We start from the raw sequence: 70,936 nt of genomic DNA, 5'->3' as shown, positions 1-70,936 counted from the left end.
CAAAAGTTTCAATAATTAGTTTCAAATAGCTTCAAGGGTTTACCTTTATCAGCTTAGCTGTGAATGGGTGGGTGTGGGAAAGGAGAGCATACAAGGAAGAGCAAAGAGCTGCTGAGGAGCAGATTTTGACTTAGTAGATCTCATGTCTTTGCATTGGTCTGTCTCCCATGTCTAGAATGCTCTCCCCCCTCACCTCTGTTTCCTGGCTTGCCTCATTTCATTTAGGACTCAGCAGGAGGCCTTTCTGAAACCCACTCCTACCCCCTCAGCTGCTAGTGCCCTCCACTCTCCAATTACCTCTCATCTACTATGAATAGATCTTGTATGTACCTAGTTATTAACACATGGTTTTCCCCATTAGGATGTCAATTCCTTGGGGGCAGGGTCTGAGTTGTTTTATTTTCTTTATTCATCCAGTCACTTATTCATTCATTCATTAATCTACTGATTCACTCTGTTACTCATTAATCCATTTGTTTGTTTATTAATTTATTCTTCCCCCTTCTTTTGTTTCCCTGCTGCTTACTTAGCACAGGGCCTGATACACAGGAAACACCTAATAAATGTTTGTTGACTAGTTGGCTGAGTTTAAGCAAGTCTTAACACTAATCTAAAAGTTAGAGTTGTCAAAAAGTAGCCAGACTGACTTGAGAGGTAGGGTTGGGTTTTTTTATTCCTCATTTGAGTAGTTGCTAGATGACCACTTGTCTTTTCTACTGAGATCTGAAAGTAAAGTTGGAATGTCTCAAATGATCCTTTTAACTAGATTGAACAGACACTCTGCAACTGTATTGCTAAAGGAGCATACCACCTCCTTCTCTCTCTGTAACCCTACTTCTACCTACCCCTGCCAGAACTGTGACAGTAGCCACTCTTACCTTTCCGAGCTCTTTCCTGTTTTCAAGGTCAATGTCCTTTCACCCAGCCTCCCCCACCTAACCCAACTATCCTGCCAGAAAGGGAAATAGCCCTGGAATTGGAATCAAAGGATTTTCCCAACAACAATATAAAATGGATAGGGCAAATGATATTTATCCAGACCTATTGACTTATTAGCTCACTAAAGGACTTGGAAATGGTTCAACTCACCCCTTCAAAAAGCAATTAGCAGCCGTCAGCACCCACAGCGGGGCAACTAGGGACCCACCGCACCGGTGGCTGTCGTCTTTCTGAACACTCACTTGCCAAGGCCATCTCTTAGCCATCGCATCGTCACCACCTATGATTCTTTCCCATTGATATGAATGACCACAGCCTGGAGATGGAGGAAGAGTAAGAAGGCAAGGGTGAGAGAGAGATGGTAGAAAAAGAGACAAACAGAGAGACAGAGAGATGAAAAAGAGGGAGTTGAGACAGAGAGATGAGAGAATTGAGAGAGAGAGAAAGGGACAGAGAGAGGGAAGGAAGGAGAGAGAGATGAGAGGGGGGAAAGGTGAAAGAGATAAGAAAGAGACACAGAGACAGAGACAGACATGTGAGGGGACCCAGAATCCTGGGTCATTAGCTTTCCACTGAAGCCACAACCCTTTAGTTCAAGAAACTTCAAGAAACAGCCATCTTATAAGGCTGTTAAAAGAAAAAATCCTGGATTTGAGATCAAATGACTTAAGTCTGAATCCTGGTTCTGATACTTACCGTGTGACTGAGCAAATCTTCTAACCTCTCTGAGCCCCAGTTTCCCAATCTGCAAAATGATAATAATGATTCCAGCACTACCTACATCATAGACTTCCTAAGTCCACAGGGAGTATACACGGGAGACACTCCTAAGGTGATCATCATTATAATGGCTGCTCTCCTCAGCTCTAAGGGATCACCACTCCATGGGGGATCTCAGGAAGTTCCCTTTTGATTGTATACACTAACACACAGGGATCGTGACGTGAGAGGAACCCAGATGTCATGTGTTTGGACTTTAGGCTAGTCAGTTTCCGCTTCCATTTCATGATGCCATTCGACTGAATTTTATTCACCAGGCAGCTAGGAGAGGCGGTGCATAGATCGTTCTAAATCCCGTCTCAGACACTTCCTAGCAGTGTGATTCCGGGCAAGTCATGTAACTTCTCTCAAACTCAGTTTCCTCAACTGTAAAATAGGGCTAGTAATGTTACTTACCTCTCAGGGCTGTTGTGGGGATCAGATGATACAACATGTAAAAATGCTTCACAAATCTTGTAGCACTATAAAAATGTTCAGTTGCTTCAGTCACATCTGACTCTTTGTGATTCCACGGAGCTCTGTCCATGGGGTTTTCTTGGCAAAGATAATGGAGTGGTTTGCCATTTCCTTCCTCACTGGTAACAGAGGCTAAGTGACTTGTCCAAGGTCACACAGGTAGAACGTTTCTGAGTCTAGATTTGAATTTAGGTCTGCTTGACTCCAAGGCCAGCACTCTATCCACAATGCCACCTAGCTGTTATTAATTCAACAAACACTTATTACATCTGAATAAAAGGATTGTGGAAAGAAACTTGGCTTGGAGTCATGACCTTAGTTTAAATCCCTATTCTGCCACCTAATACCCATGTGACCCTGAGTAATCACTGAATGTCTCTGTTCCTCAGTTTTGTCACCTGTAAAATAAGGCAATTGGCTCTCTATAAACTTAGTATCATGAATATACAGTCATGTAGGGTGTTCTGAGATTGCCCCTTGAGCCACATTAAGAAGTCACTCTCAGCAGAGCCAAGATGGCAGCTGGAAGGCAGGGACTTGCTAAAGCTCTCCCCCAGGTCCCTCCAAACACCTGTAAAATATGGCTCTGAACAAATTCTAGAACTGCAGAACCCACAAAATAGCAGAGAGAAGCAAGGCTCCAGCCCAGGAAAGCCTGGATGGTCTCTGGGAAGGGTTTATCACACAGAGCTGGGAACGGAGGGGAGTAGAGCCCAGCGTGGACCAGGAGCTAGGCCGAACAGAACAGGTCCTAGCACCCTGAATCAGTGAGCTGTGGCAGTTACCAGACTTCTCAACCCACAAACACCAAAGACAACAGAGAAGGTTAGTGGAAAAACTTCTAGAAAGGAGTGAAAGGAGTGCACAGTCAGCCCTAGTCCCAGGGGTGTGGAAGTGGTGCAGCTCTGGGGCTGCTTCCAGAGCTCCAGCTGCAGTTGCTTCTGGCCCCAGGCCCACACATTGGGAGGAATTAAGTGCTGGATCAGAGCGGGGGTGCAAAGCCTGCTTGGATCTGGGTCTGGTCTGGGTTGATGGTTCTTGGGGGAGGAGGAGCACTGGTATGGCAGAGCTTTCTGTATAGAAGTAGCTTTGAAAACAGCAGCACAGCCCCTCAAGCTTGGGACAAAGCACTCTCTACTCTACAAGCAGTCATACCCTGACAATAAGCTCAAGGGGAACATGGCCAGGCAGTGAAAATGGACTCAGATTCAGACTCAGACTTTGGAATCTTTTTTTGGTGACAAAGAAGACCAAAACATACAGCCAGAAGTAGTGAACAAAGTTAAAGAGCCTACACCAAAAGTCTCCAAAAATATGAATTGGTCTCAGGCCATGGAAGAGCTCAAAAAGGATTTGGAAAAGCAAGTAAGAGAAGTAGAGGAAAAATTGGGAAGAGAAATGAGAGTGATGTGAGAAAATCATGAAAAACAAGTCAATGACTTGCTAAAGGAGACCCCAAAAAATACTGAAGAAAACAACACCTTAAAAAATAGACTAACTCAAATGGCAAAAGAGCTCCAAAAAGCCAATGAGGAGAAGAACATTTTGAAAGGCAGAATTAGCCAAATGGAAAAGGAGGTCCAAAAGATCACTGAAGAAAATACTACCTTAAAAATTAGATTGGAGCAAGTGGAAGCTAGTGACTTTATGAGAAATCAAGATATTATAAAACAGAACCAAAGGAATGAAAAAATGGAAGACAATGTGAAATATCTCATTGGAAAAACCACTGATCTGGAAAATAGATTCAGGAAAGATAATTTAAAAATTATTGGACTACCTGAAAGCCATGATCAAAAAAGAGCCTAGACATCATCTTTCAAGAAATTATCAAGGAGAGCTGCCCTGATATTCTAGAGCCAGAGGGTAAAATAGAAAATGAAAGAATCCACCAATCACCTCCTGAAAAAGATCCCAAAAAGAAAACTCCTAGGAATATTGTCACCAAATTCCAGAGCTCCCAGATCAAAGAGAAAATACTGCAAGCAGCCAGAAAGAAACAATTTGAGTATTGTGGAAACACAATCAGGATAATATATCATTATATATAGTGGATATATAGTGATATAGGATATAGTGAGAGAGAATGAGTGAATCTTGCTCTCATTGGAATTGACCTGAGGAGGGAATAACATACACACTCAGTTGGGTATCTTAGCCCACCAGAAAGAAGGTGGAAGGAGATAAAATGGGGTGGGGGGCAATAGAAGGGAGGGCAGATGGGGGAGAAAGTAATCAAAAGCAAACACTTTTGAAAAAGGACAGGGTCAAGGGAGAAAATTCAATAAAGGGGGATAGGATAGGATGGAGGGAAATATAGTTAGTCTTTCACAACATGAGTGTAGTGGAAGGGTTTTGCATAATGATACACATGTGGCCTATGTTGAATTGCTTGCCTTCTTAGGGAGGGTGGGTGGGGAGGGAAGAGGGGAGCAAATTTGGAACTCAAAGTTTTAAAAGCTCAAAAAAAGTTGTTTTTGCATGCAACTGGGAAATAAGATATATAGGCAATGGGGCATAGAAATCTATCTTGCCCTACAAGACAGTAAGGGGAAAAGGGAAGGGGGGAGGGGGAGGACAGAAGGGAGGGCAGACTGGGGAAAAGAGCAATCAGAATATATGCCCCCATTTGGAGTGGTGAGGAGGGTAGAAATGGGGAGAAAATTTGTAACTCAAAATCTTGTGGAAATAAATGCTGAAAACTAAAAAATATTAAATAATAAAAAAGAAATGACATAAAGGGATGATTCATGAGAAAGACTCATATGCACTGATGCAGAATGAAGTGAGCAGAACCAGGAAAACAATTTATACTATGACAATGACATTGCAAAATTCACAGTTTTGGAAGATTTAAGGACTGACTACCCACTACCTCACAGAGAGGTGATGGATTCTATGAAGAATGAAACACACATATATATATTTTTTACATAGCCAATGAGGAAATCTATTTTACTTGACTATGTATATTTGTTACAAATGTGTTTTTTTTTCTCTTTGGGGGAAGGAAGTGGAAAGGAGAAAAATAAACACTTATTAGTTGAAAAAAATGTAATAAAAATTATTTTTGTTTCAAAAAAAGTCACTCTCTATGTTCATTATAGCGGTCTGTATTCACTTGCCTGACTTGTAGTCAACTCTTTTATCCCACGTATTTTATGCTGGATGAAACGTCTTACCACTGACTCCCACTATGTGACCACAGGCAGATCATTTTTTTTAACCTTTCTGAGGCCCTATTTCCTTGTCTGCATAATGAAGGGGTTGGCCTAGGTGATCTCCAAGGAACTCCTTTCCTTTCCTGTTTCAGGGTTATAGCTAAAGTACCTTTGATCCTAAAGGCAGGACCTAACTCCCTGTGGGTGTCTCCCCATTAGGACCAAGATACATTGGATGAAACCACTTTGTACCATAATAGACTGAGGGAGATCAGAGGTAGACAAAGCAGAGAAGGGAATGGCAGGAAAGGGGAAGGACCTACACGGAGATAGAAGGAAGAACAGTTTTTCTGCACAGATGAGAAATTTCCTAAGGTCCAAGACTTCGTCTGCTCCATTGGGGAATTAAGCCTTGTGGATGGACAGTCTCCAGGAAGGTCACCGGGTTCTTTCTAGTCATTTGCAAATTCTTCTCTGAGTTCAGGCCTTGAAGAAAATGACTACGTGACCATGGGTTAAGCCTATCTTTAAATGAGCATCGACTATCATTAAGAAGTCTTCTCTCATGTTGAATGCACATATCTTGCCTACTACTCCCTCATGTCCCTAGGAGAGCTGAGATTTGGCAGGGGTGGGTCAGTTTTTGATTAAAATATTATGATCATAGGATCATACTCAGAGCTGGAAAGTATCTTAGAACACATCATGTCATGAGTGGGAGCTTAGAACATAGAATGTCAGAGTTGGGAAGAAACTAAGAACACAAATTGTCAGAACAGAGGAGGTCAGAGGTGTGAGGGTCCTTAGAACACGGGATGTCAGAGGGGGGAGGGCCCTTAGAACAGGAATGTCAGAGGTGGGAGGGCCCTTAGAACACGGGATGTCAGAGGTGGGAGGGCCGTTAGAACACGGGATGCCAGAGGGGGGAGGGCACTTAGAACACGGGATGTCAGAGGGGGGAGGGCCCTTAGAACAGGGAATGTCAGAGGAATGTCAGAGGTGGGAGGGCCCTTAGAACACGGGATGTCAGAGGTGGGAGGGCCGTTAGAACACGGGATGTCAGAGGGGGGAGGGCACTTAGAACACGGGATGTCAGAGGGGGGAGGGCCCTTAGAACACGGGATGTCAGAGGTGGGAGGGCCCTTAGAACACGGGATGTCAGAGGGGGGAAGGCACTTAGAACACAGGATGTCAGAGGGGGGAGGGCCCTTAGAACACGGGATGTCAGAGGGGGGAGGGCCCTTAGAACAGGGAATGTCAGAGGAATGTCAGAGGTGGGAGGGCACTTAGAACACGGGATGTCAGAGGTGGGAGGGCCCTTAGAACATGGGATGTCAGAGGGGGGAGGGCCCTTAGAACACAGGGTGTCAGAGGTGGGAGGGCCCTTAGAACAGGAATGTCAGAGGCGGGAGGGCCCTTAGAACACGGGATGTCAGAGGTGGGAGGGTCGTTAGAACACGGGATGTCAGAGGGGGGAGGGCCCTTAGAACAGGGAATGTCAGAGGAATGTCAGAGGTGAGAGGGCCCTTAGAACACGGGATGTCAGAGGCGGGAGGGCCCTCAGAACACGGGATGTCAGAGGTGGGAGGGTCGTTAGAACACGGGATGTCAGAGGCGGGAGGGCCCTTAGAACACGGGATGTCAGAGGGGGAAGGGCCGTTAGAACACGGGATGTCAGAGGGGGGAGGGCCCTTAGAACACGGGATGTCAGAGGGGGGAGGGCCCTTAGAACAGGAATGTCAGAGGCGGGAGGGACCTTAGAACACGGGATGTCCAGAGAGGAGAGGGGCCGAGCTCCCCACAAGTAAAGCAGACTCGGGACTGGGGCAGGGGAGGCGGCCGTTGGGGCTGGGTGGGGCCCGGAGGGCGGGGGAGGCAGGAGGGGGTGGGGTGGGCCACGCCCCGGGTACCTCGCTCCCTTTGGGGCCCCTCAGACTTAACGCACCTTTTATCGAATCATCCTCGACGCTCATCTCGGTCCAGTCCCAGCGGCAGTCTGCGGGGAGACGAGCAGAGGAGGGAGTGGGGGTCGCCGGTTGGGGGCATGGGCCCCTCTCCCGCCCCGCCCCCGTCCCCGCCCCCCGGCTTGGGCCTCACCCACGGACCGCAGCAGCAGCATCAGGAGCAGGAGCAGCGGGTTGCCTACGGAGGCCCCGGGCGGGCGAGCAGAGCCCAACAGCCTCCCAGCTGTGCCCCCCGTGAAAGGGCCGGACCCAGGCCCAACAGCCCCCAGCCCCATGCGGCTGCTACACGAAAGCGAGCCTCAGGACACCAGAGAGCCTCTCTGCAGAGCCCCCTACTGGAGGCACTCGGTAACACCCTCCCCGCGGAGCCCCCTACTGGAGGCCCTCGGTAACCCCACCCCCGCGGAGCCCCCTACTGGAGGCCCTCGGTAACGTCCTCCCCACGGAGCCCCTGGTGCTGGGCACCTCGCAGGCCCTTGTCTGTTCAGGCCTCCCGACGTGCCGGAGACGTCCGTGTCCCCTTGTAGCGCCCCCTCCCAGGCCGGAGGCCTCCAGCCCCCTCTTGGTTGCCCCTCCTCCTGCGAGCCTCGCACCCAGAGCCCTGAGCAGACGCTGGGCTCCTCCCACGTGGTCGCTGTTGCTCCAGCCTTTTCCCTCCGTCTTTCCTCCGTCCACCCCGCACACTGCCCGTGGCTCTCCCGATGGGGCTGGGGACGGTGCCGTCAGGGTCTGCGTCTGAACTGTCCAGAAAGGTGGCAGTGGACCCTGCGGGCCAGGAGGCCTCTGGACATTTCCTCCTTCCGAGGTCCCGCCAGCTCCGACTTTGGTGGGGAAGAGGGCCCCGCAAAGTGCGCGTCCTGGGCCCCGCCGGCTTTTCCCGGGTCCTCAGGAGCGCCGTCCACTCCGCGTTCCGGCCTCCTTTCTTGTCTTCCCCAAGCCAAGCGAGGCGCGGCTCCCTCCCTCTAACCCCCACCTTCAGTCTTCCCGGTGGCGTGGGGAACTATGTGGGCAAAGGCGCGGAGGTGGGAGAGTCGAGTGTCCCGAAGTCACGGCATAGGATCAGGGCAGGACCAGCCCTCCCTAACTATCTTGTATTTCTTTTTGTATTTATTCCATACATATTTGTATAGAGACTTGTGCACTCCCTGGTAGACCACGGGCTCCCAGAGAGCCTATTGTATGTGCATCCCAGAGCCCGAAGAACAGCGACCTGCATAGTAGACAGACGGTGCTTAATTAGTACCTTCTGTTTGATTGCAAAGAGATCTCCCTAAGTGCCCAGAAGAGAGCCCAACAAGGTGCCCAAGGGAAATCCGGGCAGAGAAGGAGCACCTTGAGTTGGGAGGCTTCCTGGAGGAGGGGTTTTGAAGCTCGAAGGAAGATGTTGACTAGTGACCTTGGGCAAGTCACTTAACCTCCGGCTCACTCAGTTCCCTCCTCTGTAAAATGGGTGTAATCATAGCACCTGCTTCCAAGAAGGCAATCGAATGAAATGATATTTACAAGGTGCTTAGCATAGTGTCCGGCTTGTAGTAGGCTCTATAGAAATGCTAGTGGCAGTAGTGGTGGTAGTAGTGGTAGTAGTTGTGGTTCTGGTAGTGGTAGTAGTGGTAGTAGTAGTAGTAGTGGTGGTGGTGCTGGTGGTAGTAGTGATATGGGTAGAGAAGTGGGAAGAGCTCTTCCAGGCGTGGGAGACGGCTTGCACAAGCCAACGGAAGGGAGAACACAAACACTGAGCACCAGGTGCTGCTCTAAGCGCTCCACAAAGGTTATCTGGTTTGATTGTCACACAGAATAAGTGAGCGTTGTAATTTGCTTCCCCTCTGGGAGGCAGGCAGAGGAGGAAGCCCAGGCAGAGGTGAAGTGCTGTGCCCAGGGTCACACAGCTGGTCACTGTCTCGAGCTGCATTGAAACTCTAAAGGCTGTAAAGCGAGGTGGAAGCCACATTGTGGGAGGCTTTAACTGCTCCTCGGTTATTGAGAGATAATGGGAGATGTTTTTGAGTAAGGGAGTGACCACTCAATTCAGCAAACTTTTATTAAGCATCAACTGCATACAAGGTGCAGCCCTAGGGGCTGGAGGAAACTGCCTTCAAGGAGTCAGATCTATGCAGGGTGTGCTGGAGTGCCTACCAGCTGAGAGAGCTGGTAACTAAATTTTTGGACTAAGCATTTACAACTCAGAAGTCAGCAAGTGCTACTAATTAGAGATTGATTTGTAGACTGTCTCGACTGGAGAAAATGTTAACAGTACAGATTAATCTTTATTTATTTAATTAATTTATTTAATATATTTAGTTTTCGGCACTGATTTTCACAACAGTTTGAATTACGAATTTTCTCCCCATTTCTACCCTCCCATCCACTCCAAGATGGAATATGTTCTGGTTGCCCCGTTCCCCAGTCAGCCCTCCTTTCTGTCACTCCACTCCACTCCCATCCCCTTTTTCCTTACTTTCTTGTAGGGCAAGATAGATTTCTATGCCCTATTGCCTGTGTATCTTATTTCCTAGTTGCATGCAAAACCTTTTTTTTTGAACATCTGTTTTTAAAACTTTGAGTTCCAAATTCTCTCCCCTCTTCCCCCACCCACCCTCCCTAAGAAGGCAAGCAATTCAACATAGGCCACATGCATATCATTATGTAAAACCCTTCCACAATACTCATGTTGTGAAAGACTAACTATATTTTGCTCCTTGCTGACCTATCCCCCTTTATTGAATTTTCTCCCTTGACCCTGTCCCTTTTTGAAAGTGTTTGTTTTTGATTACCTTCTCCCTCTATCTGCCCTCCCTTCTATCGTCCTTCCCTTTTTTATCTTCTTCCTCCTTCTTTCCTGTGGGGTAAAATACCCGATTGAGTGTGTATGTTATTCCCTCCTCAGGTCAAATCCGATGAGAGCAAGATTCACTCATTCCCCCTCACCTGCCCCCTCTTCCCTCCCAACAGAACTGCTTTTTCTTGCCACTTTTATGCGAGATAATTTACCCCATTCTGTCTCTACCTTTCTCCCTCTCTCAATATATTTCTCTCTCATCCCTTAATTTGATTTTTTTTTTAGATATCATCCCTTCATATTCAACTCACCCTGTGCCCTCTGTCTATATATATATATATACACATATACATAAATATGTATACATACACATACACACACACACACACATATATATATACATACATATACACATACACATACATACATATATATGCATATTCCCTTCAGTTACCCTAATACTGAGGTCTCATGAATCATATACATTATCTTTCCATGTAGGAATGTAAACAAAACAGTTCAATTTTAGTAAGTCCCTTGTGATTTCTCTTTCTTGATTACCTTTTCATGCTTCTCTTGATTCTTGTGTTTGAAAGTCAAATTTTCTATTCAGCTCTGGTCTTTTCACTGAGAAAGCTCGAAAGTCATCTATTTTATTGAAAATCCATATTTTGCCTTGGAGCATGATACTCAGTTTTGCTGGGTAAGTGATTCTTGGTTTTAATCCTAGCCCCATTGACCTCCGGAATATCATATTCCAAGTCCTTCAGTCCCTTAATGTGGAAGCTGCTAGATCTTGTATTATTCTGATTGTTTTTCCACAATACTCAAATTATTTCTTTCTGGCTGCTTGCAGTATTTTCTTCTTGATCTGGGAGCTCTGGAATTTGGCAACAATGTTCGTAGGAGTTTTCTTTTTGGGATCTTTTTCAGGAGGTGATTGGTGGATTCTTTCAATTTCTATTTTACCCTCTGGCTCTAGAATATTAGGGCAGTTCTCCTTGATAATTTCTTGAAAGATGATATCTAGGCTCTTTTGATCATGGCTTTCAGGTCGTCCAATAATTTTTTCCCATTTATTTATTTGTTTGTTTGTTTGTTTGTTTATTTAATATATTAGTCCAATAATTTTTAAATCATCTCTCCTGGATCTATTTTCCAGGTCGGTGGTTTTTCCAATGAGATATTTCACATTGTCTTCCACTCTTTCATTCCTTTGGTTCTGTTTTATAACATCTTTATTTCTCATCAAGTCACTAGCTTCTACTTGCTCCAATCTAATTTTTAAGGTAGTATTTTCTTCAGTGGTCTTTTGGACCTCCTTTTCCTTTTGGCTAATTCTGCCTTTCAGGGCATTCTTCTCCTCATTGACCTTTTAGAGCTCTTTTGCCATTTGAGTTAGTCTGTTTTTTAAGGTGTTGTTTTCTTCTGTATTTTTTGGGTCTCCTTTAGCAAGTCATTGACTTGTTTTTCTTGGTTTTCTCGCATCCTTCTCATTTCTCTTCCCAATTTTTCCTCTACTTCTCTAACTTGCTTTTCCAAATCCTTTTTGAGCTCTTCCATGGCCTGAGACCAGTTCATGTTTTTCTTGGACACTTTTGATGTAGGCTCTTTGACTTTGTTGACTTCTTCTGGCTGTATGTTTTGGTCTTCTTTGTCACCAAAGAAAGATTTTAAAGTCTGAGTCTGAATCTGAGTCCATTTTCACTGCCTGGCCATGTTCCCAGCCAACTACTTGACCCTTGAGCTTATTGTCAGGGTATGACTGCTTGTAGAGTATGGAGTACTTTGTTCCAAGCTTGAGGGAATGCGCTGTTGTTGTAAGAGCTATTTGTATACAGCAAGCTCTGCCACATCAGTGCTCCTCCTCCCCCAAGAACTGGCAACCCAGACAGTGACTCAGATCTTCAGTAGGCTCTGCACTCCTGCTCTGATCCGCCACTTAATTCCTCCCAATGTGTGGGTCTGGGGCTGGAAGCAGCTGCAGCTCTAGTTCTGTCTTCAGAGCTGTACCACCTCTGCTGCCCCCAGTTGGTGGCCAAACCAGGAACTCCTTTCACTCTGTCCCTGCAGCTTTTCCCACTAACCTTCTCTGTTGTCTTTGGTGTTTGTGGGTTGAGAAGTCTGGTAATTGCCACAGCTCACTGATTCAGGGCGCTAGGGCCCGCTCCACCCGGCTCCTGGTCTGGTTGGTCCAGGCACAGCCCACACTGGGCTCTGCTCCACTTGGCTCCCAGCTCCATGGGATAGACCTTACCCAGTGACCATCCAGGCTGTCCTGTGCTGGAGCCCTGCTTCCCTCTGCTATTTTGTGGGTTCTGCAGTTCTAGAATTTGTTCAGAGCCATTTTTACAGGTGTTTGGTGGGACCTGGGGGGGAGCTCACGCAAGTCTCTGCTTTCCAGCTGCCATCTTGGCTCTGCCCCCTCCCCCCCCAGATTAATCTTAAAAGTGTGTTGTGTATTTTGGAGAAGCAGTTGTTCAACATTTACCAGTGTACCTTAGGACCTGCGCATCAGACACAGGCCTGTGAGCAGCTAGGCGCACAGTACACCGAGCATAGGACTTGAAATTAGAAAGACAGGAGTCTGGATCCCACCTCAGATGCTCCCTAGCTGTGTGGCCCCAGGCGAGCCTCTCTGGGCATCATTTTCTTCATATGTACAACGGGGATAATGATAGCGTCTGTCTGTCACAGAGTTGTGAGGCTTGCAGTGACTCAGGAGTTTGAACGGTGAGGGAAGGAAGAAATGACTCCCAGTCCTGGGAAGAAAGTTCACTGGCCTCTATATGCATACCGTAAACACATGAAGCACCCTCCCCATCGCAGTCACAATTCTCATTTCATAGATAAGGAAACTAGCCCAGAAAATATGGTAACCAACCCAAGACAACCCAGCGAGATGGTGGCCAAGTAGAAAACCTATCTATTAAAGTTCTTCCTGATTCCTCTACTTCCCAAGCTGTAAGTGATTAATCACTCCCTCGTCCAATCTCACAATATTATACTTTGCTTATAATTGGTGCAATACTCACCTGTGCACGTACATGATGCAGAGGAAAGCGCCTCGGATGGGCTTTAACACGATTGCAGAATTTCAAGAAATGCATCAAAGCCCAGAGCCGGGAGAGATTTGCCAAGGTCACACATCGAGTTATGGGGAAGCAGGGATTTGAACTGAGGTCGCTTAACTCCAGTCTAGGATTCTTTCTTTCTAATGCAGCCTATGATTTCACTGGCATGGAAAATGCCCAGGTGAGGGAGCTGCCTTTATTAGTTCAGGTTAGCACTGTAACTTACAGGTTTCGAGAGTTGCCTAGGGCTCTGAGCAGTTATGTGACTTGCTGTGGGTCACACAAGCCAGAAACAGGACTTCGAGAGTGGCTCTCTATCCACTGCTCTACATGGCCTGTCCTTCCACATCATAGTCCTCCAAATCTCTTCTCAAGGCTAATATCCCCAGTTCCTTCAGTAACTCCTCCATAGGCAGGATCTCCAGTCCCTTCCCTGCTCACCCTCCTCTGGATGCTCATCACTGGGTCTGGTACCCAGAACACAATCCTCCAAATGTGGTCTGACCAGGGCAGAGACCAACGGGACCATCACCTCCATGGTCTGGGAAGCCACTCCTCATTACAGTCTAAGTTCACCTTAGTTTTCTTAGCTGCCAGATCACATCTCTTAAAGCCCCCACATCTTTTCCAGATTACCTGCCATCTAGCTGTGCCTCCTCCCTGTTGTATTGTGAAGTTGAGTTTTGGAAAGCGTTGGGCTTCACCTTTGTCCCCAGACCCCATGGTCTCCAGCCTTTTTACCGGTCTTGAGGGCCAGCCACACACTCAGGGACTCCAGATCACTCCTTTCTTCTGAATTCAAACTGAGGTCTTTTGTCCCAGCTCTTTTCCCACCCATCCCATCTGCCCCATTCCAGGAAATGAAATGACAGATGACCCTTTGTTGCTCTCTCCAAGTTTAATCATGGCTATTCTAATCCTCACTCTGGAGGCACACACACCTTCCTAAGAGGTTCCCCCAAGGTAACCAAGGGACACTGGGAACCTTCTCCCTCCTGATAAGACGGCACACTGACCCCCCTCCCCAGTCCTCTCCCAGGGCTCCTCTTCTCTCCATTGCCTTGCCTCCTGCCCCACAGGCCCCAGATGAGTTTGTTACCCTATCTTCCGATGCAACTCCCTGGCTTCCCCACTCACTATGGTACTCACTGCCCTCTATCTCAACTACTTCCCTTCTTGGGGCCCAGCTATATGAGAGGCTATGAAGCCTAGGAAGGGGAGTAAAGTCCTCCGAGAAGCAGCCGGAGAAAAGAAGGGATAGGAAGTTGATGAAAGAAGCGCTTCCTAAGATAGCAGGAGGCTGAGGAAGGCCTGGAGAGAAGTGAGGAGAGGGCTTCCCAGGGCCTTCAGAAAAGATAGGGCAGCAACCCAAAAAGGAGAGTGATCCAGGAGAAGTCCAGGAGAGGGGAGGCTGAGACCCTCATGTGGTTTGTGATCCACTTCGAGAACTTGCTGACACGGACGTAAACAGTTGGCACCCCTGCTTGGGTACAGGTTTTCACCCAGCTCATCACTCCTACCAGCATCCAGGTCTTCTCAGCTTCACAGACTAGGGGCCCTCCAGAATCACCCTTGGGAAAGAGAGAAGAATTAACCGTGAGGATCACAGAGTTGGGGATTCCAGGCCAGCTGGAACCTAGATTCGGAACAATGGGGCCGAGGGTGGCATAGGGAGGAATACCCTACTCTGTCCCCAGGAGTCTCATAGGAATCCTTGTGGAGGGGCTTCTTGGGAGGGAAAGCAGGTTTCAATGGACCACAACATCCCCATTAGGGCCAGGGCAACCAGACGATGGGGCCTCCGCAAGGAGACCCTGGGCTTGGGTGACTGCTCTCATTGTGTGTTTCTGGAGTTATCCAGTCAAGGCAGTGTGTAGCTGCTGAAGGGACTAAGGACCTTTGATGTCAAGAGAACCCTGACATCAAACACTGACAAGGTCGCCCAAGTAAATGGCAGAGATGAGCTCTGAATGATAAGATCACGGATTTAAAGCTGAGTGACCTTAGAGTCCAACCCTTCCATACTGCAGATGGGGAAGTTGAGGCCTAGAGAGGTTCCTGACTTGCTCAAGGTCAACACAGAAAATCAGTGATGGAGCTGTGTGGGACGAGTGAAGACCTCTCATAAAAAGGAACAAATTAGATAAATAGAAATAAGTAGGATAGTGAGTCCCATTTCTCTACTTAGATGTTTTCCCCTCCACAAGCTTAGCTAGTGACCATAAGGCCCCCGAGGTTGAGAACAGGACACAGGATGCTCACATCCTGTGTATTTACCTAATGGCGAGAGGCCTGAAAGAAAGAAGGGTTGAGGTGAATAAGTCAGCAACCATAAAATCTTCTGAAAGTAAGGATAGGACACAGGATGCTCACCCCCTGTGCATTGACCCCAGGATAAGGGACCCTCAGCTCAGCAGAAAAATGAATGAAAAGCCAGAAAGCCAGGTGCAATGTAGACGTGCAAGACCAGTTAGGTATGAATGATGGGAGACAAGGTGTTAGGGTACTGGGGATATCCGTTGTAGCCACAGATGTGAAAATGAGGTAACTAACAACTAATTCCTACCTGTTACCGATAACCGAACTGTTTGTTCAATCGTCATTGTTATTGTCATTAAGACAGATTTACTACCTTGGGGTTGATAGTAGAATGGAATAAGAATGGTGGGAAGTTCATGTTTGTCACCTGCTTGTCAAAAATAACCATACTGTTTGTTCCTTGCCATTGTCCCTGGGATAGATTTATCACGTCCAGATTGTACCCTCAAAGCTTACGTCTGCAAGCTGAGAGGAAGGAGGTTGGGAGGGGGAATTGCGGTTAGGGACCTAATATAAACACCCCAATTTTCTGTGTCCAGTGCGCTCTGACACTGAGAGGACCCCCAGTCCTTTCGATGTCCGGGTGGCCCTTTCCCCGCGGGATCGTAATACGTTTTCCTTTCTACTTTCACCTTGAGATGCCTCTGTTTTTAATTTTTTTGGATTCGTAAAATCCATCCCACACAGAGCCAAGACTTCTTACTCCAAAGTCAGCACTGAGCAGAGGTCATGCATCATCAGAAAAAATCCCGCCTAGGGCAATGAACAGGAAGGTAGCATGCGAGGGACGAAGGACCTCGAGGGGTCATCTAGTCTACTCCTAACTGACAAAGAACTGAATACCCCCTAAGGCAGCTCAGCCCATTAATGCATAAGTCTGTCAGGACATTCTTCCTTGTATGTTGACCTAAAGGTCTTAATTCTGTCTTCCGGAACTAAGCAAAACAAATCTGAGACGAGGCCTCCAATTATTATGTTCCTCCCCAAGTCTTCTCTTCTTGAAGCTAAATAAATATCCCTACTTCCTTCAGTAGTTCCTACATGAGTTTATTTACCCCCTCAACAGCCTGGCCCCTTTCTGGATTTTCTCTAGCTGGTCAGTCTCCGTTTTTAAAAGGGTCTGAACAGAGTAAAGGACAGTGGTGCTCTCACCACCCTTGTTCTGGACCCTGGGTCCCTATTAATACACTCTAAGATCACATTAGCATTCTCCTGCATCATGCTTTCAGACCACAAGGACCCCCGAGATCATTTTCTATTTTCCCAGACACAACTGCTTGTGCTGTTAATTTATCAAACCCAGATACAGGACTTTACGCTACCTTTTGACTGTTATCCTACTCGTTAGCTATCTCTCCCAGCTCTGTGTCACCTTCAAGGTTGATGAGCATGTCACATTTGTGACATCCACCAAGTCTTTGATAAAATTATTGAAGGAAATAGTACCAAGAATAGAGCTCCGGCTCCCCTCACGTTTGACGTCAATCCGTTACTTGCTACTCTTTGGATCCTTCCATTCAAACAGTTCTAAATCCACTTATATGTAACATTCATCCAGCCCTCCTCTCTCCATCTTGTCCCCAAAAATAAAAAATTCTCAAGAGGTTCTGGAGAATGCTTCCCCGCAGTCCAACTGTATTCTAACACACAGAGTCTAATAATTCAGAGATCAAAGTCAAAAAGGAAATGAATGAAGCTAGTCTGGCATATTTTTTTCTTAATCAACCCATAGTAGGTCCTAGGGATTACCACTTCTCTTTCTGAGCATTTAAACCCATCCATTTAATAATGCCTTCTATAATCTTGCTGGGAGCAACGTTATTGTCTCACGATGTCTAAGGAAGCCGTGAGGTTCGGGGCTGACTTCAGAAGACGCAGAAAACTCACCTGGCATAAAGTTTCATTTTGTTGGCTTGTAGCACAAATCACAGATCCCGTGATGAAAGGGACCAGTTGGGGCGAAGGGGGAATGATGTGGTAAAGCTGGTCACACCTCTTGTAGTGAACAATGAAGGCCTTCGTCCCCCAGAGCTCTGAGGATAATGGCCGGCCTGCCTTGGGAAGACGGTTTAGTGGTCAGAAGGTGGACACTTCCCTCTCTCCCACCCCCTGCCCTGCCATCCCGCAGAGACTCCTTTGCATTCATTCTTTCATTAAGCTAATATTTATGACCTTCCACCCACAAACCCCAAATGTTCCTAGAGGCCCTATGGCATTCATTAGCCACAGCTGGGTCATTCTGGACTGGACGCAGAGCGTGGCCGACCGTGGAGCTGAGCACGATGAGTACAGACTTAACAAATGACATTTATACACACATCAGTTTGAAGAGGAAAAATCCATTTCTTTAGGTTTCAAATGCTGTGTGACAAATGTGATACAAAAATAAAGAACTGTTGAAAAGTTCAAAAAATATTTATGAAGCAACTACATATGTGCTATTGTCGATTGCAAGGTGTAGTGGGAAAACTCTTTCCCATTTCCTGCCCTTCCCCCTCCCCAAGGTCAGGCCATTTGAGTTCAAGATCTGGCCCAGCACTAACGAGCCATGTGACCTTGGGCAAACCACTGCCCCCCCCCCAGCCTCAGTTTCCCTACATGTAAAATGAGGGGATTAATTTATCCCGTGATTTCTAGGGTAGCTCCAGCTTGTGTCTGTGTCCTGTGACTCTGTACTGAACTGAAGGGCAGACAGGAAGCTGAGCAGGGATGGATATGAGGAGGGAGGATTGACTGAGAATGCCTCCAAAGGACTTTCCCACTTTGTAGCCAGAGGAGGTTCAAACACTTCTCTTGGAAGAAAACGGCATTGGCAGAATTCATTTCACTTGGCTATGTATAATTGTCACAGGGATTCTCTTTTCTTTCCTACCCTCTCAAGGGAGGTGGTGTGGGAGGGAGAGAAGTTAGATTTCTAGTTAGTTATTTAAAATAAAATCTAATTTGTTTTTTTTTTAAAGGAAGATAAAAAGGTAATGGAACTAAAGTGAGACTTGGGAAAAGATGAAGACAAAGATTGCTTGCTGCCTTTTGGCTGATGCCTCAGCCTGATTTCATCTCATAGGATACAAAGCAAGTCACTAGGGAAGAAGCTGCCAGGTCCCTGAGAGGGGCCAGAGAGGGCATGAGGGAAGCTAAGTGGGTCCCAGACCCAAACCAAACCTCCTGCACTGGTGGCTCAAATATGAAGTAGAAGCGGGAGAGAGGATTACTGTGAATGACTAGAGCCCTGCCCCAGCCTGAGATGAAATTCCATCTCCTTTTGAAGGCCTAGGACTTCAAACTACGAGCTCACATTTCTGCCCCTTTTCACTGTTTACAAAATGCCTTCCCCACCTCCACACCCTGAAGTGGATAATGCAAGAATAATTCTTCAAAGCTTGGATGTGACCATGATCTCACTGATGGGGGTGCTCCCTCCAGCGGCTAGAGCTCCTGACGTGGCCGTGCCCCCTCGTTCTGGGCAGCGTCGTCCCCTAAATCCTCCATGGGGGTGGAGGAGGAGAGGGGTCTGCCTCGTGTGTTGGGTGGGGGGAGGGCTTTCTCTGGATTTCTTGAAACTCTATGGATGGCAATGGAGGACAAAGGCTCTTTGGTTAGCTCCCTCTCTCTTGCATCCCCTTCTCTTTTCTGATGTCCTTTGTGTCGATTCTCTTGCTTTTGACAATTCTTCAGAGAAGAAAGCTAAACTTATCTTAGCCTTGGAACCAGACAATTACAGAAAGATGCCACCCACATGCCAGAGTGATCATACCCACTGTATGCCTCTCCATTGCCATTTGGCTGACTTACAACTTTAACTACCTAGACTCATGCTCATATGATATCACCAGAAGAATACTGAGTTTTAAAAGGAGGTGAGTTTTTGCTTCAGGCAGAGGCTTAGAGTTACCGAAAGTTCCTAAAGTCAATCCAGCGCATTCTCATCCTCCTATTCAATTCTGAACCAAATTCATTGTCTGTCTGCAGTATCTGTCCAAGATTTGCACAGTCATAGACCAGCTCCATTGGCCCATCCAGCTGCATAGCATTGTTCATCCACTTGGTTTCCACCTGTGAATAGTTAGAGCCAAATTCTTTTGAGTGGTTATAGATCTCATCTAGAGTTTTGTTTTACTAACAAGTGATGCAATTTGTCCAGGGTCACATAGCTAATAAATGGTAGGGCTAGGACTTAAGGCCAGATTTCCTGTCTCCCAATCCTGGGCTCTTTCTATTACATCCTTCTGGTGGCCTCCAAGTTCCTTTCTAACATTCTACGTCTCTCAGCACTATTCCAGGGAAGTCCTAATTGTGAATGCTAACAGTCTGGGACAGGACAGAGATGGCAGGAAGGTCTATACACACAGAGCTGGAGGAGACCTTAGAGGCCATCTAGACTAGCCCTTCCTTTTTACGGATAAGGAAACTGAGGCCCAGAGAAATTAACTGATTTGTCCATGGCCACAGAGCTGTTATTTAAACACAAGTCCTCTCATTTCAAATCCAGCCTTCATTATACTTATGAAGAGTCTGGCCTGGCTATGAATCTCTCAGAAGTCCTAGGAGTAAGAATCCCTGATTGGTGGCCATGTGGTCTGACACAGGAAGCAGCTGAAACATAGAATAACGAAGCAATTACCACCAAACGGAGAACCTAAGGACAAGAGTCAGTATGATGTAATGGAAAGAACTCCGGCGTGGGGATCAGGTAGGAGTGTGGTAAATATTTAACAACCAGCTCTCCAGAGGGAAAAATGTATGCAGGACATACTTTTAAGTTTAATCTGAATTAATAACACTTTCTCCATCACTTTCTTAAGTCTATATAATTGACAAAACGATAAATCAAGTGTTTGATAATTTCTGAGGTGCAAACACTTAGATTGAAAATTTAATAATTAGCTTTCAGGAGTTTGCTCGAGCTGGTTCTGGCATGCCACTTGTGACAGGAGACCTGGTTTAGAGCCTGGATCCTCTCAGTTGGTCAATCAATAAACATGTATTAAGCACCTGCTGTGTGCCAAGCCGTATACTAAGCATTGGGGATCACAAGAAGAGGAAAAAGCACAATGCGGGCGTGTGATCTGGGAAAGTTTCTTGGCCCTTCTGGATGAATGTCTACACCTGTAAAAAAGGAATGACACTTAACCACGTCCACATCAGAGCCAGGGACACTCCGAAAAATGATCTGTGTCTACAAAGTGCCGTTATTCTTAAAGAGGCGAGTAGGAGCTAAGTCAGCACCCCACACCTGGTCTTTCACCTTTTTTGAGGATTTCAACGATACCGATTCTTGAAAAGAAAATGCCAACATAAGTCTGGGAAGAGGAGCTGCAGCCAGAGGAGAAAGATATTGAGGGCCGAAGGAAGGGCCGGGATAGGGGAGGTCCAAGAAGGGGGAGAATAAGGAGGAGTGGAATGGTCCTACAGATAAACATGGCGCCCCACACCAACAGCAGCCAGTTGGAGCTTTGGGGCCATGGTCATGACCGTCCCTCTGGCATTTACAGAGGCTTTCATTGTAAAATCCCAGCTCAGGTGGGGCCCTGGTAGCTGCCTCAATGGTGTAATTAAACAGATGGAATAGAACGGTCCGGCTCCTCGTATGGCTGCTTGGGGCTAGGGGGGAAAGGGACATATTCACAAGAGCATTAGGTTATAAATTAAGAGTCAGAAGAGACCTTAGAGTTGATCAAGTTGAACCCTCTCATTTTACAGAAGGGGCCCCCCAAAATTCATTGACTTGCCCAAGGTCACACAGCATATAAGTGTCTGAGGCAGGATTCAAACCCAGGTCTCCCTGATTCTAGGACTGTCTCACCCCAATTCATAGGGGGATCACTGCACACCTTCCTCACCTTTATAGCCTTCTCTCATTTCACCCCATCCTGTCACCCAGCACTGGGTCCCAATCTCCAAATCAAACAGGGAGTGAGGTAGACAGATAGGCTGGACATATTTGGTGAAGGTCACAGAGAAATTCAGGCGGAGGAGGGCGATGTCACCAATTATTAAGGTCCGACTCCTGTACTTCGGATGAAGGAGGATGTCCATGACAGGGATTACTTGGGAAGTGTTGGAGTTACTAGGATAGAGATTTGCGTCCCCCATCATAACTGAGTAATCAAAATTGCTATAAGAAAGAAAGAGAGATAAATGCACCTTGACCTTGGGACCAGCCCAATATATGGAGTTGCCCCAATCACTCTGCCAGCACCTCAGAAAAGATTGCCAGGTGGGAGAAGAAAGCAAACAGTGGCAGTGAGAGCAGAGAAGAGGAGTGGGACTAACTAGAATACCCTCCCTGGCCTGTGGGTGGGCTCTTGGTCTTCCCTCTCCCCCAGTCTCCATATTGCAGCCTCAGTCCTGGCACAAAGCTTTCCCAGAGATGATCAAGTTACTCCTTGTGTTGTCTCATAGCAATGATGGATGAAGTATCTTCACCCTCATTTTTCACCCATGATGCCATGCCTTCTCTCCTCGGTGAGGTCAGTGCTCAGTTATTATGTGTGTTTTGAGTAACTAAAGTTGGACTGAAATCTCCCTGTAAGTCAGGACCAGATTTTTATCTCCTAAAGAATAGACCAGGCTCAGGATTCATGGAAGTCCCATCTATTGTGAGAGTGACTGCATGTTTAAGGGTTTCCCATCAACACCCTTCAGGTGTTTTCCTAGCCTGGGTATCAGTTACAGAGCTATAACTGGGAATGTTTGCTCTTAGGATATATAACACCTGAACTTACCTTCAGTTGAGCAAGGCAAGTGGTGGTGGTAGTGAGAGTGTGTGGGCAAGAGTAGAGGACTGCCACTGAGAAGGGGAGAGAAGAAAAAGAGAGGAGAGAGAGAGAGAGAGAGAGAGAGAGAGAGAGAGCAAGAGAGAGAGAGCACTAATAACCTTTGGGATTTTAACTTGTTATTCTTGCAAAGTGTGTTATTCCTACTACACTATTTCTCTTTGTTATTTCTACCACACTGAGGGGCTGTGCCCTGGGGCAAAGCCCTGATCACCCTATACCAGTTACAGTGCTGGTCAGCTGACTCACCTATTGATGCAGTGGGCAGCTGTCACCACCCATTCGTGGGCCACGAGGGCCCCTCCACATACATGGTGCCCATTCTGTCGCAGGCTTACATGCCATGGCCACTTGTACTCCATAGAGTCTTGCATATTTAAGGGCTCCATCCAATCATGTTGGTCACAATCTAGGGAAGAAGGGGAAGGGGAAGGGGAGGGAAGCAAAGAGAGAAGGGCAGGGGGAAGAAAGACCGGGAGAAGAAAGGAAGGAAAGGAGAAATGGAGGAAAAGAGAGGAAGATGGAAAAGGAGGTAAAGAAAGAAAGGAAGAGATTAGTAAGATATAGAGGAAGAAAGAGAAAGGATAGTGAGAAAAAAGATGGGAGAAAGATGGAAAAGGGGATGGATAAAGAAAAAGAATTCATGACAGAGGGAGAGAAAGGAAAATGGGAGGGAGGGAGGAAAGGGATGAGGGAGAGAGAGAGGGAGAAAGAGAGAGAATCAGAAACAGAGACAGGGAGATAGAGAATGAGAGAGAGAGAGAGACAGAGAGAGAGAGAGAGAGAGAGAGAGAGAGAGAATGAGAATGTCAGAGGTTAAGGACCCCAGAAAATGAGGGACTCACTGTGTCCTCAAGGCTAAAGGGGCGACTCGTCATTTCTAGGTCATTTTAAGAGCACCAGAAGAAGTTTGGGGATGACTGTTGGTCCTCAAATGTGGCAAAAGAAGGACCATGGTCTGAAAGGGCCTAGCGATTGGGATCAGAGGGACTGAATCAGTTTGTGGAGCAAGGGAATTACTGCCTATGATGCCAGAGCGGTTGACTTGGTGTGGCTTGGGAGGAGTCGTTTAGGACAAGTGGGTCCATGTGGAGCTTGGGAAGTATGCGTAGAGAGGGACAGAGTGGAAAAGGGGGCTTGGGCATCATTTGGGAGGAAGTTAACACATTGGGCTCTGACCTCAGCAGGGTTGCGTGTGGGAATCTGTATTCCGGTGTCCCCTGCTCCCACCCCCATCCCTCCACAGAGACCACCACCAAGAAGAGCCATGGTGAGAAGTCAGTTAGTCATCAGATTTGGACTGAATTAACAATCACCTGAACTTTCCTAGTTCAGTTGAGGGAGAATGGGCCAGTGGGATATATAGGGACCTAGATTGCTGAGCGCACTCCGATCCAAGGCTCAAGACCTCAGCATCATTCTCAACCCCCCTCTCTCTCTCCCTCACCTCATATATCCAATCTGTTGCTGCCTCCATGACATCTCTTGTATCTGTCCATTCTTAGATCCTTATCACTTTTCCCTATCAAATGAAATATCTGCAAAGTGCCTAGCACACAGAAGGCGCTTAATAAATGCCTGCTCCCTTCCCTCCCTTACTTCCCTTCTCCCTTGGACTATTGTAATAGTTTCATAATTGGTCTCCCTTCCTCAAATCTTTCTCCCCTCCAATCCGTGATCCATCCAGCTGCCAAAGCTGTCTCCAGCAAGGGCAGGCCTGGCCATGTTACTCCACTACTCAGTAAACTCTGGTGGCTCCCTATTACTTTTAGAATCAAATGTAGACTCCTGTCTGGTTTTTAAAGCCCTTCACGACTCGGCTCTAACCTGCCTTTCCATCCCTATCATATACGTTACTCCTTTTTACCCACTTTGCCATTTAGCCAGTGGCTTTTTTCTTCCTCATACTCAGAACTCCATCCCCATCTCTTTGCCTCTGCGCTGGCTGGAAGGCATTCCTTCTCACCTCTGCATACAATCCCTCGCTTACATAATGGGGGCCTGGTAAGCATGCTTAGCATGCTTGGCTGATACAATCTCCGCTTTTTTTTTGCTCTCATTCTCAATCTTAATAAGTGCTAGGCTTCTATAGACCTCCCAGATTAAGCCAGATTTCACAGCTGACTGCCCCTGAGATCCCCTTAGCCTCAGGCTCACTTTTTCTTTGTATTTTCCAAGTACGAGCCCCATGGAGGTCCTGCCCTACCACCCCGGCAGGACAGCTTGGCTTCCCCACATTCCAGACCCCTCTCAGAGATGGAGACAGATACTCCTGAGCCCAGGCATCTGTATTCCAATTCCAGACAGGCGGTTTCCTACCCACCTGGTTGTTGGACATCAGAGTAACCTGGAGGGTAGGGAGAAAGAAGAACAAAATAAGAGATAATTGGTGGAAGTGAGGGGAGCAGGATGGAAGGAAAGGAAAGGAGAGGAAAGGAGAGGAAAGGAAAGGAAAGGAAGGGAAGGGAAGGGAAGGGAAGGGAAGGGAAGGGAAGGGAAGGGAAGGGAAGGGAAGGGAAGGGAAGGGAAGGGAAGGGAAGGGAAGGGAAGGGAAGGGAAGGGAAGGGAAGGGAAGGGAAGGGAAGGGAAGGAAAGAACTGGAGGGACAGAGGTGAGAGGGAAGGTGTGGGATAACAGGAAACCAGGAGAAAATAGGGAAGGAATGCTACAATTGAGTGGATGTGAAATGACTAGGAAAGGATAAGATGATAGGGAGAAGGTTGGATTTGAGGAAGAGGCTGGAATAAGAGGAAGTAAGATAAGAGGAGGGGGCAGAAACCCAGAAATGGCTAGTTAAAGGGTTAGGGAAGTGAAGAGCTGAGATAATGAGTGGGTGAAATAACTGGGAAAGAAAGGAGGGGGGAGAGGACCTAGAGACTGTAATAACATGGCTCAGGGTAGGACCTCACCCAAGAGTGAGATGTCCAGGGGAAGAATTAAATACCAGACGGAGGAAGAGAATAGGGAGGGTGGGAAGTGAGAGAAATAAGGATGGCAGTAGGATTGAGACAAAAAGTGGGTTAAGGGTTACAGACCAGGCTGGGCAAACTGGGAAGAGGTGAGGTAACTGAGAAGGGTCCGTAGAGACCAGTGAAAGGCCGAAATTCTTGAAATACTGAAAACCAGGAAAGGGTAAAAGAAGAGAGACTGGGAACTAAATTGGGGAGAAAGTGTATGATAAGGTATATGGACATAAAAAGGGAGGAGGGGAGGGAGGGAGAGAGGGAAAGTGAGATCCCTAGGAAGATAGATTGAGGGTGAATGGAGACAAAAGTGAGTTCACAGTGTATGGGACAGAATTTTTAAATAATAGGAGAGACATCTTTAGGAGAAACAAAGTAAATTTATTCTACACACCTTGCAAGATGTCTGGCACACCTCCATAATGGAGGAGGCGAGATTAAAGGGAACCCGCCTTAATTTATAGTCTTAATGAAAAGATTCCCACCCACCTCTATCCCTTCTCACCATTGGCTGGGAGGTGGGCTTACAGTCTAGGCGTGAAAACTGGGCAGAAGACCAAGATTGATCCAGTCCATTCAGGTTTTTCCCTATCAGAACTCAACTGCCTGAGTGGCGTCTGAAAGTCTAGGAGAAGATATGGGGGGGGGGGGGGGAACCTTCCTGGAGCAGAGCACAGATAGCTCACAGGAAGTTCATTATCTTCTAACATCTGAGAGAGGGGGAAGGGCATGCCTTCTGAAATTACAAGGCCAAATCCCAAAACCTCTCCATTAGACACGCCCTGTGAAGTCTTCACAATCATCCATCCCATTCAACAGGAGACGGGGAGGTAGAGGCGATGTTAAGGAGGACTGGGCAGGGATGCCTGAGCAGGGAAAGCAGGCGGGACAACAGAGAGGGCTGGAGAGAAAACCTGGAAAAGAGGGAGAGGAGAGGGGACGGGGGCTAGGGGGACAGGAGGAAGAGAAAGCGCAGGAGGTAGGGTCTAGGGGAAGAGCTGAGACGGCTTGGAGAGGGTGAGCTCATGTGGGAAAAGCAGGAGGAGGGGAGATGGCCAGGAGGCCTCACCCCAGGCAGGCAGCAGCAGCAGCAGCAGCAGGGAGAGCCCAAGGCCTGGAGGGACGGCGATACCCAGGCCGAGCCAAGCTCCCGAGTGCCCAGGCCTCTGGGAGCGGCGAGGTCCCGCAGGGGCATCCTGGGTCTCTGGGGTGGGTGGCGGTGCCCAGGCTATCCCTGCAGGGGCTGCGGCAAGCATCCTGGCCTCCATCCTAGGGCTTTGGAGCTGGCGGAGGAGATAGGGGGCGCTAGTCTGGGTGGCTGGTCCGGCCCGGAACGATCCTCCACTTACTGGATGGTGCACTGGGAGTCAGTCAGGTGCAAAGCCAGGATCAGAACCTAGGACTCTGCTCTCGCAGTCCACTGACTCTTCCCACAGCACAAGTGACAAGCATTTATTAAGTGCCTGTTGTGTGCTGAGCACAGAGCTAGGCATCCACAGACAAAAAAGTGAAGCAGTACCTGCCTTCAAGGTGTTTACAGTCTATCCAGAGGAGACTGTGTGTGCGTGTGTGTGTAGATGCATGCATGCATGTACATATATACATGTACAGGTGTGCGTACACGTGCATCCACACACATGTATGTATGTATGTATCTGTGTGTATATGTATATATGTGTATATATTTGAGTCGTTTCAGCCGTGTCTGAGTCTTTGTGGCCCTATTTGGGGTTTTCTTGGTGAAGACACTAGAGGAGTTTGCCATTTCCTTCTCCAGCTCATTTTACAGATGAGGAAACTGAGGCAAACAGGGGGAAGTGACTTGCCCAGGGTAGCCCGGCTAGTTAAGTGTCTGAGCCAAATTTGAGCTCAGGTCCTCCTGACTCCAGGCCCGGCGTTCGGTCCACTGTGCCACCTAGCTGCCCTCATACGTATATTAGCACGTACTAAATAGATACAAGATATGGTTTGGGGGAAGCCGCTGTTAGTTGGGGGGGTTAGAAAGGATGTTTGAACGGAGCCTTGAAGGAAGCTAGGGATTCTGACAGGAAGAAAGAAGGAGGGAGTGCACACCAGGCATATGACATCGATAGTGGGAAATGACTCGCTGTGTGTGAGGAACAAGCAGGTCAATTTGATTGAAGGTAAGTAACATATGATAAAGTTGGACAGGTAGGATGAGTACAGGTTGTGAGGGACTTTAAATGTCAAATAGGAGTTCATATTTGGTCCTAGGGAGCCACTGGAATTTGTGGAATTAATTAATTAATGAAGCATTTATTAGGTGCTTTACTATGTACGAAGCACTATTCTGAGTTCTAGGGAGAGAAGTGTAAGATAACCTATGCTCCACAGGAGCTCATATTTGAATGGAAGAGATTATACTTAGGGAAGGTTTCAGTTTCAAGTCAGATGGAAGGGTCCCATGGTCATTAGGGTGCCTCATCTTTCATGTCATTTCCACTAATGGAATCATGTCAGCTTCTGATGTTGAACCATGTGACAATGACAAGGACTTTGGTGACAAGAACTTTCTCTTTGGGGTCTTCAAAAGACTTCCCCAAAGCACCTATAGGAGCTTAGAAGCTGCTTCCCAGGATGGTGGCTGTGGGCGTTGGTGGCTGTTCCCAGGGCTCTCCAGTTGTGGGTCCTGAGCCATCTCCGTCAGCATCGTTGGGGAGTTGGTGGTCAAGGTGGTGGCGATGGTGGTTTGCCTCACTCAGTAGATGCTGCCTTGGGTCAGTACTCCTTTTGAGTAAAGAAGTGACTTATTCAGACCTGCACTGTAAGAAATCACTTTGCCAGCTGTGTGGAAGATGAATTGTAATGATGCAAGGAGGCAGTTTCAGTAGCCTAGGCGAGAAGCGTCTAGGGTCTGAATTAGGGTTGAACTGTGTGAGTAGCTATATGAATGGAGAGGAGAGGACACGTATAAGAGGTGCCGTGGAGGTAGAAAGTTTGGCAATGGGTGAATGGAAATGAGGAGTTGAGATTGACATTGAGGTCATGAACCTAGGTGGCTGGATGCGATGGTGGAGTTCCTTGACAGAAACAAAGAAGTTTGAAAGAGGGGTGGGTCTGGAGAGAAAGATAATTAAGTTCTGTTTTGGTTAGATTAAGTTTGAGATGCGTATAGGACATCTAGTTTGGAATGCCCAAAAGTCATTTCATGACATGATCAACAGCTCAGCAGAGAGCCTAGGGTTGGTTTATCTAGACCGAGGAGTCATTATTCTAAATGACAATTGAACCCATGTGAATTGAGGCAGTCAGAGAGACAGAGGCAGAGGGAGGAGGGTCTAGGACCGAGCCTTGACATATGGCCACATGTAGAGGGCATTATGTGGATGATGACCCAGCAAAAGAGACCGAGGAGTAGAACTAAGGTAGAACTAAAAAGGAGTGATGAGGACACCAAGGAGCAGAACTAAGGTAGAACAGGTAGAACTAAGAGAGAGCATCAAATGAGGGCCGCAAAAAAGACCATCATTGTACACAGCCACAGACACATTGCTTCTGTGATGACTAACTTTGATAGACTTGGCTCTTCTTAGCAATGCAAGGTTCTAAGACAGCTCCAAAAGACTCATGAAGGAAAAGGCTGTCCACATCCAGAGAAAGAATTACAAATCTGAATGCAGATTGAAGCAAACTACTTGCTCTCTCTTTTTTATTTTATTTTATTTTTGGTTTTATTACATCTTTCTCATGGTTCATTTCATTGGTTATAGTTCTCCTTTACAACTTGATTATTGGGAAAATAAGTTTAATGTGAAGGTATGTGTAGAACCTATATCAGATTACATGCCGTCTTGGGTGGGGAGGGGAAAAAAATTTGGAACTCAAAAACTTGTGGAGCTGAGTGTTGTAAACTAAAAAAAAAAATTAATTAAAAAGACCATCAGATTTGTCAATTAAGAGATCACTGGTAACTTTGGAAAGGAGATATTTCAGTTGAGTCTTGATGTCAAAAGCCGGGTTGCGAAAGGGTGGAAAAGAGAGGGGGATAAGAAGAGGAGGTGAAGACAAGGAGTGAAGATAGCATTTTCTGGGAGTTTGGCTGTGAAGAGAAGGAGAAATATAGGAGTACCACTTGAAGGGATGGTAGGGAAGGATTTTTTTTGGATGAGGAGACATAGGGATATTTGTAGGAAGCAGGGAAAGAAGGAGCAGAGAGAGAGAGAGAGAGAGTGATTGTGGGAGCAACTTGTTGAAAAAGCATGGATAGGACCAAGGGTGTATGTAGAGGGGTTGGCTTTGGTGTGGAGAAGGGCTCTGAAGTCAAAGAGGAGAGCATGGGGGATATCAAAGGGTTTTGCACTAAAGAGAAGGGGAAAAGAAGGTGGCACATTGGATAGAGTGTCAAGTCTGGAATCAAGAAGACTCATCTTCCTGAGTTCAAATCTGGTCTGGCACTTACTGGCTGTGTGACCCTGGACAAGTCACTTAACCCTGTTTGCCTCAGTTTCCTCATCTGTAAAATGAGATGAAGAAAATAGCAAAACCACTCTAGTATTTTTGACAAGAAGACCCCAAATGGGGTCAGGAAGAGTCAGACATGACTGAAATGACTCAATGACAACAAAACAAAATTACCCTTCTTATGTCCCATTCTGAATTTTTTTTGTTTTTTTCTGTGTATTTGTAAATGTTTTATTAAAGCCCCTTTCTTCCTTTTGTTTTCATTTTTGCATCTCTATCACTAGCTACTAACTCTCCCTACTCCTATCCCCAGTTGAAGCCCTCCCTTATAATAATATGTATAACCAAGCAAAACAAATCAATACATTGCTTATGTCTGAAAAGTTATGTCTCATTCTGTACCCCTAGTCCTGGTCCATCACTTCTCTGCCAGGAAGCAGGAAGCATCCACCATCTTTGTTTGTTTGGGTTTTTTTTGTTTTGTTTTTTGGCAGGGCAATTGGGGTTAAGTGACTTGCCCAAGGTCACACAGCCAGTACATGTGTCAAGTGTCTGAGGTCGAATTTGAACTCAGGTCCTCCTGACTTCAGGGCTGGTGCTCTACTCACTGCGCCACCTAGCTGCCCCAATCCACCATCTTTGAAAGTCATTATTGGTCACTGTTTTGATTAGCGTTCTGAAGTCCTTCAAGGTTCTTACCCTTCACAACATTGTTCTGCTGATTCTACTCATTTCACTCTGCATCAGTTTATACAAATAGTCCCAGGTTTCTCTGAGTCCAGTATATTCACCATTTCTTGGGGTGCAATGATATGCCACAATTTATTCAACCATTTCCCAACTGCTGGTTCCCTCTTTTGTTCCCAGTTCTTTGCTACTACAGAAAGGGCTGCTACAAATGCTTTTGTCCATGTGGGTCCTTTTCCTCTATCTTTGACCTCCTTGGGATTTATACCCAGTAATGATATTTGCTGAACCAAAAGGTTTTCTCAATCGGTTTAGTGACTTTGTGGGGTATATCTCAAGTTGCTTTCCAAAATGTTTAACAGAGAGGAGCAAACTGGGGCCCAGAGAAGGAACATGACATCATTCATTCATTCATTCATTCAACAAACATTTTAAAAGCACCTACAATGTTCCAGGCACCATTCTAGACACTGTGGATGGAAAGCCCTCAAGCAGCTTCAATTCTATTGGGGTTGCTTTAATTATGTATGTAGAAAGTAGCTGAGCCAGGATTTGAACACAGGCCTTCCAGTTCCAAATTCTGTGGTCTTTCCACTATTAGCAGTGGAGAGTAGGAGCCCAGATAGAGAGGAGTCCTCACTTACCTCTCTGTGTTTTCCAAGAGAAAGAGGACATGGTCCTTGTCTGCTCTTTAACGCCCAGTTCCTGCAGGGCCACACCCGTGGTAAGTTGTACCTGATAAGAAACAGCTACCCACTTTTATTCTTTCTACAGGGACTACCCCTTCTCAAGGAGTGGAGAGAGGTAACTTCAGCCTTCTGCCCTGACTTCATCTGGGGTCCAGCGTCTCAATAGTACCAAACCCACAGACTCACAGAGTCAGAAAGAACCTCACCCATCATGTAATCCAACCCCCATCTCCACAAGATTTCCCTGAACTCATGATGACCAAGTGCGAAGTAGGAAGAAGCAGTGGTATATTTTCCACTGAAGCGCCTATTATGTGTTTTATAACATTGGCACATCCTCAATCAGCTTCGCATTCATCTCATAATCCTTGTCATGGTTCCTGAGCTTAAAAATTTTTTGTAAAATAATTTGATATGAAGGATATAATTAGAGTTATTTTAAAATTTTATAGCTTTGAAATATACACCTAACTTGATTTTATCATGGCAACTGGTCATCCAGCCTCAACTGAAAGACCTCTAGTCCCAGGGCACTCACTGCGTACCAAGCAGCCTATTTCATCTCATTAGGAAGTTTTTCTTTCTCTAAACCAAAATCAAACTCCCAGTCATGACCATTGTTCTCATTAAGTCTACTATATGGGAGCTAACTGAAATAAGTCTAAGCCCTCTTCCCTACATAGCCCTTCAAATTAATATTCAAAGACAGTTAATTAAACCTCTCTTAGGTCTTCTTTTGTCTTCTCGGGGTTAAATATCCCCAATTCCTTCAATCAATTCTTGTCATTTTCGGTCCTCTCCCCACTTTGGTTGTCCCCTTCCAGATGTACCCCAGTTTCTCGGAGTCCTTCCTGTGGAGGTATACTGGGGCCCCATCTTTTATCTTCTTGGGCTACAAACTGATATCAAGAAGGTATGTTAGTCTGGTGTGATCTAATCTGAATGGGAAACTCTTATCAGTCTCTCTTTAATGATCAATTCTGAAACAATGCCCTGTTTTTAAATTAAATTAAAATTTTTTAAATCATTTAAATTCATTTATTGATTTAGTGCTGTCACTATCAGTTAATACAACTATACAATACAATAACAGGAGAAACAGGTTTAAAATCTCAAGGGGAATAACAAGAAAAAGCATAAATAAGACAGCATTGCAATACTAGATCTCAAATTGCATCATAAAGCAAAAAGTCATCAGTCGTTTGGTACATGATTCCCAGATAAGTTATGCATTTTAAAGTTATTTCGAATGGGATTTCTGTTTTCTATCTCTTTCTTCTGGTCTTTTAAAATCATTCTTATTGGAGGCCTAACCAATTTCTAAAGGGAAGGAGATTGATCAGCCTAGGAAGAACTCCTCCCTAAAGCAATTAGAGTTTGCCTCTAACTAGGTGAAAAGGAAAATCCTTAGAGGCTGTGCTTAAAAGGGGGTTCATTGGCTTTAGGAAAATGATTCTCCAGGGTATGACAAAAGTTAAGTGACTATCGACTGCTTAGTTTAATCAATCAGACTGTTCCGTAAACTCTGAAACCTCACTGAATCTTGCCTGTGGAATTTTGTCCTTGTTTCTTAATACTATAAAATGTATGATGGTTGAGAAGGAATATTTCAATTTCAGGGGAGGGGAATCCTGCAGTTTGAATCTCCCTCTAAGTAGCAATGGTTGAAAAAATATATTTATGTATTTTATTTGTGTGTGTGTATATATATATGTAGATATATACGTATGTGTGTACATATGATGTCAGTACCTTCCCCCATCCATTATCTTCAATTTGTCTCGAATCTGCCTTGTTTATACAAAGCTGTTTACATGTTGCCTCCTCCATTAGACTGTGAACCCGGAAGTGTAAATAGGGACTGTCTTTTGCCTATCTTTATATCTCTAGATCTTAGGACAATGCCTGACCCATAGTAGATGCTCAATAAATACTTGTTTATGCATATATGTGTATGCATATAAATGTACACGTTTTTACACACAGAGAGATAAAGCGATCTATTGTCTCTGAGAAACTTGAAACCTAAAATGTAGAGCTTTTCTTCCATATTCCTAAAATGTGGTGCCTAGATCCATATGGAATTTAATTAGGAGTCTATCAACTTGTTTGGGTCATTATACTCTTGGTATAAATATAAATTCCTCTGTTTGGCTTTTAAAGTCCTTCAAAACCTGGACCCAGAGGGGGCGGAGCCAAGATGGCGGCTGGTAAGCACAGACTAGAGTGAGCTCCGTACCCGAGTCCCTCCAAAAACCTATAAAAATGGCTCTGAACCAATTCTAGAACGGCAGAACCCACAGAACAGCAGAGGGAAGCAGGGCTCCAGACCAGGACAGCCCGGATGGTCTCTGGGTGAGCTCTATTCCACACGGAGCTGGGAGCGGGGAGCTGGGAGCTGGGAACGGAGTGGAGCAGAGCCCAGCCTGAGCGGCGTGGACGATCCAGACCAGAAGCCGGGCGGAGGGGGCCTTAGCGCCCTGAATACGTGAGCAGTTACCAGACCCCTCGACCCACAAACACCAAAGACTGCGGAGAAGGTTAGTGGGAAAAGCTGCGGGAGTGGAAGGAGTTCGCGGTTCGGCTTCCAGCCCCGGGGGCAGCGGAGGTGGGGCAGCTACAGCTGTTGTTACTTCCGGCTCCAGGCCCACCTGGTGGGGGGAATTAAGTGGCGGATCACAGCAGGGGTGCACAGCCTGCCGAAGATCTGAGCCCAGTCTGGACTGGGGGTCCTTGGGGAAGGAGGAGTGCGGCTCTGACAGAGCTGGCACCTCCCCCCCAAACGTAGAACATAGAACTCTGTAATCTACAAGCAGTCATACCCCACTGAAAAACTCAAGGGTCAAGTTAGTTGGTTGGGAATATGGCCAGGACGCGAAAACGCGCCCAGATTCAGTCTCAGACTTTGGATTCTTTCTTTGGTGACAAAGAAGACCAAAACATACAGCCTAAAGAAGACAGCAAAGTCATAGAGCCTACAACCAAAGCCTCCAAGAAAAACATGAACTGGCCCCAGACCATAGAAGAACTCAAAAAGGATTTGGAAAAGCAAGTTAGAGAAGTAGAGGAAAAATTGGGAAGAGAAATAAGAAGGATGCGAGAAAACCATGAAAAACAAGTCAAGGACTTGCTAAAGGAGACCCCAAAAAATACTGAAAAATACACTGAAGAAAACAACACCTTACAAAATAGACTAACTCAAATGGCAAAAGAGCTCCAAAAAGCCAATGAGGAGAAGAATTCCTTGAAAGGCAGAATTAGCCAAATGGAAAAGGAGGTCCAAAAGACCACTGAAGAAAATACTACTTTAAAAATTAGATTGGAGCAAGTGGAAGCTAGTGACTTTATGAGAAATCAGGATATTATAAAACAGAACCAGAGGAATGAAAAAATGGAAGACAATGTGAAATATCTCCTTGGAAAAACCACTGACCTGGAAAATAGATCCAGGAGAGATAATTTAAAAATTATTGGACTACCTGAAAGCCATGATCAAAAAAAGAGCCTAGATACCATCTTTCAGGAAATTATCAAGGAGAACTGCCCTGATATTCTAGAGCCACAGGGCAAAATAGAAATCGAAAGAATCCATCGATCGCCTCCGCAAATAGATCCCAAAAAGAAATCTCCTAGGAATATTGTTGCCAAATTCCAGAGCTCCCAGATCAAGGAGAAAATACTGCAAGCAGCCAGAAAGAAACAATTTGAATATTGTGGAAACCCAATCAGAATAACCCAAGACCTGGCAGCTTCTACATTAAGAGATCGAAGGGCTTGGAATGCGATATTCCGGAGGTCAATGGAGCTAGGATTAAAACCTAGAATCACCTACCCAGCAAAACTGAGTATCATGTTCCAAGGCAAAATATGGACTTTCAATAAAATGGAGGACTTTCAAGCTTTCTCAGTGAAAAGACCAGAACTGAATAGAAAATTTGGCTTTCAAACACAAGAATCAAGAGAAGCATGAAAAGGGGATGTTATTACTTTTATGCCACTGAAGAAAGTATGGGGTTATGGATCAATTTTCTCTAACATTTATGCCCTTAAGAAGAATGTACAAGACTGCAACATATCCATATTTGGCAACGATTACCCACTGCGTGAACTCAGAGGGGAGAGAGTTGTCCCATAATACCCCGGAGAGAAGGATCAGCCTGAGCCACCCCTTGGCTTATCATCAGAAGACGTAAACTATGGGGGAGTTGATGGGAAGTGACCATTGTCAAAATGAAAAGGATGTCCAACGGTCATATAAAATGTGTAATATTCTACTACTTTATATAAGCACTTCCTGGGAGAGCACTTTGGGAGTTACAGATTATTGTTTTAAGTCTTCATCAGTGAATCCTTTTAAGTCCTTTGTGTTTCAACCATTTTTTTTTTGTGTGGAGGAAATATCTAGCAGTCTAGGCGTGATCTGTTTAAATACCTCTCTGCTCACTTTTGGGGAGCCCCTAGACCTGAGCCAAGTCTAAGTGGACTCTGGGGTAAAAGGAGCCAGAGATAACAAGAAAAATAACTTGACTCCTGTCTTTAGAGGCCAGCATCTCTCAGGTCTGAACCAGATCCAGAGCTGATTCCAGAGGGAATTCCCTATATCCCCTCTAGGCTAACCCAGGGCTATTGTTATACTGTTATAAGAACAAGCAGAGAATTCTTATTTTAACACAGCTGATAAATCTAAGCAAACGTTGAAATCATCTTGTATATGTGTCTTAATGTAAGGGTGGTTTCCCCAAATGTCTTTAGCTAAAGTTCTTACTCTGGGGAGATTAAAAGATAAAGACATTGAAATATGCAAATGCAATACACACACACACACTATCATCTGTATGTATGTGTGTGTATATATGTAAATATATATACACACACACATATACACATACATTAGTTCAATTGCATATAAAGAAGCCAGTGAGACAATGAAATTTGCCTTTAGCAAAATGACTGTTTTCATATATTTGATCCCTACTCACTCAACTAAGTAAAATTCCCCTAAGGAGTATGGGAGGTAAAAATGACTGAATTGAAACTTATCATTCTAAACCTGGAGTTCTTAACTTTTTTTTTTATGTCATGGACTCCTCTGATAAAGCTTATGGACCTCTTCTCAACTTTTATATGCATAAAATAAAATACATGGGATTGATCAAGTCTAGACAAATCAGCAAGCATTTATAAAATGGCAGCTACTAGGTGTCAGGTACTGTGCTAACCACTGAATACTACAAAGAAAAGCAAAAAAAAAAAAACAAACCCAAAACAGCCCCTGTTCTCAAGAAGCTCACAGTCTACAACCTGCAAACAACTTAGTATATACGTCAAGATGTAGATGGCATAAATTGTAGATGATCCCAGAGGGAAGGCATTAGCCCTGAAATCTGAGGGAAGCCAGGAGGTGGAGGTGATGAGCACATGAGGTAAATAAAATGTGAAGACTTCACAAGGAAGATATGTATAAATATCTATATCTATATCTATACTAAGAAATGTTTAAAAATCAAGAAATAGAGAAGTGGAAAAATTCCGAGGCTGTGAGAGTCTGATGGCTCAGCCTCTGGGAAAGTTTACCCTGAAAGTTTTTGTTCTTTCTTCTAGTTCTGGTTTAAAGATTTGCTCACTAAGGATAGGGTCACCGTGACCTGCTTTCCTTTACTGGAGAAGAATGGGGAAGGGTCTCCCCCTCCCCTTATCCTATTCTCCTTCTTTAGATTTATGGATGTCACCTCGAGTGTAATCATTAACTAAGGGAATTGGAGTTTCTGTGCCTCAATTTCCCTGTTCTTTGTCTAGCTTTCGTGTTCAGATTGTAAGCCCCCCTCTCAGCCAATGGTGAGAAGGGTCAGAGGTGGGTGGGAATTCTCTTGTGTTAGGTATAATTATTGGTGCTTTGCTCCTTGTAAAGTGCCTCCTTTGCTGGTTCTGCTCTGTGCTAGCAGAGGACGCCCAATTCTCCAGAACTGAATAAAATTTATTTCTGTTCCCACCCTGAAAAAAAAAAAAAAAAACCTGGACCCAGCTTATCTTTCCACAGGATCCTCTCTCTCTCTCTCTCTCTCTCTCTCTCTCTCTCTCTCTCTCTCTCTCTCTCTCTCTCTCTCTCTCCCCCCCCCCCCAATCCCTCCCTCCTCTTAACTCCTGTACCCCAGACTATCTGTCCTCCTTCTCAATCACTTGTCATGCATAGTCTCATGTGGATCTCTGGGTGTCTTAAGTCCCCAGCTATGCTCCAGACTCTCTGAAGGCAGGGATCTCCCACAGGTCCTGCCCGTGGAGGGTGGGCCAAAAATGTTTATGGACTAAATTGGGGCAAGGAGAGTATCTTCATCTCTCTGGCCTCCCTTCTGGTACACTCTGTGTTGGACCCAGCTTCCAGGGATGCTCATTCCATAGTATTGAGTGATGATGGACTGACCACACATCTCCTCCAACTTATCCCTGTGGTCTGGGAATGGTCCAACTCACTCAAAGACACAGCGTCGGTGGTTAGTACCCACTGTGGGGAGATGAGAGAGCCTCTACAAGTATGCTGGTTATTAATCTGCCGGCTCACCTGCCGTGGGCACCTAGGTGAGGCAGTGAATAGAGCACTGGGCTAGGTATCAGGAAGGCTCCTCTTCATGAGTTCAAATCTGGCCTCACACACTTCCTAGCTGTGTGACCCTGGGCAAGTCACTTAATCCTATTTGCCTCTGTTTCCTCCTCTGTAAAAGAAGCTGGGGAAGGTGATGGCAAACCACTCCACTGCCTTTACCAAGAAAATCCCATGTGGAGTCACAAAGAATTAGACATGGCTGAAATGACTGGACAACACCATGAACGACTGCCATGGCCGTTTCTTCTCTGGGGCTTCCATTCCAATGGAGATCCCGTGTAGTGGGTGATGCTGGCCATGTGCTCCCGGGGTGAAGAAGGAGGAAAAGCGGTCAGGTGGGGACGGCTCTGACACCAGCCATGCAAACACAGGGGAGTCCCTGAGCCTCGGCTTGCTGATCTGTAAAAGGGGTATGGGTATAGTGCTTGTCTGCCCATCTCATGGGGGAGGTTGTGAGGAAAATTCTTTAAAGCCCTCTGTCTTACAAGTTCTCAGCTTGGCCCCTGTGCCACTCTCTCTTGTCCCATACCTGTCTTTGTCCTAATCATATTCTGCCTGGGAGGACTCTGCTTTTCTTAACATCAGACAGGTAAATCTCCCACCTCCAGGTCTTTGTACTACCTATCCCCCAGACATGGAATGCATCACCTCCTACATGTAGCCTTTCCTGACGCCACCTCACCCTAGATTCTAGTGCCTCCCCAATCCTCCATATCCTGCCAATTACCTTATATTTTCAGCATAATTATGTATGTGTATAATTTGTGTGTGTTTCTCCCCCAAAGAATATAAACTCCTAGAGGGTAAGGATTATTTCTTTTTTGTCTTTGTATTCCCAGGGCCTAGCAAGGTGCAGCACACAGTTGGTGCTTAATAAATACTTGTTGATCGATCTAGTCATTTTGAACAAGGCAAAGATGCTCTATCTCTAGTAGGCATTTAATAAAATGTTGAATTGAGCTAAATGGTAGAGATTGGAATGGGGGCCAAGTCCTCCTCTTGAGCCTAGGGATTTCCTAGCATGAGGGAGATTTTTTTCTTTCTCAGACTAGGAGCTCCCTGAGATCAAGATCATCCCCTTCCAACCAGACCCTCCTCTAGGGTAGGGCTGTGTACCTTTCTTTTAGATAAGGGCTTCCATGAAGACAGGGAATATGTCTCCTGCCCCTCCCTGCCTTCATTGCTCAGTCCTCCTCTGAAGGTAGAAGAAGGGCATGGGACGATATCTTTTCTGAAGTCCAGTTCCCAGTCTGGCCTTTCCTCATGGCAGCGGCTGCATGGTCAGAGCTTGGTGATGACCGATGATCCACCTTTTGTGCTGGAAATACACCCAAAGTCATTGGCCCTCTTGGTGTCATCTCCCTGTGGTCGTCTCCTTCTGACTGGTTTCAGCTCAGTGGTGCTCCGAGCCTCTAGGACCCAGTTTCTGAAGGCTGGAAGCAATCTGCCATAGCTCAGGATGCTAGCCCTTCCTGCAAATTAACTGCTACCCCACAGTCATAAAACTGAAGCCACAGAATCTAGCACATGGAGTTTCCTTGAGCTGGAGATTCCAACTGGCTCTCTCCCTGCTTTGCTATTCCAGGGATGTTTCTGTTCAGATTAGACCTGGTACTCTGGGGACTTGTGACCCCATCCTGCCCTTTTTTGGGGAGGGATTCTCTGGGTCTGCACCTGTGTGTCTGTGATGTGGGACGGAGGATCACCTGGAGGCAAGACGCCCTACCTAAGCTGGAATTCTGACTCAACACTTACTAGCCATATGACTCTGGGCAAATAATTTAATCTCTGTCAGCCTCAGTTTTCTCACCTGTAAAACAGGGATAATACTGGCACCTATCTCACAGAATGGTATGAAGATAGAATGAGGTAATATGTGTGAAGCACACTGAAGGTTCCAGTGTTACCTATTGTGATTATGAAAGGAGACAGGACTCAGCTTGAATGAAATGCTGCTCCATGTCCGCTGATCTCTGGGTATATCTTTAGGAGGCTGTAAGCACTCACTTATGGGGCTGATCATTTCAACTGAATAAACATTTATTAAATGCTTACTGTGTAGATTGATGTTTTAAGTGCTAGAGGGAAATGTAAAATTAAGAGAAAAGATGACTACTGGTCCTGGGAAAGAGAGAAAGAGAAAGGAAGAAAGAAAAGAAAAGAAAGAAAGAGAGAAAAAAGAGAGGAAGGAAGGAAGGAAAAGAGGGAAGAATGGAAGGAGGGAGGAAGGGAGGAAAGGAAGAAAAAGAAAGAAAGAAAGAAAAAGAAAGAAAGGAAGAAAGGAAGGAAGGAAGGAAGAAAAAGAAAGATGGAGGAAGGAAGGATAGAAGAAAGAAAGAAAAGAAGGAAGATGGGAAGACTTTGCTCATTGGGGCTGGGCGTGGATTCTGGATACCAGCTCTGTCCCAACCTTGACTAGGAGCACCAGAGTTCACATTCTATCTACTGTAGCCACCAACAGTACCCGTTCTATAGAGCTCTCTGGTGCAGGGGACCTCAGAGCTCCTTCTGGAGCTCCCTCTCTATTGAGCTCTCTAGAGCTCCTTATAGAGCCGTCTGGTGCAGGGGACCTCAGGGCCCCCTCTCTCTAGTGCTGGGAACCTCAGAGGCCATTGGATTTGGCATCAGAGGATCTAGGCTCTTCTCCTTTCTGCCCGTGCGAGAGACTTTGGGCAATGATAACAGCAACAGTGATAGCTGCTATTCGAGTAGCATTTTGCATCCATTTTTTCATTTGATTTTATTCCTATTTTACACATGAGGAAATTGATTCTCTGAGAAATAAAATGACTTTCCCACAGTACACAGCCACTAAGAGAAAAGGCCAGATTTTTTACCCCGGATCTTCTGATTCCACTCTTTCCATTGCTCCATCATTCCTTCCACAGGTCCCTTTACCACCGTGGGCCTCGTGTTCCTCATCTGTAAAATGGAGGCTGGTTCCTCAGGGAGGACCTTGATCAGCTTCACTCAATCACAAAGACCTGGTTTCCTCCTTGTGACATTCCATCCTTGGCCACCTACTCCAGTACTGGTGGCACTTCCGCTCATCACCCCTGAATGGTCCTGATGAGGAAGCTGGAATACTCCCTTCTCCCCATTGCTACCTCCAAACACTCCCTCTACTACTATCCCACAGCAACCTCTCTTCCTTCGAGATCCGCCCAATCCAGGCCTTGGTAGATGTCATCTGTTGACCCTTAGGACATTCTTCTTCCTTCTTGAATGAGTTCAGTGCCTGATTCAGTCTTTCCATCACTTAATCCCATACTAAAGAACTTCAGTGTACATACTGATAGTTCCTCAAGCATTTTTACTTCTCAGTTCCTCAATCTACTCAGTTCCCATCACTTACTCTTCAAAACCACATGCAGAGATAGTCATACTTCTGATGTTGTCTTCACTCACATCTGTTCTACTTTTTGGTTCATGAATCACCCAAATTCTTTTGTTTAATCCTAGCATTTCATCATTCAGTCTTCCCATAGGCCTTACTACCCCTCATCTTGTTCTTAGTCTTCATTCTTGCCATGACCTCCAATCCCTCCACATCCTCAGGTCTTCCTCAGGCCATCATCTCTGCACTATCTGCATTATCCTCCCTCCCCTCCTTTTTTAACCCCTTGGTAAATCACTTTAACGCTATGCCATCCCATACATTTTAATCCTTTGCTCCCTCATCTTATCATTAATTTTGCCTTGCCTAACCCCAACTTTGGATTACTGCTGCCATCTTGCCTTCTTTGTTTCTATTCATGTACTGCTGAACAGAGAGAGGGAAAATCATGAAACCACATTTGTGGGGTATACGACAAAGTTATGTTGCATAACCTCTACTGGGCCCTCACTGTAGCAAGGCAATATTTTTATAGTTTTCTAATTGACTTTCTAAGGACTCACTGTGGCAGCTGTTCCAAACATTCCAAACCTCCCGTGAAACCCCCTCCCTTCACTCCCTTAGTTGAGAACTTTGCCTCATGCTTTGATGGAGAATTTGAGGCCATTCACTGAAAGCTCTTTGTTCTGCCTTCCTCATCAAGACATCTTCTCCAACTGTTTCCTCTTTCACCCTTGTCTTGCCGAGTCAAACCCATTAACATGCACCTTTGATCTAATTCCCTCCTGTCTTCCCTAGCAGATTGCCCCTCTAACATCTCCAATCTCTCACTAATCTTCAATCTCTCCCCATCTAGTGACTCCTTTACTGATATTACACATCTCTCCAACCTTAAAAAATTACCCTCTTTTGATCTGACCTTCCTTGCTAGCCATTGTCCTATATCTTTCTGTCTTTTGCTGGCTAAACTTGGAAAAGCTGTCTCCATTGTTCGTGTTGTTCAGTCTTTTCCCAATTGTCTCTGACTCTTCGTGACCTCATTTGGGGTTTTCTTGGCAAAGATACTGAAGTGGTTTGCCATTTCCTTCTCCAGCTTACTTTACAGATGAGAAAACTGAGGCAAACAGGTTTAAGTGTTTTTCCAGGGTCACACAGCTAGTAAGTTTCTGAGTCAAGATTTGAACTCAGGTCTCCCTGACTCCGGGCTTGGCACTCTATCCACTGTAGCAACTATCTGCCCGCTGTCTACATTAGGTGCCTCCATTTCCTCTCCTCTCACTTATTTAGAAACTCTCTGCAATCTGACTTCCAACCTCATCATTCAACTGGAATTGTTCTCTTCAAAGGCCAGCAATCTCCTAAATGCCAGATCTAATGATTTCTCAAATTTTAAGATTTTATTTTTCACAATTATATGTAAAAACAATTTTAACCTCCATTTTTTGCAATTTTAAGTTCTAAATTCTCTCCTGCCCTTCCTCCCTGTTCCCTTCATTGAGAAGGCAAGCAATTTGATAAAGGTTATACGTGTACACGCATACAAAGCATATTTTCATATTGTGAAAGAATACACAGACCAAAAACAACAACAAGAAGAAAATAAAGTAAAAAAAGAAAAAAACAGCTCTCTCTTGGATCCGCCATCAGCGGGTGGACCCAGTGCCACAATGCAGATTTTCGTGAAGACTTTGATGGGGAAGACCATCACCCTTGAGGTCAAGCCATCCGATACTATTGAAAATGTCAAGGCCAAGATACAAGATAAGGAAGGTATTCCCCCTGATCAACAAAGATTAATTTTTGCGGGCAAGCAACTGGAAGATGGGCGTACTTTGTCTGACTATAACATTCAGAAGGAGTCTGCCCTTCATCTTGTTCTGAGACTTCGTGGTGGTGCCAAGAAGAGAAAGAAGAAGCCTTACACCACTCCCAAAAAGAACAAGCATAGGAGAAAGAAGGTTAAGCTTGCTGTTCTGAAGTACTATAAGGTTGATGAGAATGGCAAGATTAGCCGCCTTCGACGAGAGTGCCCTTCTGATGAATGTGATGCTGGAGTCTTTATGGCTAGCCATTTTGACAGACATTATTGTGGCAAGTGCTGTCTAACCTACTGCTTCAACAAGCCAGAAGACAAGTAAATGTATATGTGTTAATAAAAGAATTCAACTAAAAAAAAAGAAAAAGAAAAAACTGTGCTTCAATCTGTATTCAGATTCCATCAGTTCTTTCTCTGGAGATGGATAACATTTTTCACCCTCGGTCCTTCAGAATTGGTTTGAATCATTGTATTGCTGAGAATAGCTAAGCCATTCACAGTGAATCATCCTTACAATATCGTTGTTACTGTGTACAATGTTTTCCTGGTTTTGCTCATTTCACTTTGCATCAATTCATGTAAGCCTTCCCAGGTTTCTCTGAAAGCATCCTGCTTTGTCATTTTAAAAAGTTTATTGTTTATTTTTTTTCAACATTCACTTTTATAAGATTTTGAATTCCAATTTTTTTCTCCCTCCCCTCTACCCAAGACAGCAAGCAATCTGACATAGGCTATACATGTACAATCATATTAAACATATTTCCACATTAGTCACATTGTGAAAAAAGAATCAGAACAAAAGGGGAAAATCACAAGAAAGAAAAAAAGTGAAAATAGTGTGCTTTGATCTGCATTCAGACTCCATAGTTGTTTCTCTGGATGCGGATCTGTTCATCATTTCTTACAGCATAATAGTATTCCATCACAACCATACCACAACTTGCTCAGCCATTCCCAGATCTAACGACTTAATCCTCATTCTTCTTGACCTCTTAAGCAGTATTAGATACTACCAATAACCCTCTCCTCCTGCATTCTTTTTCCTCTCTAGATCTTCACAACGCTGATCTCTCCTTGTTCTCTTCCTATCTGTCTGACAGACTCTTTCTCAGTCTCTTTAGCTGGATCTTCATCTAAATCATACCTACTAGCTGTGGGTGTCTTCCAAGTCTGTCCCAGCCTCTCTCTCCTTCTTCTATAGTATCTTATTTGTTGCTATCAGAATCTCCCATACTCCATCTTCAGAGTCAGCACCTTGGCACAGGCTATATTCCCCATGCCTAGAATGCTCTCTCCCATAACCTCCACTTCATAGAAAGTTTGTCTTTCCTGTGAATTGGTACAACCATTCTGTAAGGAAATTTGGAATTTTGCAAAGTGACTAAAATATTTATACCTTTTGAGCCAGAGATCTATGGAGGTCCCATACACATCAAAAAATAATGGCGCTTTTTTGTGGCAGCAAAGAACTAGAAATAAAGTAGATACCCATCAGCTGAAGGACAGTTAAACTATGGTGCATAAATGTATGGAATATTACTGCACCCTAAGAAATAAGTAGGAAGAATACAGAGAAACTCATATGGGAAGACATATAAACTGATGCAGAGTGAAGTAGGCAGAACCAATTAAACAATATACACAATGACTACAATGTAAATGGAAAGAACAGCAATATCCACTCCTGAATGCTATGCAGTTACAATGACTAAGCATGTCACCAAAATTAGGAATGAGAAAATGCATCTTCCTCCCTTCTTTGGAGCATTGGGGAGCTATGGGTATGCAATAATGCAGGTATGGTTGACATATTGATTAGTTTCACCAAATTGTTTTTCTCCTTTCTTTTAAATTTTGTTTTTTGTTTTTTGGTTACAAGGGTTGGTTCAGTGGGTAGAAGGATATATTTACTGGGGAGAACATATTCAGAAATGAAAGTGATATAAGAACAAAAGATATTAATAAAAAAACTATTTTTCTAAGAAAAAAAAGGAACCCCTAACTCTCAGTTTCAACTCATGTGTTACTTTCTACTTGTAGGGATATGCTAGCATATGTTTAACAAACTCACGTTTTCTGGGAGGGAAACTGCATATACACTTTTAAGTTTAATATGCATTATTAATATTTTCTTAAATTTAGACAATGAACAAAACAATAAATCAAGCCCTGATTTGTGTATTGCTTATTTCTGAGGTGTAAACGCTCACTCTGAAATTTTAACAATAGGTTCCTGAAGGTTAGAGCTAGCTCCAGCATACCCTGGCATGATCTTTCCTAATCATCCCAGTTGTCAGTGCTCTTGCCTCAAAATTATTTTAGATTTAATTTGTTTGTATTTTATACTTACGTAGTTGTGTTCATATTGTTGATTTCACCCAGACTGGCCTGACCACCCTGGTGGCAGGACCAAACCCAATTTATGGATGAGAAATCCATCAGTGTTGGATTCCCACACATAAGCTGCCACATGCGTGGAGCTCCTGGCTGAAGAAAAATGGAAGTGCTGCTGCTCTCAAAGAGTTCTAGACCTTCATCAGAGCAGACCCGCATGTGCTTCATTAATTAGCACCAGAGTAATTGGCCTGTTTTACTTGTTTCTGCTAAATTCTATTTAAAAAGTCGCATTCATGCCTCTACTGAGAGCACACAGGGTTGTTGGGTTGTTGTTTTTTTCCAGCCCCCAAAATGGGCTTCACCTTTGGTTCTGCCCATCCCTCAAGGCCTGGCAGTCAAGAAGAATTGAATATTTTTTTTCTTTTGGTATTTTATTTTCCCCTAGTTACATGTAAAAATAATTTTTAACATGAGTTTTTAAAACTTGAGTTCCAAATTTTCTCCCTTCCTTCCTCCCCACCCCCTCATTGAAAAGGGAAGCAATTCAATATAGGTTATACATGTGTAGTCATGCAAAACATATCCATAGTAGTCATGTTGTGAAAGAAAGCAGACCAAAAAACCTCAAGAAAAATAAAGTAAAAAAAGTATGCTTCAATCTGTATTCAGACACCATCAGTTCTTTCTTCGGGAATGGATAGCATTGTTCATCATAAGTCCTTCAGAGTTGTCTTGGATCATGGTATTGCTGAGAATTTGTAAGTCATTCATGGCTGATCAGCTTACAATATTGCTGTTACTTTGTACACAGTACATTTCATTTTGCATCAGCTCATGTAAGTCCTTCCAGATTTTTCCGAGAGCACCCTGCTCATCATTTCTTGTAGCACAGTGCTGTTGCATCACAATCTCATAGAACAATTTGTTCAGCCATTCCCCAACTGATGGGCATCCCTTAAATTTCCAATTCTTTGCCACTAGAAAAGAGCTGCTATAAATATTTTTGCGCATATAGGTACTTTTCCTTTTTGCTTTTTATCTCTTTTGGCATACAGACCTAGTAGTAATGATAGGTCAAAGGGCTTTATTGCCCTTTAGGCATAGTTCCAAATTATTCTACAGAATGGTTGAATCAGTTCACAACTCTACCAACACTTTTCCCACATCCCCTCTAACATTTGTCATTTTCCTTTCCTGTCCTATTGGCCGATCTAATAGCTATGACTTCCCCAGCAGCAATTTCCTTCCAAATTTCCTAGTGTTCCATGTTTGGCCTGCCCTAGTGATTCATTGACACCATCATCTACCCTCTGTCTGTCTCCATCTCTCCAGGCTCAGACATCCCAAATACAAAGTGCTTCCTTCAAATCAACAAGGAGAGCCTGGACTGGGAAGCAGGAGCAACAGGAACCATGAAAGAAGTGACCATGTGATCTTGGACCTCCTGATTGTTAAGGAGGGGAATCATTGGTAGAGTCAGACATGTACCTTGGACTTTGGGAGAACAGATTTAGTTTGGTTTTTTTTAACTCAAAAAAAAAAGAGAGAGAATGCCATTACTTAACACTCTAAAAGGGAAGGTAAAAAGGAGACTCTTCATATGCCATTTTGAAGACTACGAGCATAATTAATTCTAATGAGAAAAGAAAGGGAGGTGTGTCTAACAGAACAAGTGAGGCTGCATAAGAAGTTCTCTAATATGTTAACTTTTTAAATGAAAACTGAAAAAAATGGGTAGGTAATTAAAAAAACACAAAATAATGACATGGTCCTTGAAGAGTGGAGTTTGGGAGGGTAAATCTCCAAATTTATTTGCTTGGAATCTTGTTAATCTGATTTTTTAAAACCTTTAAACTGAAAAAGGAAGGAGAAGAGAAAAAACTGTCTGCATGTATTTACCAAATATGCCAGAGATGCCATATTGAGTAGCCGCAGTATAAGAAGACTGGTAGTAGAGATATCTGGAAATTCACAGGATACGAAATCTAAGAAAAGAACCATCAATTAAAGCTATGGTCTCAGATGTCTAAATAAAAAATGCATAAAGTGTGGTTCATGAGCAAGAAAACTAGAGATACTAATACAAGGAGAGAAATTTGATCTTGTGGATATCACGGAGACTTGGCAGAATGGGAAACATGACTGCATTGTAGCTCTGGAAGGAGATGCCTTATTAAAAGGGGAGAGTAAAGCACAAAGTCAAGGGAGGGGCAGAGCAGCATTGCATATCAAGAAGACAGATTCATGTAAAGGAATCTAGGAGCCATCAGGGAAGCATGGCAGACGTTTGGATACAGGGAGATCACACACACAGCGTTGCCCCACCCCAGGTCAGATGGGTAGTAGACAACAAAACTAGGATTGGAACCCAATTCCCTTTGTGCTTCTGGAGCTTTTTCTTTGCTGGGCTTGGCCACTAGAAGTTCTTAGGGCATTTCATAAAGAGGGCAAGCAAGTGAAGAGAAGCCTGCAATGAAACCATGCCAAAGACTAGAAAACACCAGGAACTAACACAGCATCTTCAGCGTCACATCAGGATGGCTTAGTCCTCTCAGGGCATCCTCTTTACCCCACAGTGGCCCACAATGTTATTGTTATTGTTCAGTTATTTCAGTCATTTCCAACTCTTAATGACCCGATTTGGGGTTTTCTTGGCAAAGATACCAGAATGGTATGCCATTTTCTTCTCCAGCTCATTTTACAGATAAGGAAACTGAGGCAAATAGGGTTAAGTGACTTGCTTAGGGTCACATACCTAGTAAGTGTCTGCAACCAAATTTGAACTTCAGAAGATGAGTTTCCCTGGCTCCAGGCCCGACACTCTATCTACTGTGCCACGCAGCTACCCACAATATGCACCAATAATTTCATTTCTTCATAGCTAAGTGATCACTTTTCAAACCTTATGTCAACATTGCACCAGGATGAATCATACTAACTGGGGCATGTTATGGGTGATCGATGGAGAGAGCAGATTAGCATGTTACTGAGGTACACAGCTATACCCTCATCTGTTAGGTTTCAGAGTAAAGGCATTCATGAATCACCAAATGGGAGAAGCTGTGGTACAAAGTCCAAATGTCATCACAAGGCATTTACATTTCCTGGACCCCATCTGAAGTGCATTTTTTCCATTCTTCCTCTTGGCGAATTCATATTAGGTTGCATTCATCTTCAAGTGCAGCTTGGTGAAAACTGGAACCTGTTCCAATTGATCCATAAGGTCTGGCATCAGTTTCAGGGGTGCCGGTCATGGGTTGAAGGGGTCTGTGGTCATGGTACTGTTTTGTTTCTCAAGAAAAGCATGAATGCCTTTGAAGGTGATATGAATGAGTGCCGGATGGGATTTTTTTTGGATGGCTTGTGACCTAGATCTCAGGGATCATCAGCAAGTACAGCTGGATTACCAGGACTACAGTAATGGTACAATCGTGAAGACATTGGCAAAGTCTGGGCAATAACTAGGGGGCACTGTTCTAATTGAAAGTAGAGGGTAATGGCTGGCTGCCATATGAGTAAAGTAATTCAAAATGAAGGAAGTCTCCTGGAAACATCAGGAAATCTACAGGCATTAAACACCGTTACAAGTAACCTTGGGTAGTAGTAAGACATAGCATGAAGGATTTGTTGATGACTGTCTGCTTGAGCCTATAGTGGAAGGTGCCTCATGAGTGACTGGACCCAAGAGGAGGGTAGTTTCAAATGCCACAGGAATGCCTAAGTGGCTGGGAGCTCCCTTTCTTTGGGCCAACCTAAAGGCCAAAAAATGTTAAAAGGCCCTATGTCTACCAGTACCTGCACTCAGAGGGTTTGGCATTCAGGGAACTCAGGTTCACTGACCAATGAATGAGACCAATTCATTGTGGGTAGGGATAGAAAGAAGTCAATTTCGTTAACACTGACCCCCTTAATCTCCTATCCATCCTATCCATAAGCATGCGCACATTCCATGTACCAATGGTGAGCGGAATCATCTTCGAAAAACTTTTCCTGCATTTTTTTGGTGTTTTGAGCACAGGGTAGGATTTCCCCCACCCCACCCCAACCCCACGGTAAGTAGGCCAGGGTTAGGTTAGGTAAAGTAGACAATTTTTAGGACACCTTTTCTAGCCCCTTCCTCACCCCAGGAGTGAGCAGTATGGTCCTTAAAAAAGGCTGCTCAGACACCCAGAGCGCTGCCAAATCCCACTGCTGCTTCAGACCTGTGAAAAGACGTCGCTATGTCCTGGGCAGCCTGTGTGTAAGGCTGTGACTACAGCTCCCAGCGTATCCACACCTGCTGCTTTGTCAAATCCAGTGCCCCAGGACTTCAAGGTAGATAAAGAAGGTAATATGATGGCTGGTGTCTTTTGACTCACACATAAATTGGATTTAAATGAGGCAGAATTGCTTGAATTCATCAACTTCCTTCTCTCTCCCAGAGTCATCAGAGTCCAGTGGCAAGATAAAAGTCAAGACCACTGTTGATGGTCTGGGATGCAGTGGATGATCTTGGCATCTTTGATGTTTAACCAAGCTTGAAGTGCTTCCACTGCCTTTACGGCTGTTGGAACAAGCTATTCTCATCTGTCCATTTTGCTGGGGGATGTTTCATGTGCCTGGGATAGAAACCCCACTAACTCACCTATGGGTTTCCCTGTTTGGTTACCCTCAACCTGGTTTGGCTCCTGCCTAAATGGTTTTACTGGGGCGCGGCCACTGCACCTGCTACAGCTTCTTGGAGCCACAGGTGAGTTAGGTGTCAGGTGGACACCTAAGGTGGAAAGCAGCCCTGATAAGGGTCTCAGTAGCTCTCACATCAGAGGTACTAGTCTTCCATTAACACCTTGTATACCCCACAAATAAACTAAGATCACGAAAAGGGGAGGAATTATTCAATTAAACTGTTAGCAATATATTGTATATATATATATACATAATATATACATATATGCACAATATGTACACAGAATATATATTGCATATATTGTGTGTATATATAATGTTTTGTGCTGTATAGCAATATATTGAAAAATAGTATTAAATTCACCTCTCTTACCCTTTACTACCATTTAAAAAAATTTTTTTTGAGAGGAGAAGGCAGGGCAATTGGGGTTAAGTGACTTGCCCAAGGTCACATAGCTAGTAAGTGCATCACATATCGGAGGATGGATTTGAACTCAGGTCCTCCTGACTCCAGAGCTGGCACTCTACTCACTGCGCCACCTAGCTGCCCCTAAAAGAAAGTAGAAAAATATGACTGATAATTTAGCAAGGGGAGATTTTTCTTTATCTGACAAATAGAAGAAATTAAAGGGAAAAGATGATGGATTTGATTATGTAAAAATAAAAAGGCTTTACACAACAAAAAACAATGTATCTGGAACAAAAAGGAAATTAACAAATTGGGGGAAAGTCTTTGTCGTAAATATTTGGAATGTCACATCAAATGTGGCATTCAAAATTTCTAGGGAATTAGTCCAAATTCATGAGTCATGTCCATTCTCCAAGGAATAAGTGGCTAAAAGATATTTATAAGCAATCCTCAAAAGAAACTGTACAAATTATAAACAACCGCCTACTTAAACACTTCCATGATTAGAGGAATAAAAACTAAAGCAACTCTGAAATTCCATCTGATGCCTGTAAGTTGGCAAAGATAGCTAAAAATGATAAAAAGTAACAGCCATGATAATAAGTGTAGTCACTGCAGAGAAAAGCACCCACCTGGACTCTACTCACAGGCCTATGAATTGGGGCAATGCCTCTGGAAAGAATGTAATAGTAGCTGGCACCTCGCTGGTGTTTTATGGTTCCAAAGCTTCTCAATAAATATTTTCTCATTTTATTCTCACATCGACTCTGAGAGGTAGGTAGGTGCTCCTAATTATTTCCTTTTTATAGATGAGGAAGCTAAATCAAAGTTTAAGTGACTCGCTCATGGTCACACAGCTAATAACATGACCAAGGCAGAATTCGTTATCTTCTCCCCCAAAGTCTCCCTTCTTCCCAACTGTCATTCTATCGTTGAGGGCACTACCATCTCCCCAGTGACCCAGGCTAGAAACCCCAGTGTCGTCTCTGATTCCTCGCCGGCATTCACCCCAGATGTCCAATTTATTACCAAGCCTAGCCGTTTCTGCCTCCTCTTCCCACTCCAGTTCATCTTTCACTCATGTGTCAGTGATTTTCTTCCAAGTACAGGTCAGATTGGATTGCCTCTCTACTCAGTGAACTCCAGCGGTTTCCTAGTATCTCCAGAGTCAAACAGAAAATGCCCTGATTGGCTTTTAAAGACCTTCAGAATCTGGCCCTTTCCTCCCTTTCCAGTCTGTCCTATTTGCAGTTTCTTCTACATGACTCTCCAACCTCCCAGAAGCCTTTTCACTAGCTGCCCCCCCATGCCTGTATTATCTCCCTCCTTTCCACCATTTCTTGGCTCCCTTCAGGATTCAGATCAAATTCTGCTTTCCTCCTTCCTCCTCTCTGTCACCACTGCTAGTGCCTTCCCTCCTCCCAAATCCCAGTTCTCTGTCAGTAACAAGGGCTGAGCACCTTCCAGGAACCAGACCTCTGGACTCCCAATGGGAGTTCTGATTTACTACCAATCTCATAAAACGTCTTTGCAACCATAGTGACCTAGGGGGAAGAAGGGAGAGAAGAGGCCAAGTGAGATAAGGCACTGGGGAATAGTAAGAAGAGACTATGTATTGGGGGAGGGGGAATAACGAGGATAGTGAGGTAACAGGGACAGGCCCCCTGCCTCTCCATGACCTTTGTCCTAGAGGCCCCAGATTCAGGCATCTTAACTAGCAGCAAGAGATGGAGGAGGAAGCCCAGGAGGTAGTTAGGACCCAGGCCTCATCCTCTTAGGTCATGGGCATCATGATGACAATTAGTGTAACCATCCCAAGTACTCTCTGTAGATAGAAACTGCTGAAAACTTGCTGAAAAGATCTCAAAGTCCCTTCTTTGTCTTAGTTCTGGGGATCTCAAAGACCCATATTTACAAAGCCCCTGGTGCTGGTGACGTCAGGATGCCCCTCCATAAAACTCCCCAGATCTGGTAACCTGAGGAATCCCTCTCTATAGAGCCCCCCAGAGCTGGTAACCTCAGGGATCCCTCTCTGTGGAGCCCCCAGAATTGGTAACCTCAGGGATCCCCCTCTGTGGAGCCCCCCAGAATTGGTAACCTCAGGGATCCCTCTCTGTGGAGCCCCCCAGAATTGGTAACCTCGGGGATCCCTCTCTGTAGAGCCCCCTAGAGCTGGTAACCTCAGGGATCTCTCTCCATAGAGCTCTCTAGAACTTGGGGACTTCAGGATTCCATCTCTGTAGAATCCCTTAGAGCTGGGAAGTTCAGGGTTCCCTCTCCATAGAGCCCTCTGGTGCTGGAGATTTCAGGGTCACCTCTCTCTAGAGCCCTCTCAGGCTGGGGAGACTGCCTTGTGTAGTGGAAAGAGCACTGCTATTAAAGTCAGAAGACTCAGGGCAGAATCTTGGGTGTGATGCTTCTTAGCTGAGTATCCCTTAGGTAAACCTCTCTGACCCTCACCTATCTACAAACCAGGGGTAATCAGACTTATGATATCTACTTCAATTTTAAGGTTATTGGGAGACAAGCATTTTGGAAGCTTATAGCCATATAGAAATGGGAGTTCTGATTATACCTCCTTTCTTCCTTCCCCCCACCCCTCTCCCCATGTATAGATATATCTAGTGCTCATGATGGTCCGAGCCCTCTGGAGCAGCACTTTTGAGTGAAAAAATGATTCCAAGTATACATTTTGAATTGGAAAGAACCTTAGAGGGGTGTGTACTCAGGGAAGAAGCTCCTTATCTAAAGCATCCCTGATGAGTGGCATCAAACTTCTGCTAGGGGTAGGGAACCTGCAGCCACAAAACCACATGTGGCCCTCTAGGTCCTCAAGTGTGGAAGCCACATGTGGCCTCGAGGCCACAGGTTCCCAACCCCCGGTAGACACCTGAAATGAAAGGGAATTCATTCAGTCCTATGGCACCTTTTCCACATGCCAAGTCTTCAGATATTTAAAGACAGGAATTACATCCTCGTCATTCTTAGAAGGTTCTTGGAAGGTTAAGAGAGTTCTCAAATGGGGTTGATCTGTCAGGACATGGAAGGGGAAGGGGTGATATAGCTCTTGAGCCTGTGAAGCAAACAAGGGGTTGGAGTAAGGAGACAGCCACAAATAAGGACGTCTCAATTCCAGGGGTCCATCAGTCAGCCCTTATTAAGCACCCACTATATGCCAGGCAAGCGAAGGCCTGGTATATAGTAGGTATTTCATAAACATTTCTTGACTGAGTATCAACTGAAAGAACTGCCATAGATGCTGTGCTCCATTGGTGTTCCTTCCACAGGCAATGATCAGTTGTTTTCCTGGATGGAACAGAATGCAGAAGGACTGGAGGACCATCATCTCTGCTACCCAACTTACCATGGAAGATGAGCTATTCTCTAACAAAAAGAGGGTTTTTCCATTAGAAACAAACAAAAACTACCCCCCAAAGCCAGGGGAGAATACAAACCAGGGACGTAGAGGTCAAGAGGTTGGAAAGTAAAATGTGGCATAGATGGGAAGGGAAAGATTCCCTTCTCTCCCTTCCACCTCTCCCAAGAGTTGAACCTGTTTCCAATAGTGGATGAGAATAGACCTTCCGTTTTAATAATAATAATAATAAGTTCCTATTGATGTCTTTTGTGTTTTTATCACAATTTCACCTAATATCCTTCCCTTTCTGTCTCTCAGAGAGCCATCCCATATAACAAATAGTATTTTTAAAGTAAGGGTAAAATTAGCACAACTGATCAATACATTGAAAGTCTGAAAATATGCAACATCTATGAACCTCCCACCTCCACTAAAGGATGGGCTGGGGGCAGTATCAAATTCTTCTTACATCTGCTTGAGTCATATTTAATCTTTATAATTTTGCTACTCTGTGTGTGTGTGTGTGTGTGTGTGTGTGTGTGTGTGTGTGTATGTGTGTGGTTACATTCTTTCCATTTACATTGTGGTCATCATTGGGTATATTCTCTTGGTTCTGCTCACTTCACTCTGCATCAGTTCATGTAGATCTTTCCATGCTTTTCTGTATCCATCACATTCATCTTGTCATACAGCATAGTAACATTCTATTGTATTCATGTTTCACAACTTTTTTAGCTATTCCCCAATCGATGAATATATTTGTTTCCAGTTCTTTGGTATTAGAAAAATTGCTGCCATAAATATTTTGGTGTATGTGGGGACTAAATCTTATCAATGGCCACCTTGAAATATCAGCTTAGTAAAGGAATCTTTGGGTCATGGGTTATGGACATTTTAGTCACTTCATTTGCATGATTCCAGATTGCTTTCCGATATGGCTGTTCCACTTCACAGCTCCACTCATAATGCACTAGTGTGCCAATTTTCCCACAGTCCCTCCAGCATGGACCATTCCCATCATTTGTCATCTTTGCTAATTTGCAATGAAACCTCAAGGTTGTTTTTATTTGCATTTCTCTTATTATAGGCAATTTGAAGCATCCTTCATATACTTGCTAATAGTCTTCAATTCTTTTAAGAACTGTTTGTTCATATCTTTTGACCACTTACCTATTGGGGAATAGTCTTTGCTCTCATTTGAATATCAATTGTTTCTACTTCTTGGATACCAAACTCTCATCAGAGAAATTTGATACAAAGAGTATTCCCCCCTCCTCCCCCCACCCCATTAAGTCACTTGCCTTCCAGGTGCATTAATTTTATTTGTGCAGAAGCTTTTCAGTTTCATGTAATCAAAGTTACCTGTTTTATTTTCTGTAATTGGCCCTATTCCTTGTTTAGTTAAGAATACGTATTCTACCCGTAGGTGTGAGGTATCTGATTTGCTTCTCTCTATATTTTTAATAGTATGATCTTTGATATTTTGGTCATATATCCATTTAGAATGTATTGTGGAATATGGTGTAATGTGTTGGTCTAAGCCTAATTTCCATCATCCTACTTTTTGGTTTTCCTAGCAGTTATCAAATAGGATTACGTTTTCCTATTTATCAAAACTGGGTCATTGAGTTCCATTGTTTCTGACTCTCCCTTGTCTGGTCTGTTCCATTGATCTTCCTTTCTATTTTTTTTTAACCAGTACCAGATGATTTTGATGACTGCTGCCTTACAAAATAGTTTGAGGTCTGGAAGTGCCAGTGCTATTCCCCCTTCATTGCTGCTTCTTTTCATATTTCCCCTTTTATTCTAAATCTTTTGTTTTTCCAAATGAATTTTGTTATTATTTTTCTGTAAAGCGTCCCTTTGATAATTTGATTGGCATAGTATTAAATCTGGGAATTAACTTTGGTAGTATTGTCACTTTTATTATTGGCGTGCCACAGCCACGAGCACAAAATGTTCCTCTAGCTATTTAAGTTGTTCTTTATTTCTTTCAGGAGCATTTTGTAATTAAATTTATACAAGTATTTTGTGTGCTTTGGTAGATTAGTCCAATATTTTATGCATTCTATAGCTTATTAGGGCAGCTGGGAGGTGCAGCGCATAGAGTGCTGGGCTTAAAGTCAGGAAGATTAGTCTTCCAGAGTTCAAATCTGGCCTCAGACACTTAACTAGCTATGTGACCCTGGGTAAGTCACTTTTTCTCATTTGTCAAATGAGCAGGAAAGGAAATGGCAAATCACTCCTGTATCTTTGCCAAGAAAACCCCAAATGGGGTCATGAATAGTTGGACACGACTGAAACTACTCAATAACAACACAGCTATTTGGAATGGAATTTCTCTTTCTATTATCGCCTCTTGGATTTTGTTATTATTACATAGAAATGTGATTGATTTTTAAGTGTTTATTTTGTAGCCTGCAACTCTGATAAAGCTATAAATTGTCTTAATATCTTCGTGGGTTTCTTAGGACTGTCTGAGCAAACCGTCATATCATCAGCAAGTTGGGATAGTTTTATCTCTTCTTTACCTATCTTTATGCCTTTAATTTCTTTCTCTTGTCTTATTGCTATTGCCAACATTTCCAGAGCAATATCAGGTAATATTGGGGAGAGTGGGCATACCTGCTTTACTCCTGACTTTATAGTGAAAAGTTTTAGTATATCTCTTTTGCACATGATGTTTGCTTTTGCTTTTAGACACTTTTTAGGATATTAAAAAAGTCCCTCTATACCTATACTTTGTAGAGCTTTTAGCATAAATGAATGTTGTACTTTGTCAAAGACTCTCCTGCATCTACTGAGATAATCATGTGGTTTGGATATTTTTCTTTTTAATATAATTAATCACCTTGATTGTTTTCCCAATGTTGAAAAGTCCTTGCAATCTTTGCCCTGGTATAAATTCAACTTAGTTACAATGCATGATTTCTTGGATGAGTTGCTATAGGCTATTTGATAGGATTTTATTTAAAATTTCTGAATTGATATGCAATTATGACACTCATGTATAATTCTGTGCTTTATGCTTCCCTGGTTTAGGTATCAGGGATATATTTGCCTCAAAAAAGGAACCTGGCATGGTACTTCCTCATATTTGGGAACAATTCGTATAGTATTGGCATTAATTGTTCTTTAGAAGTTTGATATAGTTCTCCTGTGAGTCCATTAGGACCAAGAGTTGTTTTGTTATTTCTAAATGATTTTTAAGGTCCCTTCTAGCCCTAAGTCCTATAATCCTGTAAATTCTAGGTGGGATCTTAGGTTCAGAGATTCTGGGTTCAAATCTTGGCTCTACTCCTTACTACTCATGTGAGCTTGGGCAAGTCAAATCTCTTTCTCTGGACCTCAGTTTTCTCACTTGTAGAATGAGGCATGCCAGCTAGGTAACCCCTTCAGTTCTAAATCTATGATCCTAAACATTCTTTCCAAAATGGATAGAGCTGGAGCCTCTGAACTGGAAGCAAATGCTTGTCCTCCAGAGAAGGGTAATGTAAATTGGAGAAAGACCCAGGAATACTGCTTTGAGGAACTACAGACAATCGATTTCCCCGAGATCACCCCTGTTACCCTGGTCTCCAAGGTTCTGCTATTCTTCAGTTCCCATGGCATCCCACCCCATTTCAGCTGCCTGTAGGAGGGATAATGCTACAAATTTCCGTATCAACCAAAATATGCCACTTCCATGACTCTAAATTGTGAAACCTCCCTCTGCAATCATAATGTGTTGACCCTCCATCTCTCGACCTCTACCTTGGTTCTTGCCATTTTTAGGTCCCTTATGGTAGAGTTATTTGATACCACACAGATTACTGGTTGTAGATTTCAACTTTAAGGTTTGACAGATTTGGGAGCGGCTCTCATCCCAACCTAGATGCCTTCTCCATGAGGGCAGCACAATACCTAATGGTCCATGCCAAACTGACAGTCATCTCCCTAAATAATATCCAGTCCCTTCATCCCTCCCTGTCCTCAGAGGCAGTCACTCCTCCCATCGTCTCCTCTGTTGCATGTCTTAACATTTCTCTATCACTTCAGCAGTTCTCTCCTACGTTGCATGAACCTCTAAGGAAGAGGTAGCCTTTTCTTTGCCAAGGCTAACTAACCCCTCTGCTTGTGCCTTGATCTCGTTTCCTCCCTTCTACACCAGGAGCTTGCCCCTTTGATCAAGAACCTTCAGCCTCTCACTCTTTACTGTGTCCTTTCTCACTGCCTACAAGTTGATTCAAGCCTCCCTTCTACTTAAATTTTTTTTCACCTAAACTCCTTAAGCAGCCAAGGCAACTGGGAAATACAATCGTCTTTTCTTGGTCCTCCTGTTATGTGACCTTTTGGCAACTTTGGATCCTTTGCTGGACCTTCTCTCTTCTCCTTGTCTGCCGTGAATCTCCTAGGTCTTGGTTTTCTTGTTACTTTTTTAATTAATTTAATTTGCTCACAAGGGTGGCAATGTTTTCCAGGCAATGGGTGCAACCAAACAGGCCACCAATACCACTAATGCATGATTTGATGAGAGATGGGCATCTGGGTGGCACCAGAGAAGTTCATCACCAGTTCCAACACATTTATACCCAGAGATAATACTTTTTCTCTCAGTCAGCTGCACACTTTTTCAAAGTTTTATTAACATGAAGCATTAATGATCAAAGACAAGGGTGGATCAAAGGGAACAATGTCCCATCCATCTAGCAAAGGGGAAGTGAAAGGCTTTAGGTCTCTGGCCCGAGAGCAGATGGGGACTGGGGGAGGGGATAGAGAAATGGAGAGCAATGGCTTCTTCGGCAGAAGAGAACTGAGCAGAGGGTAGAGGAGCTCAGGAACTTTGGAAGCCAAAAGTTCTCCCTGTCTTCCTGACAGTCTGCCTTGGTTTGTGTTGCATCCACCTCCTATGGCCAAAGACCACACTCCAGATCATGGCACCTGCTCAAGAGCGAATTATAATAAAAACAATGAGCACAACCAACAACAGCAACTCAAGTTTATAGCTGGCTTTAAGATTTGCCAAGTGCTTTCCATACAGTAACTGGCTCATCCTCTTGCAACCCAGCTGATTTGAAGGTAAGGAAGGATGAGCAGTAAGAGTTGAGGAAGGTCTGAAAGCAGGTAAAAGAAGGGGACCTGAGTATAGACTGCAGACACATAAGGGGGCTGTGTCATGGAGTTATCAGGACACACAACAGCAGCAGCATCGAGACAAACGTGAGGCAGGAAGAGGCCAAAAAGAAAGAGCCTCTTTGGTTTATGGTTCTGATGATCCATGTGGAGAATGAACTGACTCTGGTATAAACTCCAGGGATTTCAGGTTTTCCACAGCCAATTCCCCAGCTCACTATCCCCACCTGCACCCAGGTGTGTTCTCCAACTTCACAGGCAAGGGCCCCGCCTGAGTCTCCCTGGAGAAAAAGAGAGGAGTTTAGAGTAGAAACTAGAACCTTGAGAGTGGAGTATGGATGAGTAACGAGATTTTATTGATCCCCAGACACCTCAGGAAGGGTAGAAAAATAGCCACAGAAGTGTTTCTGTAGGAGATGAGCATGAGAAACCACTTCTCCCAGCATATATCAATTTGCCTAACTCTTATATTAAAAAAAGGATTACTCCATGACTTTTGCCACAACCCCTGAGACCATCCCAATCCCATCATGGCTCTCTGTCTCATCTTTCCCCAGTCTCTTCACAATCTTATTCTCTGTCTGGCCACAGGTTCATGCCTGCCAGAGGCTTGACACTGGCAGCTGATTTCTGGACCTGTGCAGGCTCTTCTACAGGGACCCACACCACAGGCACTCAACAAGAGAATTTGATGAAATCCTGAGTCTTTCCAGCACAATGATTCTTTTTGCCAGATTCTTCCAGGAAACAGAGTCATAAGCCTAGGGAGGGAGGCCCGAAAGGGAAAGAGCCTATCTATTTCCATTATGGCCTACACATTTGCTCAGAAGATTTGGAATGTCAGAGGTGAAAGGGACCACAGAGATCACCTGGTCCAACTCTTTCATTTTACAGATAATGTAACTGAGGCCCCAAAGAAAGAAATGGTTTGCCTGACATCATATATCTTCTTAGTGACAGAGCTAGGAATAAAGTCTAGGGATCCTATACCATAGCCCTCAGTTTCAAAGAAAGCTTGGTGGGGGGGCACAGTTTGTCTCACAACAACCCAATTCCACCTTGATGGAATTAGCATAACTCTAGATTCTTAAGCTCCCCCACTCCAACTCTTAGCTCTATGATCTTGCTTTGGCCCTGTCCACTTTTTTCAGAATCTTACCTCTTTGGACTCTATTTGTGTTTGGTTTCCCCTCCTCCATGGATTCTGGCCTTGAGGTTGTTTTTTTTAGTTCTCTCCCTTCCTTCTCCATAGTCTAGACCTAACTTCTCAAAGACCACGTAGCAGAGACACTTCTCTGTGCCTGACCCTTCATCTTCAACCCAGGGGCTCTTAACCTCTTTTGTGTCATGGACCCCTTTGGCAAAATGGTAAAGCCTAGCCCCTTTTCAGAATGATGTTTTTAAAAGTATAAAACAAAACATATTGGATTATGAAAGAACGCAGTTACATTGAAATCCATTTATCAAAATATTAACAAAAAAAATTTACAGACCCCACGTTAAGAACCATTGAGTCAGCAAAGCTCCAAAAAGGTGATTAGCCCAGACAGTCCTGATATTTGTTGCTAATATTCGGAACCCACGGTAACAAGTGGGGAGGGTGAAGGAGGATGGGAGGCACTAACCTGGCAGGCATCTTTTCCTTCTGGATGATAGGCACAGATCATCTTACTGTTGACCATGGTCACAAATTGTGAGATAAACAAGAACTTTCTCAACATCTGGTTGCAGTAATTTCTTTCAAGAAGGTATAGATCAGTCTCCAGAAGAACAAGAGGATGTGAGTCATCTGTGAACAGGGATGCTGGTGGTCAACAGGCTATGATACAGACAGAGGGTCATCAATCCTTCTCTACCTTCCACTCTTCTCCTGAGGTCTCTGCAGTCCTGGGAACCACTCCCACCCTGCTCCTGCTCCAGCACATCTCCAAAAGCCAGAGCTCACTGCAAAGGCAAATCCTCCACCCCACAATGGTTCAGAATGCCCAGACTTGGTCTCCCCAAGCTGCAGAGGCCAATCACAAAAGCTAGAAGGGAAAGGGGGATGAGAAGCATGCATGTGAAGGGGAGAAAGGGCCGCAGAAGGGGTAGTCTGTGGGCACAGGTCAGGGGGACTCACTATTTAGAATAATAATTCTAATCCCTTGCATTGATTCACTGTTTTCTCCTTTTTGTGGTTTTTTTTTTTTTGCAGGGGGGAAGGCAGGGCAATTGGGGTTAAGTGACTTGCCCAAGGTCACACAGCTAGTAAGTGTGTCAAGTGGCTGAAGCTGGATTTGAACTCAGGGCCTCCTGACTCCAAGGTCAGAGCTCTACTCACTGAGCCACCTAGCTGCCCCGTTTTCCTCTTTTCAAGACCTCCAAGAAGCCTCCCCTAACCTTCTAGTCCACAGTGAGTTTTCTGTCCTCTGAGTTCCTATAGTCCTGACTGTCTGCTATTCATCTGCTATTCACAAGGTCAGAACTATCCTGGGTCCTTGAGAGTGGTAATAGACCTTGGAGGTGACTTAGTCCTATCTCCATCTAGATCAGGAATCCCTTCTATATTATTCATGATGATGGTCATCTACATCTGCTTGAGTCCTTTCAGTAATAGGAGGTTCACTGAAGGCAGCTCATTCCATTAGGGAACCACTCACAATGTAAGCAAATTTCTCATGACTTTCCTTGATCTAAATTAATCCTCATAATATTCACTAGGGATTCTTAAACTTGAGTTTTTAATAGTTATCCCTTCTACATTGTGAGGGTTAGGGGCACAGAGCTTCCCCACTCCACCCCACCCTAGATCTGGAAAATCTGTGTAAATTTCTTTTTTACCAGAAAAGAAGTCCGAATTTTTTTTCTTTTATGGGGTGTTTACAGTACCTTATTTTAAAGTTTGGGTTAAGTATTTGGTCACAGGCTATGTTTTGTCTGCTGGCCTTCACATGTCATCTCCCCCCAAATTCCCATTTAATTTCTCATGCCAACCCTTATCTAAACCCCAGTGGGGAAAGTTACAATATGGAAAGGATAACTGTATTTTGAAAGCTGCATTTCAATATAATTGTCTTCCCTTGTATTACTATATATTTGATGTAATGCATTTAAAACAGTCATGCTAAGGATTCCATAGGTTTCCGCAGACTGCCCAAAGGGCCCCTTGACACATAAAAGAGTAGAATTTCTGCACAAGTGAGCTGCACAGGCACATGTCCGCCTATGGGCACCACACTAACTATTCAGAGACCCTAAGCTCCAGCCATTCCTTCTCTCCTCCCTCCCCCTCCTACCCCTCACACCTGACCTCCAGGAAAGCTCCTATCATCGGGGAAAGGGAAGTTAGCCAGCCAGAGGCCAGAGCTCCTGCTGCCCCTGAGCTCAATCTTGTAGACTTGGCAGAAAAAGGCAGCTCTTGGCTCTGCACTGGGGAGACCAAGAACCACATGACCCTCTCTCACTGTTGTTTTCTTTGGTCCTGCCCCATCCTGCCACCCAACATTGGGTTCCGTTCTTCAAGTCGAATTTGTTAGAAGGGAGGCAGATAGGTTGAATCTTTTGGGTGAATTTCACAGGAGATTCCAAGTGCACAAGAGCAATGTCATTTCTGATGATGATGAAGTCTGAATAAGAGGGATGGATGAGGATGTCCTTGACAGCAGCGATGGTACTGTTCTTAGAGGTATAATAGGATATATCTCCAAGCTTCACAGTGTAATTATAATTCCTGTGGGAAAGAGAACACATCATAAAACTTATACCGCCACCAATATCCATGTGCTTGGGTTATTTCATGTGAATATAGGCATGGCATCCAAACTCCTCTCCCTGGGATTTCAGGGCTCTAACAATCTGGCCATAGCTTTCTTTAACCCGTCCACGTGGACCCTCAGCTCCAATCTTACTCATCTCTTGCTTGTTTCAGATACATATCATTCTCTTCCCTTTCATCTGGACCTTCGGTCTTACTCTCCTATTGCTTTCTCCCCAAGCCACCTGCCTTTGGGGCCAGTGATACCCTTTCTTTCTGCTCCTCCTCTTAAGCCCTGTGGAACTCAAGACCTCAAGGCCTTCTCTGACCCCTCCAGCTCACAATGAGTTGTCTCTCCTCTGAATTCCTATCTGTGTCATTCATCTGCTATACACATTGTCAGATCTACACTGGGTCATCTTTTCAACAGCCTAACCAGCTGGACCAGAAACCATGCTCAGAAGGCTTTAATTCTTGCCCATCTGGAACTTCACTCTGGGGTCTCTTCCCCTGGTTGGTGGCTGCCATTGATCCAGATAAAATCTATAACTTTCCAGACTAGACTGTCCCTCCTCAGTCACCACTCTCTTAAGTCTAGGGTCTTCCCATGGAAAAACGTAAATTCTCTGTAAGCAGGAACAAGCTTTGTTTTGCATTTATGTCTCCGGCACTTAGTATGGTGCTTAACACGGTAGCAAGTGGTTATGGAATGCTTTTCCATTTATTCGTTTTTTTGCCAAGGAAAAAGACAAAGTTTATTACAGATTTCCTATAATGGGATTCCTATTATGGGGAATCTGAATCTGAGCCTTCATTTATTCTTTACATTTATTATACACAATTTTTAAAAGCGAGCTGCACAAAATAGAGATTCATGGCTTCACATATAATCTTTTGTGTATGTTCTGAGTCCCCAACAAGATTTTAAGCTCTGAGAACAGGGATTCCGCAGGATACCTAGTACAATTGATCAATTAATAAACATTTATTAAATACCCATAATTATACCCAAATACTGCCACAGCAGGCACCTGGCTAAGCACTCAGGACAAAAAGCAGCAAAAAACCCAGTCCTTGTCCTCAAGGTGCTTACAATCTAAAGGGAAGACAACTTGCAAGCTATGTAGAAGCTTAATAGGAAATAATTAACAGAGGGAAGACATTAGAATTCAGAGGTGTTGGGGAAAGCTTCCCATAAAAGGTGGGATTTTAGTTGGGACTTGAAGAAAGCCAAGGAGGTCAGTAGTCAGAGCAGAGAAGGAAGAGCATTCCTGGCATAGGGAACAGAAGCCAGGAGACGGAGCGTCTTGTTTGTGGAACTGCCAGGAGGCCATTATCACTGGATGGAAGAGCACATTTCAAGGAGTAAGGTATAGGAAGACTGGAAAGGTAAGGCAAGAGAGGGCCAAGCTACAAAGGGTCAAACAGAGGATTTTGTACAGTGCCCTAAATATTGAATGCACTCATCAAATGTTTTGTACAAGGACTGATACACTTAAGAAATGCTTTTTGAGTGATTGGTTCATTGATTGATTGATGGGGACAGCAGGAGGAGAGGTGTTGTCCCAATTTAGGTACAGTTGCCCTGGAAGAACAAAGGGTATTTTCATCTCTCTGGTTTTGGGGGGAATTCATGGTAATCGGTACCTGAGGTAGTTTTCCTCCCACATGCGTGTGGTCTGGCAAGGGGTAAACTCACCACAAGACACAGTGCGCAGCTGTCAACACCCATTCGGCATCAATGAGGGCTCCTCCACATATGTGCTGGCCATAAATTTGCAGGCTCACCTGCCAGGGATGCTTGGTTGGTGTGGCAGGGTGTCCATGAAAGACTTTCCTAAATGGATGGTATTGGCCACAAGCTGAGGGTAGGGAGTAGGGGGGAAGAAGGAAGGCAAGCATGGAAAGGAAGAGGGAGGGAGAGACAGAGACAGACACAGAGACAGACAGAAACAGAGAAAAAGAGAGGAGACAAGAGAGACAGATAGAGAGAGGAGAGACACAGAGAGAGATTAAAGTAGTGCTTTTCCCATTAAATGGGATGAAAGGGGTTCATAGAGCCTAGGAGATGGACCCTTAAAATTCATCTAATCCAATCGCCTCCTTTTCCAAACAAGAAAGGCTTGCTTGAGGTCCTATAGTTGGTAAACAGTGGTGGATTTGGCCCTTGGATTTCTGCCTCCAAGTCCAGGGTCCTTTACCCGGCCACCAGTAATGACAGTGCTTCTATGGGACCTCTGACATTGCGGGGCTTTTACTCTCCTTAGGTCTGTGGCTCCATGAACGGGAATATTGGGGGTGGGGGCATATCTCTGCCTTCCTTCGCTTCCCAGCCCTCCTTAAGAAGACACATGGATTCATCAAAGCTCAGGAATCTCACGACAATTTCTCCCGCCAAGGCCCCACACACAGGAGGTTCAAGTCCCTGAAAATAACTGATGGACAGAAAGTGGATCACTGTATTCCGTAGGTATCAAATGCATGGGAAGGCTGCCGGGGGAGGGGAGAATATGTAACCTGGGCCAGTGAATGAATAGCAACAATGAATATCCTGCATTCTCTTGGACTGTAGGTCTGTGTCTCCGTCTTCCCCTCCCTAATCAAGCCCCTTCCTCCCTCCTTACTCCTCTTCCATTTGTTCCAGCCTCTCTGAGGATATTGATCCCTGCCTGCCCCCACCCCAGATTTACCCCCTCCCATCTCTCCCAAATCCAGCCCTACTTTGCCCCATGATACCTGTTCCCAACAATGTGCCTCATCTCCCCTAAAACCTCAAATGAGAGAATATTTGTAAAGCTCAGTACACAATTGGGGCTTCATAAATGCACACTCTTTTTCCTTCCCCTAAACCCCAGCAGACCCCTCTGAATGTGGGGGGGGGGGGACTCTCACCAGATTCATTGCACGGCATGAGAACCAGCAGCAGGAAGCAGAGCCCAGGCCCGAGGGAGGCTGTAAGATGCAGACCCCCAACCCTCGGCAGCCCCATAGATAGCCCTGCCCCCTTAGGACGGGGGATTCCATAGGGAGGGTGGGGAGAGTTCCGCAAATCCCCAATAACCATAACGTGCTTGGCTGCCCCCAATGTCCCTTCTCCAAGACGCCCCTTAGCACTGGGGATCCCAGAACCTTCCTGCACCAGAGCCCACTAGTAATCAAACTCCTCCCTACGGAGCCCCCTAGTGCTGGAGACCTCACAGCTCCTCCCCGCGGAGCCCCCTAGTGCTGGGGACTTCACAGCCCCTCCCCGCGGAGCCTCCTAGTGCTGGGGACCTCACAGCCCCTCCCCTTGGAGCCCCCTAGTACTAAAGGACCTCCCAGCCCCTCCCCGCGGAGCCCCCTAGTGCTGGGGACCTCCCAGCCCCTCCCCGCGGAGCCTCCTAGTACTAAAGGACCTCCCAGCCCCTCCCCGCGGAGCCTCCTAGTACTAAAGGACCTCCCAGCCCCTCCCTGCAGAGCCCCCTAGTGCTAGGAACCTCACAGCCCGCTCTCTATGGAGCCCCCCAGTGCTAAAGAACCTCTGAGCCCCCTCCCTGCAGAGCCCCCTAGTGCTGGGGACCTCTAAGGACCAAAAGAGCATCTTCAGGTAAAGTGGCATCATTTCAGAATCTCACAGGTGGAAGGACTTCGGAGGTCTTCTAATCCAAACATTCAGCTCCCAGTGGACAATCTTCTCTAGACCATCCCTCGCAGTAGCCATCCTGCCCCTGGAGATCTCATTCTCCTACAGTGACCACCAATCTGCTGTTGGACAACTTAGATTATCATTAAAATAAATTTGTTTTTATGAACTTGTTATTAAAAGGCCTTTCTTGTGGTCTATGATTGTGATGGAATACTACTATGTTATAAGAAATGACAAGCAGGATGGTTTCAGAAAAAACTTGATGCAAAGTGCAGTGAGCAGAACCAGGAGAACACTGTACATGGTAGAGGGGATCAACCCTGGAAGACTTTGTTGCTCTGATCGAGATAATTATCTAAGGCAGTTCTGAAGGACTTGTGATGAAAAGTGCTGTCTATTAGTCACAGAAAAAACTGATGAAATCTAAGTGCAAATTGAAGCATAGTTTTTTTCACTTTATTTTTCTGCTTTTTTTTTTTTTTGCAACATGGCTAATGTGGAAATGTTTTGTATGATTTCATATGTATAATCAATTTCACATTTCCTGCCTTCTCAATGCTTGGGGGAGGAGCAGGCGGCAGGGAAAAAATTCAGAACTCAATTTTTTTAAAATGTTAAAAATAAATAATAAACTTGTTGTTTGTTTTTTAAAAAGGTCTTTCTTGTATTGTGTCAGCTATTATTGAACACCTACTATGTGCCAGGCGATATAAAGAAGGGCAAAAGACAAGTCTTTACTCTCAAGAAGCTCACAATCTAATAATGGGGGAAACAGCATGAAAAAACTATGTATGAGCAAGCTATATTCAGGATAAACTGGAAATAATCAAGAGAGGAAGGCACTAGAATTAAGGGGAACCAGAAAAATCTTCTATAGAAAGTGAGATTTGTGAGATTTATCCTTCTCCTTGTTCATAGAATGTCTAATCTTTCTACCACATCTCTTAAATATTTCAAGGCCCCCATGTGTTTTCTTCCCCAGGCTAGACATCCTCAGTTTTTAAAATCGATAGCTTCCATATCTTACACTCTTCTGATCACTGTTCTGCGGACGTCCACCAGTGGGCTAACATCTTAAAGGCAGGACCCAATCCTGAACCCAGTTCTCCAGATGTGACCTGAGCAGAGGACAGTGTGATTGTCATCTTTTTTTTCTGAATGTCTTTGAATGCAACCCAAAAATCGCATTAACTTTTTCAGTAACAAGATCACTCTCATTAGTGCACCCTGGGTTTTTATTTTACTTAGACCCAGCCTCCCCCAACACCTCTATGTTATTTTAAGTAAGCATTTCCCTGGCCTTGTGCCACTGATATTTCTTACTATGAGTGTAAGAAACTCACAAAATGAATATTGCCATATATAAAATAAAACAGAAAAATAGGATTTTGGGAAGCTATAAATCTTTATTTTGAAAAAAAAATGACCGTTCTTATAACAAGTAAATAAAGTCAAACCAAACAATGAGAGGCAGCTTTGGCATAGTAGATTGAGGGCTAGGCTTGAAATCAGGAAGGACTAGGTTCAAATCCTCGTTATGTTATCCATTGGCTGTGTGACCTTGGACCAATCACTTAGTTCCAGGAAACTTCATAAGACTATAATTTGTAGAGAAGGTAACAACCTGCTACATAGAGGGATTCCCTCACCTGGGAGTTTCCAATGCCAAGGTCCATGTGTCCATAACCCTATCCTAAGGAAAACAAATCATACATTTGCTATGTTCAAAAAATATGCTTCATTCTGTACCTTAAATCCATTACCTCCCTCTTAGGAGGTGTGTAAGCCTGCTTCATCACCTGGCCTCTGGAATTATGACTGGTCATTGTATTGGTCAGGGTTCTGATTGTTCAAAATTGTTTTTCTCTGGGATGTTACTGTTAATATATAAATTGTTCTCCTGGTTCAACTCACTTCACACATGTTGTCCCAGGCATCTCTGAAATTGTTTCTTTTGCCACTTCTTATCAAGGAGTGATATTTCATTACACTCATACATCATATATCATAAGACCATCCCTTAATTAATGGACATCTCCTTTGTTTACAATTCTTTGCTGTTAAAAAAACTGCTATTAGTATTTTTGTAGAAACAAACATTTTTCTTCTTTCTTTGATTTTTTTGGTGTAGAGGCCTAATGTTGGTACTGCTAAATCAAAGGTTCAATTGAGTGACTTTGGGGACATAGTCACAAATTGCTTTCCAGAATAGATGGGTCGAGTCACAGTTTTACCAACAGAGCACCATTGTGTCTGTCTTCCTCCAGTCTAGTCGACAGTTTTTCCTTTTTTTGTCATCTTTGCCGATCTGATGGGTGTGCGAGTGGGAATTTCAGAGTTGTTTTAATTTGCACTTCTCTAACTATTAGTGACATGGAGCATTTTTTTCATATAGCTGTTGAGATCTTGGATTTCTTCCTTTAAGAACTACCAGTTCATATCCTTTGATCATTTAGCCACTATGGAATGGCTATCATTCTTCTATATTTGAATCAGATGCTTATATATTTAGTATCAGAGAAACTTGTTGCAAAGATTTTTTTCTCTTACTGTTTCTCTTTTCATTTCTTATTTTTTAAGTTTGAATTTTATGTTTATTTTTAGTTCCACATTCTCTCTTTCCCTCCACCCTTTCCTCCATCCATTGAGAAGGCAAGAAATTATGATACCCATTACATATATACAGTCATGCAAGACATTTCTGCATTAGCCACATTAAAAAAAATAAAGGAAAAAATATGCTTCAATCTGCACTGAGTCCATCAGTTCACCATCTGGAGGTGGATAACATTTTATACCATGAGTCCTGTGGAGATGTGGGAGATCATTATATTGATCAGAGTTACTAAGTCTTTCACGATTGATTTTCCTTATGTTCCTGTTACTGTATAAATTGTTCTCTTGCTCACTTCACTTTCTTATTGTTCAGTCATGCCCAACTCCTCATGACCCCATTTGGGGTTTTCTTGGCAGGAATACTGGAGTGGTTTGCCATTTCCTCCTCCAGCTCATTTTACAGATGAGGAAACTGAGGCAAAAAGGTGTTAAGTGACTTGCCTAGGGTCGCACAGCTAGTGAGATTCTGAGGCCAGATTTGAACTCAGAAAGATGAATATTCCTGATTCCTAGTCCAGCTCTATCCACTGCTCCATCTAGTCACTATCACTTCACTTTGCATCGATTCATATAGGTTTTCCCAGGTTTTTCTGAAATAATCCCCTTCACCATTTCCTATAGCATAACAATATTTCATCACATTCATACACCACAACTCAGTCATTCCTCAACTGATAGGCATCCTTTTAGTTTCCAATTCTTTGCTACCACAAAAAAGTTGCCATTAATATTTTTCTTCAATCTCCTTTGAGTATAAACCTAGTAGTGATATTGCTGGGTCAAAGGACACTAGCCCTTTGGGCATAGTTTGATACTGTTCTCCAGAATGGTTGGACTACTTACTTCATGGCTCCACCAACAGTGCATTAGTGTGCCTATTTTCCTGTGTCGCCTCCAGCATTTGACATTTTTCTTTTCTGTCATCTTAGTTAATATTATGGGTGTGAGGTGGTACCTCAGAATTGTTTTAATTTACACTTCTCTATTAGTGAGTTACAGAATTTTTAATATAATGATTGGTAGCTTTGATTTCTTTCTCTTTCACATTCCTGTTTATATCCTTTGACCACTCATAAATTGTGGAATGGCTCCTATTTTTATAAATTTGGCTCAGTTCTCTATATATTTGAGAAATGAGAACTTTAACAGAGAAACTTTCTGTGAATTTTCTCCCAGTTTCCTGCTTTTCTTCTAATTTTGGCTGTGTTGGTTTTGTTTGTACAAAAAAAAAACCCTTTAATTTTATGAAATCAAAATTATCCATCTTACCTCCTGTGAGCATCTCTATTTCTTACTTGGTCACTATCCATAGATCTGACAGGTAATTTTTTCCATGTTCCCCTAATTTGCTTATGACAATACCCTTTATATCTAAATCATTTACTCATTTTGGGCTTATCTTGGTGTTTGGTGTGACATCTTGGTCTATGTCTAGTTTTCCCTTCTCATTTCAACTGTATTGATTTTGTTTGTACAAAACTTTTACATTTCATGTCATCAAAATTGTCCATTTTCTTTTCTGTGATCTTCTCTATTCTTTGTTTGTGTATGAACCCATCTCCTATCCATAGCAGTGAAAGATATTTTCTTCTTTGCTCTTCTAATGTGTTTATGGCCTTTTATATCTAGGTCATGTATCCAGTTGGAGCTTATTATAGAATATAGTGTGAGCTGCTCTAGCTACTTTGAGAACATTTTACTTTTGGCTTTAGTCTAAGGGGTTTTCCCTAGCAATGGGGGAGGGGGAGAGGGAAGGAAAATAAAAGACACTCAGAGCACAAACATGAATGAGATGTAGAAGAGATAGCTTCATTCCCACACAGAAGAGGAAATTCTAAGCAATGAAGAATCATAGAGTGACAGAATGGAATCCAATAACTTATCATGACTTAGTTCAATCAGTTCAGAAACTAATGTTTAGGGCTAGTTGGAACACTTGCAGTTTCTTTAACGAATTAGCCATTTTCCCTCCCTCCTATCTTTTTCTAAAATACCAGTTTCCTTTTAAGATCTATTCCAAAGGAGACATAAACAGGAGGTGACCCCATCCTAGGTACAAGTTTGCCCAAGAGTCCATGAATTCACAATTTGTGGCTGGTGAATAGAAATGTACCTCTCCCTTCACTCTTCTTCCCCTCCTCACCTCCATCCGACCCTCCAAATAGCTCAGAATCCTTATAATTCAAGGTGGGCAGGAAGAGAAAGCTTAAAGACTGGTGATCATACCTTGGGTATATACATGGAGTTCCAGCTCAGGAGCCAAATGACTTCATTACCACACAGTACAAATTTCTGAGCCATAATGGCTGAGAGGAAGCAATCAT

General features: G+C 44.3%; 4 protein-coding genes across 4 annotated transcripts in view; 1 reads left to right on the top strand and 3 right to left on the bottom strand.

The window, feature by feature from the left end:
* Nucleotides 1-7,575, bottom strand: part of LOC118832213 (putative serine protease 45) — a 17,068-nt gene extending 9,493 nt beyond the window's left edge. The window contains exons 1-3 of the mRNA XM_036739615.1: nucleotides 7,434-7,575; nucleotides 7,282-7,332; nucleotides 1,090-1,255 (exon numbers count right to left, since the gene is read on the bottom strand). Of these exons, the coding sequence (XP_036595510.1) occupies nucleotides 1,090-1,255; nucleotides 7,282-7,332; nucleotides 7,434-7,575 (359 nt within the window). The remainder of the gene's footprint in view (nucleotides 1-1,089; nucleotides 1,256-7,281; nucleotides 7,333-7,433) is intronic.
* Nucleotides 7,576-14,496: 6,921 nt separating this feature from the next.
* Nucleotides 14,497-26,476, bottom strand: LOC118832212 (putative serine protease 45). The gene is made up of 5 exons (XM_036739614.1): nucleotides 26,278-26,476; nucleotides 22,495-22,654; nucleotides 21,299-21,584; nucleotides 17,357-17,524; nucleotides 14,497-14,721 (listed from the first exon to the last, which is right to left on the bottom strand). The coding sequence occupies exons 1-5, from the start codon at nucleotides 26,474-26,476 to the stop codon at nucleotides 14,497-14,499; spliced, it is 1,038 nt and encodes a 345-aa protein (XP_036595509.1).
* A 16,132-nt stretch (nucleotides 26,477-42,608) lies between these two features.
* Nucleotides 42,609-43,093, top strand: LOC118831790 (ubiquitin-40S ribosomal protein S27a-like). Its single transcript, XM_036739219.1, has one exon. The coding sequence runs from the start codon at nucleotides 42,609-42,611 to the stop codon at nucleotides 43,077-43,079; it is 471 nt and encodes a 156-aa protein (XP_036595114.1). The 3' UTR covers nucleotides 43,080-43,093.
* A 15,586-nt stretch (nucleotides 43,094-58,679) lies between these two features.
* On the bottom strand, nucleotides 58,680-67,672 carry LOC118832211 (serine protease 42-like). Its single transcript, XM_036739613.1, has 6 exons — nucleotides 67,646-67,672; nucleotides 65,258-65,504; nucleotides 64,071-64,233; nucleotides 62,082-62,347; nucleotides 60,264-60,427; nucleotides 58,680-58,919 (listed from the first exon to the last, which is right to left on the bottom strand). Exons 1-6 carry the CDS (start codon nucleotides 67,670-67,672, stop codon nucleotides 58,680-58,682), a joined length of 1,107 nt encoding a protein of 368 aa, XP_036595508.1.
* Nucleotides 67,673-70,936: the final 3,264 nt, after the last annotated feature.

The sequence above is a fragment of the Trichosurus vulpecula genome, chromosome 9, assembly GCF_011100635.1.
Source record: "Trichosurus vulpecula isolate mTriVul1 chromosome 9, mTriVul1.pri, whole genome shotgun sequence".
NCBI lineage: Eukaryota > Metazoa > Chordata > Mammalia > Diprotodontia > Phalangeridae > Trichosurus > Trichosurus vulpecula.
This window is presented reverse-complemented; position numbering and strand designations above follow the sequence as displayed.

Bases quoted from the DNA above. Each gene is read 5' to 3' on its own strand.
- LOC118832212 (XM_036739614.1), bottom strand. From the start codon at position 26,476: ATGGAGGCCAGGATGCTTGCCGCAGCCCCTGCAGGGATAGCCTGGGCA. The intron at 22,655-26,277 runs GTGAGGCCTCCT...CTTCTTCCCTAG, and splicing joins GCTGCTGCTGCCTGCCTGGG to ATTGTGACCAACATGATTGG. The intron at 14,722-17,356 runs GTGAGTTTTCTG...CTCTTTCCCAAG, and splicing joins AAAATGAAACTTTATGCCAG to GGTGATTCTGGAGGGCCCCT.
- LOC118831790 (XM_036739219.1), top strand. From the start codon at position 42,609: ATGCAGATTTTCGTGAAGACTTTGATGGGGAAGACCATCACCCTTGAG.
- LOC118832211 (XM_036739613.1), bottom strand. From the start codon at position 67,672: ATGGACCTTGGCATTGGAAACTCCCAG. The intron at 65,505-67,645 runs GTGAGGGAATCC...GCTCTGGTGCAG, and splicing joins TTGGCATTGGAAACTCCCAG to GAAGGTTCTGGGATCCCCAG. The intron at 60,428-62,081 runs GTGAGAGAGGGT...CCCTGTTCACAG, and splicing joins CAGGACCAAAGAAAACAACA to ATGACTCACATCCTCTTGTT.